The 61,068-nt window shown below is 35.7% G+C and overlaps 2 protein-coding genes and 1 long non-coding RNA gene across 3 annotated transcripts; all 3 read right to left on the bottom strand.

Moving 5' to 3' along the window:
• Window positions 1-507: 507 nt before the first annotated feature.
• On the bottom strand, window positions 508-3,318 carry LOC133824421 (uncharacterized). The gene is made up of 3 exons (XR_009888527.1): window positions 2,556-3,318; window positions 1,359-1,427; window positions 508-741 (listed from the first exon to the last, which is right to left on the bottom strand). It is a non-coding gene; the product is annotated as an uncharacterized LOC133824421 (long non-coding RNA).
• A 20,907-nt stretch (window positions 3,319-24,225) lies between these two features.
• LOC133824419 (receptor protein kinase TMK1-like) lies at window positions 24,226-28,421 on the bottom strand. The gene is made up of 2 exons (XM_062257301.1): window positions 25,774-28,421; window positions 24,226-25,150 (listed from the first exon to the last, which is right to left on the bottom strand). The coding sequence occupies exons 1-2, from the start codon at window positions 28,088-28,090 to the stop codon at window positions 24,618-24,620; spliced, it is 2,850 nt and encodes a 949-aa protein (XP_062113285.1). The 5' UTR covers window positions 28,091-28,421; the 3' UTR covers window positions 24,226-24,617.
• Window positions 28,422-36,382: 7,961 nt separating this feature from the next.
• LOC133825743 (uncharacterized) lies at window positions 36,383-38,341 on the bottom strand. Its single transcript, XM_062258648.1, has 3 exons — window positions 37,862-38,341; window positions 37,399-37,588; window positions 36,383-37,191 (listed from the first exon to the last, which is right to left on the bottom strand). The coding sequence occupies exons 1-3, from the start codon at window positions 38,339-38,341 to the stop codon at window positions 36,383-36,385; spliced, it is 1,479 nt and encodes a 492-aa protein (XP_062114632.1).
• Between the last annotated feature and the right edge of the window lie 22,727 nt (window positions 38,342-61,068).

Raw genomic sequence — 61,068 nt, 5'->3', positions numbered from 1 at the left:
GAACTACTTAACCAATCTCTACAGATAGTAGTCCATTTTGTGAACTAGGGCTTGATCAGCTTGAAAAACATCATTAATATTGTAGCTTGCTTGATTAGCCATGGGTCGTGATTGATATAAGTTGAGAAACTTGTTTCTTAGCTTGTAACCAAATGGATACCTGTGCAACGTGTAACACTTGTCAAAAGTATAATTAGTAAATCCATAATCTATACATATTGGCCTACCAACCTTGTTCTTTGAGTAATGACTTGCTGTAGCAAAAGGCGAATGATATGTATTTGTGGAGGTCAAAGAGTATTGTCTCTCATCTTGAATCACCATATAAAAAGTTTTGTTGATTGTCAAGAGAGGATATTGCATATGATCTAAGTTCTAATCTATATGTAAGAACCATTTAGGCCAATCAAAAATTGAAGGATGATATTCTTTGTAACGCCCCGATTTCCCGAGACGTTACTTAGGGAGTCCATTTAAAAATAATAAACAATAAATATTTTAAGACACTAAGAGAACATATTTATTTAAAATTTAAGCAGACAATGAGATCTCATTATTTTAAAAATAAAAATGTTGGACGCTAGGTTTAATAACGAAACATAAAGAAAATAACCATTCAAGTCTGAAAATTTAAAAACATAACATTTATTTCTAAAATCATAAAATAACTGGAGCCCAGCCTCTAACATGTTTCGTCCATGCCTCGAGCCCGCACCACTCACTGCTTTGCTTTGCCTTTACCTGCACACAGAGTACCCGTGAGCTAACGCCCAGTAAGAAGAGCTATGTAGGACATAACTCCCCAAACCAAGAAACATAAACTTTAAACTAAACATAACTAAATATCATAAGCACAATAATCATCGTGTGATATATAAACACCATATCACACTAACATAATGTGAGTTACACTCACACACATAAATACTAACAAGTCATGTTGATCGGACATGAAATGTAATCTGCCTTGCCTGCGCTGTACTCACACTCGGCATTCCCACGGTGGCACATAGTCTAGCCTGCGCTGTACTCACACTCGGCCGTTCCCTCGAGACATCGTTGCCCTGCCTGCGCTGTACTCACACTCGGCAGTTCCGTGGTGGCATCCTATTATCCTGAGTTATGCACACCCAAGATAATTCTTGCAAGTGCTATACTCACACAAGCAGCTAAAATCTAGTAGCACGCCTACTCTATCATCTAAGCATGTCTACTAACTAAAATTCCTAGCACTATCCTCATGCTAGTCAACCTAATGCAACAATTCAAGTCACAAAATAATTACATAAGTAAACAAATAAGAAAACAAGGTCGCACGCATAACGTACACCCTGTACGCAGATGTCCACTCTTCTTACCTTAAACAGTGCGTTTTCCGCTGACGTGTCTCGAACCACTCGCTGCGTCACCTCGATGACCGCTAGCTCCTAGACGTCCAATTACACAGCGAAAATTTAGGAAAAATAAAATAGGCGTTAAGGTTTTATTTCGAAACCTTAATTATTGAAATAATTTTACTACGTCATTTTAACATGCATGACACATAAATTAAAACAAATTTCCACAAAAGGTTCAAACCATCATGTCACATACACAAACAATGATGTTTCTAACATATCGCATGAATTCATATAATTACTTTTTATGTGAAAATTACCAAAATACCCTTTAATATCATAATTACATTAAAGACTCAATAATTTTATAAAAATTATCATATGACAACAAAATTTAATAAATAACTTTTCCAGAACCCTGAATAATCAGAAAATTCTCATATACGACCAGAAAATAATTTTTAACATTTATAAATTATTTTCCCTCAATTTCTCAAATAAAACCCAAATAATATAAATAAATACAGAACCAAGCCCAAAAATCAAACTAACATACAGAACAGTTTAAAAAATCCAAAATAAACTTAAAAAAAATATTTTAGAATTTTCTGGGCAAAATAACTATTTTTCTTAATTAATTTTATAGAAAAAAACAAATTAATTAAGGAAAAATTTATAACTGATTACAAATAGAATCTAACTATACAGATCAGTTTCTACACCCTACAGTAACACACAAAAATTTACCTAGGGTTCAGAACAGTAGCATTAATATTTTTTTATATTTAAAATATAACATAAGCCAAATAAATCATGAAAATTACATAAATGATACAAATTCGAAATAAAATTACAGAGAGCCTTAGAATCTCATTTTAAACATATACAAAAATTCTCAGAATTTTTAGAATACTTAAAATAATTTTTCACATTTATTTTCTTAAATCACATATTTAAAAGCAAATAATTGAAGAAAATTATAAAATACGATCAAAAATTAAATCTAAACATACAAAGCCATTCTAAATAATACAGATATCATTGAAACATAAAATCATATTTTTCTGAACAATAAAAATATTTTTCATAATTAATCTTTATTTAAACTTAAATAAATCATAGTAATTCAAAGAAAAATCAGAAAAATACCAAACCACTTGGAAAATGCTCTAAAATTAATATACTAATTTTTAGGATTCAAAAATCAAAGAAAAAAACCTCCATAAATACCCAGATCGGGTTCGCCGGAGCCTCGCCGGAATCTTCTTCTTCTCCGTCGCCGGCAAGATTCTAACTCCTCTTTCTACTTGTTTTTGACACTCCAAACCGGTTGGAATTTGTTCCCTAAGATCCCAGCACCTCAAATAACCCTTGAAGCTCAAGAAAATCGACCCATGATGGCCGGATCATGGTTGTCTTCCCCGTCGCCGGTGTACCGCCAAAAATGGTGGCCAAAATACAAGATTTTGTTTCAGAGCATTTTTGATCCGTTTCTTCACGTCCAAAACACCTCTTAGGGTCCCTCTAAGCTTTCTAAATACTTCAAACAAACCCGGAACCTCCCATGTTCTCTTAGATTCGAAATTATTCAAGAACACCCACTTTAATGGTGAAAACTTGTGATTTTTTAAAACGACCCTTCTAGCCCCTTTTGTCACGTCAAAAACGTTCTTTAGATCATAGGAAAGATATTTCAAACACTCAAAACCACCCAGAAATTTCCTAGAGCTCACAAACCCGAATTCTCCCTTTCTCTCTCTAGAAAAATTCAAGAATGTCTATTTTCTTCCACTAGTGCGACTCTCCCTCTCTTCCCACGATTTTTAACTGTTGAGAGGTCTTCTAAATCGTGCTTAAACAAAGAGAAACGAAGGCTTAACCACTTGGTTGTTGTTGATCGATTCTAACCCTATGTTTAAGGAATTTCTTGTATTTCTTTTAAAATAAAAATAAAAGAAATTGAGATATTATTATAGCTGATTTAAATTTCGAATTTAATCAGTTAATTGCATTTGAAATCATATTCTAATGTCATTTAAATGCCCCTCAACTAAATTCAAACACAGGGACATTATGGTCATTTTATAATTACATGCAATTACCATTATTTAATCAATTTAAATAATAATGCAATAAATCGTATAATGAAATAAAATGAATTCATATCATGTTATTAATATTATTATGCTCCTAATAATAATAACATTCACAACATAAATAAATAATTAAATTAACTCACGTAATTAATTATTTATTAGGCATTATGCACATGCCGAGATTTGAATCTCATTCTAGATTCCCAAACATAAGAAATCGAGAATCTTTATTATCATTGGAATCCATACATACCTAAACCCATAAATATGTAAAATGACAGAATACTCTCAGTGGCGAAATTATAAAATGACCCTTTCGAGAAAACGGATATTACATTCTTGGTGTTGATACTCTATTAGGGCCTTCATGTTGCCACATTTACAAATCAGAATAAGGCGAAAATCTTTGAATTCATCCCAAAGAGTCTTGAGCTGTGTAATGTAAGTGCTAACGTCCATGGAACCTTGAGAAAGACATGTGAAAAGACTCTAGATCTAAATAACTTTGAGTTTGTTGCTTTGATAAAATTTGTCGTAAATAACAGTCCACACCTCTGACACATTTTCAATATACACTATACTATTAGAAATCTCGTGAGAAACAATATTGTGAATCCATGAGAGTAACTGTAATGACCCAATTTTCCTAATAAGGCTTAGGGCCTTGATTAGGGGGCCATGATGGAAAATTTTAGAATTATATGATTATATGATATTTATGTGTATCATTATGTGATTATGTGAATAACATTATAATATTACTTAATATGCATGTGGACCCATTTTTGTTTAATTGGGTGATTTTCATAATTTGGCATGTGTTTGGGTATAATACTTGACATATATGTGGTATGTGTGTGGTACTTTATTATTATTTGGTTATGCTTGGGTTACTCAGCACGAGACGATCCTAGGAGGCAAGCAAGTGGGAAAGTCACAACGGGATCCATACTTGACTCGAAGTGAGTCAATGGGTATTTAGTACATTACCGGGATATTGGGTAATAAGAATAAATATTTGATGATTGGGAGTTAGTGATATCAGGGGCAAATTATGGGAATTTTGACTATTTTACCCCGGGGGTGTTTTTGGGACCCCGAGCATTAGGATTTGCTTTAGGTTACTTAAGCTTGAAGTAACCTGTCAGAATAATAAAAGAACATTCAGAACGTTCGCTCTTTCTCCCGTTCCCTTTTTGATACCCATTCGCATTTTCGAAGGAAACTAGACTTTTAGGACTCGGATTCAAGCAAGGATCGAGGCATAGCGATTCTTAAGGAAGATTAGAAGCTTATTAGCTTGAGGATTTATTTGGGAAACAACTCAATCAGAGGTAATTCCATTTTTAAGTTCTAAGCTTTTAAAGTTTTTTAAGCTTTGATTGGATTTTATGTTTTGATGAGTTTTTGGATGAATTGAAGCTTGGGTTTTATTAGTGTTGGATAATTAGGATGTTTGGGAATTTTTATTTTGGGAATTGGATATGTTTGGGTAGGTTTTTGGAAGGTTTTAAGTGGGAAAAATCGTAGGAAATGGTTGATTTCGTGGTCAAGTCGCGGCCTGCTCCCAGAGCCCAGGCAAGGGGTTCTCTGACTTGGGGCAAGTCGCGACCCTAAGGGCCAGGTCGCGATAGGCTTGTGCATTTTTGCCTAGATTTGGTTTTTAACCATGGGAATTTAACTCTAAGGGCCTGGGATCGATTCTCTACCTAGTTGAGTAGGATTCGACGTCCCGGAGGCTTGGGTTGAGTCTGGAAGTATTTGTTTACTCATTTTGATGATGTTTTATATTATGGTTGTGACTAGTTTATCATTAGGGGATTGGAAACAAGATCGTGATTGTGGCTCGTTTATTGGTAACTTGTGCTTGGACCAAAGATAAGAAAACTGCACCCAGTATGTGATGCATAAGTATATGTGATTAGGGCATGGCATGAATGTTGAATATGAGATTGATCAGAGCTTGAGTCTCTGTAAATGTGCATGATCATAATTATGCTAGCGGATGTTGAGTAAGCATGCTAAATGCCTTATATTTGGATATTTGACATATGATATATGCATGGGTGCATTGCTGTAATGCCCCAAAATCTCTAATGAGGTTTAATGGCCATATTAGTAGGTTGGGAGGGGAATAATTGATTTATTATGTCATTAAATGATTATATGCATGATTATGTTAATTATGTTATTATATGATGATAAATGCATGCATGTGGGTCCACTTTTCATCATAGGGGTATTTTGGTAATTTGTCCTGTTGAGGGCGTAATTGTATATTTTCATGCATGTTGGTAAATTACTGATGAGGCCACATTATAATGTGGATTTGTTTGAGCTATTTGGCATGAGATGATCTTTGAATACTAGTTAGCGGTTTGGTCATAACGGGGTTAATTTCGGGGTTCGGGGTAAGTCTCGGGGTAATTTGATGATTAGTGCATTACCATGAATTAAAGGGTAATGGGATATGATTTATTAGCATTTGAGAATATTGGGAATAACGGGAATTCGAGGACGTTAATTATGATTAACGGGATTCGACGAGAAAGAACGATTTTGCCCTTGGTGGCTATTAAGAAAATAAATATGACCTAGGGGGATTTTGGTCATTTGACCAAGGGTTATATGTAAGTAAGGAAGGCTGTAGAAAAACAAAACCAAAAACAGAGTACTCTCATTCCACCCCCACGATCATTTCCTTTTCTTCTTCTAGGTTGAATTTTTGAAGCTCAATTTGAGGGTTCAAGCTTGGGAGTTAAGGCTTGAGGTTTTAGGATAATGTTCAGCCATTGAAAGGAAAGCAAACCTAAGTTTAAGGTAGGGATTCAGCCATGAATTTTCTGGTTTTTCTCTATTTTGAGTTAGCTTTATGAGCTTAAATTTTTTATTATAGAAGTGGTTATTTGAGGTGATTTTAATTGGTTTAAAGCTTGGGTTTTGTGGTTAAACTAGTGGATATGATGTGCTTATGGTTGGTTTTGATTTTGGATTGGTTTAATGGAGGTTTGGTGAAGGATTTTGGCTGGTTTTAATGGAGAAAATGGCAGGGGTGTTGGGTTCGTGGGGGTCAAGTTACGACTCACTAGGCCAAGTTGCGACTTGGATCCAAGTCAGAGGCTCCCCGGGCTCAGTGGGGGAGGCGCGCCGCGACCTAGCATGGGTCAAGTCGCGACCCACCCCTAGCTCTTCTTGGTGGTGCTCTCTATTTGAGGGCAAGTTGCGACTCGCTCTTCCTATTTGAACTAAGAAGGGTTTTTCAAGGGTTTTAGGCTCGGGATCGAATTTACTAATCGTGTTAGTAGGATTCGAGGTCCTGGGAGTGAGATTTTAGATTATAAACCTTTTATTATTGATTTTATTGATGGAATCCCATATTTGGTTATGACTAGGTGACCGCCAAGGGACCAAAGGATCGATCATTCTCAATGGTCGCTCTTTTATTGTTTCACGCTCGAACCAGAGGTAAGAAAACTGCACCGAGTATGTGACATGCATGGTTATTCATGAGGCATGTTGAGTGCTCTATATGTGGACACTGATTGCATATTAAATGCTTAGAAATCTTGCTTATCTGTGAATGGCACTGACCTATGAGTTAGGAATCGGCAATGGTGTCAGTACTGACTGTGAAGTTGTGACTCATTAATCAAGTTCGGCAGTAGTATTGAGCACTGGTCGTATGGTATTGGCTTATGAGTCAAGAACGTATTAGTGTGTTTAACGCAAGCCAAAAATATTAGATCTAATCGACATAAGCATTATTGTCATAAGCATGAAATGCTTGACCGACCTTAAGTTCGATGAAAACAAAAGCGCTTGTCTAGTCTAAAGGCTAGTTACTTAGAGCCGGGGCCAGAAGGCCCAAGTGACTGCATTGTCACATGGCTATGGGTGCGGAGCCCAAGTTCGTGACTTACTCATCAGTCACTTATCTGATTCAAGTTTGTGACCCCATAGTCACTCATCTGGTTTAAGTTTGTGACTTACTCATCAGTCACTCATCTGATTAGGGCTACACACCCCAGCATGATTATTAGAATCTCGATATTATATGATTAGGGCACAAGCCCCAGCATGGTTACTAGAATCTTGAAGTGATATTCACTTATCTGTTTTGGGCTACAAGCCAAGTATGATTATCATAATCATCATTTGATATTATATACATGCAGTAATGAGTTTTCTTGTTGAGCCTTGGCTCACGGGTGCTATGTGGTGCAAGTAAAGGGAAAGAAAAGCTCACCCAGCCTTGAGTGGAGAGCTTAGGTGGCGATGTGTACATATGCGGTTGCTTGACCACCACGACCAAGGTGTTTCTCAGAGGAACTAGGGGTTAACCCTATATTTTGTCGCTTAGGTCAGCGGGTTGTAACTTTTACACTGTAATGACCATTTTGGGTTGTAAATAACTTGTAAACGCTTTTATGGGCCCATGTATAGTTTAATGTTTTAAATAAAATATATCCATTCCTTTCAATATATAATTTTCACCCTAGCCTATTGATGACACCTAGATGCACGTTTATAACCTAATGACTCGTTTAGTGAGTTAAGCACTGTTTAAAGTTCCCAGTAATGGTCTTGGAGTAACCAGGGCGTTACAATTGCTTACTTGTGAGTGGTACGGACTCATTAGTCAGAAACAATGCAAGTTGTATGGAATTGACCTATGAGTCAAGAGCGGCATAAGCGTATTGAACATAGAAGCAAAATGATTAGATCTAATCAACATAAGCATTAAATGCTTGAAAAACCCCAAGTTCGATGAAAACTAAAAGCGCTTGTCTAGTCTAAAGGGTAGTTACTTAGAGCTAGGGCCAAAAGGCTCAGGTGACTGTAACGTCACGAGACTTAGGGTGCAGAGACAAAGTGCGTGACTCATTAGCCACTTATCTGATTAGGGTGTGGAGCCCAAGTGCGTGAATCATTACTCACTTATTTGATTGGGGTGCGGAGCCCAAGTGCGTGACTCATTAGTCACTTATCTGGTTAGGGTACAGAGCCCAAGTGTGTGACTCATTAGTCACTTATCTTATTAGGGTGTGGAGCCCAAGTGCGTGACTCATTAGTCACTTATCTTATTAGGGTGCAAAGCCCAAGTGTGTGACTCATTAGTCACCTATTCAAAGATAGACTCATTAGTCATCTATTAAGGGAACAAATTCCTAGATTGACTTGATAGTCATCTATATAGGGGGCAAGGTCCATAGTCATTTATTTGGACTTGCTTGCATGCATGAATAGGGATATCATTGCTAGGCATGCCTATTATGGTTCAGTGACATGTTATTACCCGTTCATGAGCATATTAAGTTTTCTTGCTGAGCTTCGGCTCACGGGTGCTATGTGGTGCAGGTAAAGGCAAAAGAAAGCTGGACCATCCTTGGGTTGGAGAGCTTAGGTGACGATGTGTACATATGCAGCTGCTCGACCACCACAGCCGAGGGTTTAAAGAGGAACTAGGGTTAAACCCTATTTTGTCGCTTAGGTCGGCTGGTTGTAAATCTTTTATTGTAATTAACCTTTAAATTATATTTTGGGATCCCAATGTATACAGCAAACGTTTTAGTGAAACGTTGTACCTTTAACCAAAAATTTTAACCCTAACCCGTTAATCACATTTAGTTACACGATTATGGCCAAATGACTCGATTAGTGAGTTTAGCACTGTTTAAAATGCACAACGTAACGATCCCTGGGTAGTAGGGAATTACAACTTGGTATCAGAGCGAGCCAAGGTTAAGGGTTCCTGTAGACAAGCTGGACATGTACACTCGTCACTAAAGACAAGCTTCACTCAGGGTATGGTAACTATGTATGTGGTTATGTGCTTAACTGCTTAAATAAAATGTAAATGCTTTACTTGCATGATGTATTAGGGAGCATGAGATTCTGATAGAGCCTGGCTCTTGATTATTAATATGATTATATGATTACCTGCTCAGTGAATATATAAATGTGTTATTTGCATGCTGAAGTTGGAGGCATAGTATGTATGTTGGAAGAACAGAGGTTATGAGTTGATGTACGAATGCTATGAGCATGTTTTTAACATTGCAGTGGTTTGTGAATGTAGTGTGGTGTGATTGTTCCCGTGGGGAAGGCTTTTGATATGCTCATCATGTTTAATGGGTCAAGTTATTGACTGCAGATTCAATCAGAAGGTATGTATCTAAGGCAGATAATGAGACCTAGTGGTGGTTATACCGAGGCTGAGAATTACAGCCAGGGTTTGAGTTCTTCACCTGCCTCTCAGAATTTCCAGCAGGTGTTTACAGATGTGCAATTAAGATTGCAGAGGCAAGAGGAAGAGATTAGGTGTTTGAAACAGCAGCAGAATCTATCAGTGAACACCTCTTCCTTTGCTATGCCAAGGGTGGCACCAGTATTGGCTCAGCCTAAGGTTAAGAACAAATGAGAATTTCTTTGTGGAAGATTCCAGAAGTATTACCCTCAATTTTTTGAGGGAGGCCTAGATCCATTCAGAGCTGAGGAATGGATGGGCATGATCAGTTCCATCCTCGATAGTATGGGGGTGGTAGGTCATGATAGGGTGATCTGTGCTACATATTTATTGTGGGATGATGCCCGGACATGGTGGGAAGTAGTATCATAGACATGAGATACAGTTGTGATGGACTAGAAAGAATTTAGGTAGCTGTTTAATGAAATATATTACTGTGATGCAGTCAAGACTGCTAAAATGACACTATAGAATGAGACTTTATTGAAGAGATGCTCACTGCTTTTCAGTTTCCTCAGCAATTTATACAGCTCATCATGATTTGTGTTCGAACACCAAGGTATTCCTTGATGATTAATGGCTCAATGCATGGCTATTTTGCGGGTAAAAAAGGATTGAGACAAGGAGATCCTATGTCTCCATTGTTATTTGTACTTGGTATGGAATATCTGTCCAGGATTATGCTTAAAGTTAGCTCTTCTCCAGGCTATAAATTTCATGATAGATGTGCTAGTTTGAAGCTGAATCACTTATGTTTTGTTGATGACATATTATTATTTAGTCATGGAGATTTCATCTCTATTCTTTGGATGGTTAGGGGGCTTAAATTATTCTCCAAGACCTCGGGACTCTTTCCAAATGAGGCTAAATCTGCAATATATTGTAGCGGTATGCCTGAATCTGAGATTGACAGAGTGGTGGCTATCTCTGGTTTCACTCGCTGTTCACTGCCATTCAGGTACCTTGGCATCCCTATATGTTCCAAACGCATATATACTCCTGAGTGTGGGGTCATTCTTAAAAAAATGGTAGCTAGGATTAAACAGTGGAGTTCTAGAAATTTATCATATATAGCTAGAGCCACATTGATTAATTCTGTTTTACTGTCAATCCACTCTTACTGGTCTCAAATAATGGTGCTGCCAAAACAGCTATTGAAGGATATAGAAGCCATTTGCAGAGCATTTCTTTGGAAAGGAGTGGCAGAGTCTCAAGGTTCAGGCTTAGTTGCTTGGACCTTTGTTTGCACTCCAAAAGCTGCGGGAGGTTTAGGCTTCAGGAAAATTTCAGAATGGAATGTTGCTGCATTAGGGAAATATGTATGGGCAATAGCTTCCAAAAAGGATAATTTGTGGGTCAAGTGGATACATAGCATCTACTTGAAAAAGATGGACTGGTGGGCATACACAGTGCAACAAAATTGTAGCTGGTATTGGAAGAAAATTGTTGAAATTAAAGATCTCTTTAGAGCCAAATTAGATAAATCAGCGTTTATGGCAGTGCAATATAGTATTCAATCCGGTTATGATATACTATATGACCAACATATCAAGGTACAGTGGAGTAAATTTGTATTGGAGAGAAGTATCATTCCAAAACACAGATATATCCTTTGGTTAGTCCTGCATCAGAAGTTGAGCACCAAAGATCATATCAGCAAATACTTACATGGGATGGACACAGTATGCCTACTGTGTGGTGAACACAAGGAAGATATTCCTCATCTATTTTTCTAATGCACTTACAGTAAAATCTGTCTTGTGAGGATGAAGGAGTGGATTGGTTGCCGAGCACAAACAGAGCATTATCAAGCATTATTGCAATGGATATCCAAAGCAAAACACCTCAATAAACTCAGGAAAGGATTTTTTATAGCTGTTGTTACTGCACTAGTATACCATATATGGAGGGCCCGAAATGATGTTTTGTGGTCATCTAAACTTTGGCATGTAAATCATATTGTAGAGGTCATCAAAAGAGAATTAAAATTGAGATTTACTGTATCAATGTACAAGGGAAAAAGAAATAGGGATAAAGAATGGATTCAAAAATTGTAAATTTAGATACATGGATTGTAAGTCAAAAATAGGGGTAGAAGAAGACCTATAATGTACATGACTTGGTTTTGAGAAATACAATGATTCTTATTTACCAAAAAAAAAAGACTGCTAAAATGAATGAGTTTCTGAATTTGGTTTAGGAAAATGCAACAGTAACCGAGTATGTTAACATATTCGATGGGTTGGCCAAGTTTGCTTTTGATATGGTACCCACGGATGTAGCCCGGAAGGAAAAGTTTATCCAGGGATTGAATCCCGGAATAGCTCAGGGCATTAGAGTTGTCCCAGTGCATGAAATCTCTGCCTATGCTCAGGTGGTAGAGAAGGCTCTTGTTGTTGAAAACACAGGAAATTAGATTAAGAAGGAGAGTGCTGAAGAGCACGGAGTGATACCTTCGTTTATTGAATCAGGCAAGGACAAGGATTGGAAAGTTTACCCAGAATGCACTCGGTGTAAGAGGCATCATCTAGGAGAATGTCGAGCAAATGCATGTTTCTTTTGTGGAATGGTTGGGCATAGTAAGAGGAATTCTCCAAGGCGAAGGAAGGATGAGCAAAAAAGGGTGGATAGCTCGACTTCAACTCGAGTGTTCGCTCCGATGTAGTCAGAGACTGAGACTGAGGTTGGTTCCTCAATGGTGGCAGTTTAGCTTTCTAGTTTTGATTTTTGTATTGCGCTGACTGGTTTTGGTGCCATGTTGTTCTTTGCTTGTTGCATCTAGAGAATAATAGACTTGTTATGCAGATTACATGGTTATGTTATGATGAGAATGTGACATTCTTTTGGTGATTTTAAAAGATGAGTAGATTATTATGGAAAAGACTCATCAGTTGGTTTGATAGGGTTGGTTATGACTGACTTCGATATGATCTTGGATATGGATTGGTTAGCCAAGTATGAGGTAATGATAAATTGCGAGGAAATGATAGTAATCCTTGAGTTTAAGGATAAGAAACCATTGTACGTGTTGGCACTGTGCATGGATTTTATATGCTGATGACATCTGTATTTAGAGCTAAAGATCTATTGCAGGATCTCTAGCTCTAAATACAGATGTCTCTAGCTCTCTAGACATCTGTTTTTAATGCTTAGTTGTTAGATCATATCTTAATTTTTTTAAAACAACTTAATCAATATGCCACAATCTATTAAGTTGTTTAATTTAATCACTTGGTAATCATTAAAACAAATTTTAGTTACAATGCTTATATGTATAGGCTGTTAGTTACAAGAGGTTACAAGTAGTAACCAAAGCTCTATAACCACTATAATAAATTAAAATTGACTCAACTAACCACATAACACCTAAAACTAACACTTGAACCAACTTAACATGCTAACAATAATAAAGAATTTTTAAAAACATTAAAAAAATATCCTAAAAATAAAAATGCTTTTCATCCAAAAAAAAAATCTCATTCCCCAACCACGTCCAAAAAAAAAAAACACAGAGTGATCCCCCCAAAATAATAACTCAAAACTTCACTAAGCATAAATAAAATATTATGTGGTAAAACATGTTGAAAAACTCATTATTAGCAAATCAAAAGACAGATTCTTGAAAAAAAATGATAAAAAGTAAACAGAAGAAAATAACCCCAAAAAGGAAAATAAAATGGCCAAGAGTCGATACAAAAATAAATAAATAAAAAAGCTGTATCATTAGTATCGTTTCCTTATAATAATTGTATACTTATAAAAAAAAAGCCCTATTATAAATTATAATTTGAAATATACAAGTTGTAAAACAAATAAAAATATATTATTTTCTTGCTGCGGTCGAAGTAGTTTTACCATAGTTTGATCAGTTATTATTTATTGTTTGTCATTCTTATATAACTAGAATCAAAATTTATTTTTCAAAACTCGCATAATAACTAAAAAAATCGAAAATTACCATAAAAAAACATATCACAAAATACCCATACTTTTTTTAACAAAAAAAAAAAAATACTTACAATGTCACATAGGATAAAATGTTGACAAATAGGACGTAGAAGTTTAATTAAAACTATTTGTGTGTGCATAGAGATATATTGAAATATATATATTTATATTTATTTTTCTATTATTTTATAAATCTATTTTTGTATGGAAACAACGTGAAATATACGTTTATTTAATTTTGTTTATGTAATTTATTAATTATGTTTATTAAATTTGTATCGTATAAATTTTAAATAAATAAACAATATTATATATAAATGAATGACATAAATATATTAAATGAAAAATTAAACCAAAATATTATTTATAATTTTTTTAATATAATATATAATATGATAATATTTTTAAACATAAATGATAATTTTTTTAATAAAAATTAAGATTATGTATTATATATTATTATAATGATATTTTATAATATTTAAATTTATATTAATATAATTATTCAATATTTAGTCTTATATTGTTATAATAATAATATTTTACACTATTTGAATTCATATTAATATAATTAGTAAAATAATAGGATTATATATTATTATCAAAATAATATCTTATAACATTTAAATTTATATTAATATAATTATTAAATATCTATTTTTGTATAATATATTATTATAATAATGATATTTTATACTATTTAATTTTATATTAATATAATTAATAAATATCTATTTTTAGTTAGTTTTAAAGATATATTTTGTTAAATATTTAGAATATTCTGTTAAAGTTAACAAAACAAATCGTTAAACTTGATAATTTTTGTTATCTCTACACACTTTATGAAAATGCCAGCCCCTGCCAAAGTTGTTGGGTCTTTTTTTTTTTTTTTTTGATAATGAGAAGAGGTGTAGTTCCAATCTTTTTAAAATAGATATTTGATAAATAACTAAATAAAGTATATTTGTAGACTTGTAGTAATTAGGATGTGCATTTTTTTTTATATTAGAAATGGATGAGTATTAGGTTGAATCATTCTGCAATTCAATATATATAAAATGACTGTCGGGCATTGAATCAATTTGCTTGTAGGACTATGTGATTTTTTCAATCATAGTTATCGTATATATATATATATATATATATTTATATTTCTGAATAATGATTATTAGTGTTGGTATAGCTAGCAATTCTAGACTTGGGACCCTTTTGTTTCAACAAAATGTTGGGTTTGGACATGCTTGTCTTTATGTATGTATACCACACACAATTTAATGGTAACAGGTAACTACCACAAATCAATTATAGTTTTTATTAGTTTCAAATTGTATATGGTAGCCGGTTACCCATATTTACAATAATATAAGTAACATCGGTTTACTCATAAATTAAGCATATAGAATAACCTATTATTGTTTTTTTTTTATGTTTGATATTGCATGGTAACAAGTTACCTGTAAATTGAAGTGATAACTAGTTATTAGTATAATAAAAGTTAATAAACATAATATAGTAATAACTTGTTTCATATTCAAGCGAATCATATCATATTTACTACACGAATAGTAATGGTATCTAGTTACACAACTGTTGACACAATTTTTCGTCAATAAAAGATAATTAAACAATTATCACAAAAAATACTAAAATTTTACGTGATTCAGTAGTTAAAATCTACCTATATTCACAAGTCGATTTTATAAACAAGTTTTCTGTTGTAAAGCCAAGAAGCAATTTTCACATAGTTTCTTAATACAAGAATTTGTGCGCGTTCTATAAATGAATACAACCAATCTATTTATAGGAGTGATGATATCCAATTCTCTTCCCATGATTTCAGGGGGAAGTTACTAAATATTTAATTCGAATTTAAAATACAAATTTGGTTACATCAACATAAATATCTAATTAGTTTCCTTGAAAAGTGGAACTGCTCATCAAAATCCTGATATTTTGTTGTTTCCAATCTTTTCATCACGCTTTCAAGTTGATTTGAACGACATTCGAGCTGAAATGATGAATCATTTTCGAGTCGATTCTTTTATCTTCGTATTAAGAAATTCCATTACTTTTTGAAATGAAATATCCCAATGACAATGGTTGACACCAAGCTCGTTATACTGTCTTTCAAGCCGAGTATACAAATTTTCGAGCTAATACTAATCTACTCGGAAATTGGGTATTACATTTTCTCCCTCAAAAGTGGCCGTTGGTATCATCTCGGTAGAGACTTTTGAATTTCCTTCATCGGGACATGTTCCCACCAACCACTCTCGAGTGGGTATTACGTGTCATGCTAAGATAAAGCAGCTCTAGTACTTGAGTACTGAGTAATACTTTTCAAGGGTTATGCTTTTACAGTCGTTTTTCACTAATCCTTGTCCATTGGATCTGATGTCACCCTGATCCTTCGACTCGAAATAATTCCTTACTCTCCTATAGATCCCCCATTTTTCTTTTTTCCTTTCTTACTTCTACCTTCTTCTTCTTCTCTCTTCGTCTTCTCTCCCCATCTACACTTTCTCTAAAATACCAAAGTTCAAAACGTCGTCAATCATCATCAAAAACCTGATTGTTCTCAACAATTTCTGGATTTCTAGCCCCATTGGTTATCATCAAGACATCTCTGATCATTAATCACATCATTTTCCCGTAAGTTTTCAATGTCTAAAACTCTCCGTATATACATATATACTTTATATATACATAGTATGTGATTTTGTTTTTCTTTATGTTCTTGAAAAACATGCCTTTTGATATGTTCTAGGATGGAAAATTACTAAAAAATCAGTTTACAGGTCTTGCGTTTCTGGGTTTTAACCATACCCTAAGATTACGTAAAAAGGAAGTAATAGGTTAGGTCTCATAGGAGAAGTGTAACAGACTCATTTTGGTAACCGCACCCACTTTTATAGGAAAACATGTCATAATTGACAAATAAGTGTTGTGATTGGTTAATTACAAAAAAATAGGTGTTAAAATACAAGCAAGGTATAAAAATTTAGTGAATTTCACATAGTGAATATGTGAAACTTGAATTTCAATGGTAGGCACTTTAAAATTGAGTTTTTGGGTCCAAAATGATGCATGGAGGTATCAAAGAGTCACCAAAAAGTTTGGTACCATTTGGAGCATTTTTTAGACCTTTGAAGGGGCACAAAAAGAGAGAGGGTGGGGATGCGTCGCCACCCACATGGTGTAGCATCGCTTGATGCTTAAGGATTTTCGAAACCTTAGCAGGCGATGCATCACCTGCATGCAGGCGACGTGTCACCTACTGAAGTCCGTACAAGTTACGTAAATTTCTCTAAATGACATGTTTTACAAGTCTAATCCTATTGGTTAGACCTAAAGACGATGCTTGCTCTATATAAGGGTCAAAATAAAGTTTTGGAAGACTTGATCACTCTTTACAATTTCTCTCTCTAGCTTCAAGAATCTCAAATTTTTTCAAAGAACTCATAAAAAAGTGCTTGACTTTGTGAGTTTAAGGCTTGTTCAATTTCAATCCTCATTTCCTCCTTGAAAAAGGCCTCAAGCATCATTGGTGGCTAGAAAATAGAGTATTAAGACAACTTTAAGAAACATGTATAAGCCTTAGAATTGTGTTTTGCTTTTGTTCTAAGGATTTGCTCAAAGTGGTGTTTCTACAAAGGTTTTCAAGGTTCATCAAGGTTGAAGAAGATCATTCACCAACTTGGGTTTGCATAATCTTTCTCAATATGTATTTAGTCTCTATCAATCCATTTTTATGTAGATTCTAAATTTAGAGATAGTGTTATCTCACTCCCCCCCAACATTCTAATACTCTATAATCTGAGATAGCATATCATGGAAGAATCTTACTCTTTTTCGGCCTTGAAATTCATGACTCAAGACTTTGTAAGATTGGATAGGTTTGATGTGACTAACTTTGTTCGTTGGCAAGACAAGATTAGATTCTTGCTCACTACTTTGAAGGTTTTCTACATCTTGGACAAAGACCTAAAAGCCTTGAGAGAGCCCAAGGAAGATGATACTCAAGAAGCTGTCAAAGAAAGAAAGAAGCGTGAAGAATATGAATTAATATGTAGGGGTCACATCCTCAATGCTCTTTCGGATAGGCTCTATGATCTCTGCACCAACACCAAGACTGCCAAGGAGATTTGGGAGGCCTTGGAAAAGAAATACAAAGCGGAAGAAGAAGGTACAAAGAAATTTCTTATTAATCAATATATGAAATTTAAGTTTCATGATAATAAACTCCTTCTCCATAAAATTCACAAGTTGCAAATTGTTGGGAATAAATTGTCTACACTCAATATTGTATTTCCGGAACAATTAATTGTTGGTGCCATTATATCCAAGTTACCTTCTTCTTGGGGAGGCTATTGGAAGAAAATTCTCCATAGAAATGAGGAGATTCCATTAGAGGAAATTCTAAAACAATTGAGAATTGAGGAGGAATCTCATTCTAAAGATAAGAATGAGGAGGGGTTTAATGGAGAGACTTCCAAGGCCAATACGGTGGCTAACCCTCCTAACAAGGGCAAAGGAATTAGTAAGAACAAGGGAATGGGTAAAAAACCCTTAGGGTTAAAGAAAAATGAGGGACAATTCAAAAGTTTCAAGGGACCTTGCTTTGTGTGTGGCAATAATGGCCACTTTGCTAGAGATTGTAGGTTCAAGAGGAACCAAAACAATGATGCAAAAGTTAATTCAACCTAAGATGAGCTAGTGGCAACACTAAGTGAAGTTAATGCCATCCATGAAAAGGTGAGTGGGTGGTGGTAGGATACTTGTGTCACCATTCATGTTACCTATGATAGAATTCTTTTCAAGCATTTGAATCTTCAAAGGAAGGGCATGAGATAAAATTGGGTAATGAGAAAAGGTCAAAGGTTGAAGGTAAGGGAAACATTGATTTGTTATTCACATTCGACAAGAAGGTTCTACTCACCAATGTTGTGTATGTATCAGAAATGCGTGAATACCTTGTGAGTAGCAATTTTCTTGGCAAACTGGGAATCAAGGTTGTGATAGATTCTGGCAAGCTTATTTTGTCCAAAGATAATATTTTTGTGGGAAAGGGATATGCTTGTGATGACATGTTCAAACTTTGTACTTCAATTGACAATGTGAACAATAAAGTTTATTCTTCTTGTTGTTATATGCTTGACTCAAATTCTATTAATTTGAGGCATGCTAGACTTGCACATATATGATTTAACACAATTAAAAGAGCTATCAAATGTGGATTAATTGATTGTGATAATGTTGAGCATAATAAATGTGAATTATGTGTTAAATCTAAAATGGTAAATAAATATTTTCCAAGTGTTGAAAGAAACTCTAAGTTGTTAGGTTTGATACATAGTGACTTATGTGAACTCAATGAAATGTTGACTAGAGGAGGAAGTATATATTTTATTACTTGGGACCCTTTTGTTTCAACAAAATGTTGGGTTTGGGCATGTTTGTCTTTATGTATGTACACCACACATAATTTAATGGTAACGGGTAACCACCACAAATCAATTATAATTTTTATTAGTTTCAAATTGTATATGGTAACCGGTTACCCATATTTGCAATAATGTAAGTAATTGATTTCCTCATAAATTAAGCATATAGAATAACCTATTATTGTTTTTTTTATGTTTGATATTGCATGATAACAAGTTACCTGTAAATTAAAGTGATAACTAGTTATTAGTATAATAAAAGTTACTAAACACAATATAGTAATAACTTTTTTCATATTCATGCAAATTATATCATATTTACTACACGAATAGTCATAGTATCTAGTTACACAGCTGTGCAGTTTTTTGTCAACTAAAAATAAAAGAGAATTAAACAATTATCGCAAAAAATACTAGAATTTTACATAGTTCAATAGTTAAAATCTACCTACATTCATGAGTTGATTTTATTAACAAGTTTTCTGTTCTAAAGCCAAGAAGAAATTTTCACATAGTTTCTTAATACAAGAATTTGTGTGCGTTCTATAAATGAATACAACCAATCTATTTATAGGACTGGTATCCAATGATCTTCCCACGATTTTAGGGGGAAGTTACTAAATGTTAGGAAAATGTAATTTGCCTCAATGGAAATTGGTAAGAAAATACAACTCTAGACAATATATTACAAATAAATAATTATTGATTAAAAAGTGTTACAACTCTATGACTGAAAATACAAATAAATAATAGAAGAATTAGAAGAAGAAGATGATAGAGAAATACAACTCTAAGCAAAATGATACAAATAAAGTAAAAGTGTTTGAAACAAAAGAAATAAAAGATTACAACTCTAAACAAAGATACAAGTAAATAGAACAAGAATAATGAGAAGAAAAACAATAGAAGAAAAAAATAAGAACAAGATCAAGAACAAAAACCAAGAAATTCTCACTCACACAACCAAAGTAAAGAGTGTTGGGGATCACCAACTTAAACAATGTTTGAAACCTCTGTCCAAAAATTTATTTCCCCCTAACTCAAGCACTAAGGGATCTCTTATAGATTTTGGAAATGTTTTCTGGAATAATCAAGCCTCTAGGTGTTTTCTAACCAAGTGTTCTAATGGATATAAAATTTGTATCTTACAAGTGAGCAATAAGCTCCTATTTATAGCGTTTAGAGACACCCTTTGAATTTCAAATTCCACCAACCCCCATGGCTGTTACCAATGATTAATTGGATGTTTATGGAATTAAAAATGAGATTTGGGAGTTATTTAGGTTTTTGGAGCCGTTCAAAAAGGTTGGAAAAAATGAAAAAAAAAAATCGTCAGAAATTCACCTATGGCCACAGCCAGGAACATCAGTGGCTGCGGCCACTGCTCTCTGTTCCCCAGGCCGCGGCCACTGATCAATTTCAGCACACAAAACTGTGTTGTTTTTCCAAACGGTTCCAATACCATCACAATTGATTTTGTAACCCCCGAAACACATTATTGGGGTTAAAATCATATCTCTAACAGCCATCTCACATATGACTTTAAGAAATTCATCTCAATATTGTGTAACAACAAATGTACACAGTAATGGACAATATTTGGAGGTTACAAATTTGTGACTGAATTTGTAACATCAAATATGTTACATATTTGGATATTTCACATATATTTAAATATTGTAACTCTCTATTATATGTTACAATATGTAACACTCTTTGACACATTTATTTAATCTAAAACATTATATTATAAAATAATATAATATTGCATTATATTATAAAATAATATAATTGCATTATATTATAAAATAATATAACACTAAATATCTAATTCAAATTTAAAATACAAAATTGGTTACATCAACATAAATATCTAATTAGTTTCCTTGGAAAGTGGAATTGCTCATCAAAATGATGATATTCCATTGTTTCCAATCTTTTCATCACGCTTTCGAGCTGATTTGAACGATATTCGAGCTGAAATAATGAATCATTTTCGAGCCGATTCTTTTATCTTCGTATTTAGAAAATCCATTACTTTTTGAAATGAAATATCCCAGTGACAATAGTTGACACCAAGCTCGTTATAATGTCTTTCAAGCCGAGTATATTGATTTTCGAGCTAATACTAATCTACTCGGAAATTGGGTATTGCATTTGCTCCCTCAAAAGTGGCTGCTGGTATCATCTCGGTAGAGACTTTTGAATTTCCTTCATTGGGACATGTTCCCACTTACCACTCTCAAGTGGATATTACGTGTCTTGCTAAGATAAAGCAGCTCTAGTACTTGAGTACTGAGTAACACTTTCCAAGAGTTTTGCTTTTTACCGTCGTTTTTCACTAATCCTTGTCTGTTGGATTTGATGTCATTTTGATCCTTCAGTTCGAAATAATTCGTTGCTCTCGTATAGATCCCCCTTTTTCTTTTTCCTTTCTTACTTCTACTTTCTTCTTCTCTCTTCGTCTTCTCTTCCATCTACAATTTCTCTAAAAAAAACCAGAGTTCAAAGCATCGTCAATCATCATCAAAACCTCGATTTTTCTCAACATTGAATTCATTAGTATTATCGAAATAGGAACACTCAAAAAATTATCCTTGTTTTGTCTACATCAGCAGTGAATTCATTATTTAATTTCTTTTCTTTTAAAACAAGTCTGCCTTTATTAACAAGTTTGGCATAATCGAACTCTCCCTTTACTAATATTTTAATAAAATAGTGCATTTTTTTATAATTACATAAAAATTTATAATTTTGTACTATGTAGGTCAAATCTATCTTCTTTTTTTTCTATTTTTAGGGAACATGTCTATCTGGCTACATCATGCAAATATGCATTCCCATGTGTTGCTACCCAACATATATTGAATAATTGTAATGAGCCATTCTAAGTTTAGTATACGATGACTAATAATATGTCAATATTATTTAATCAATCTAAAATTATACAAAAATAAATCAACAAATTTTAGTAAAGTTTGATCAATAATTATCAATATATTGTCTATTCCCATCGAAAAAAGTAAAAAAAAAAAATCGTAATTTATCGAGAGTTTTTGTTAAATTTTCACAAATAAATTCAAATGATGATTTCATCAAAATAAAAACATAATCTAATATGAGTAGATCTAAGAAAAACCTTTTCTTCTCAAATGATGATTGCATACAAAAAAAAACTTTACTTTATCTTTCCTATTTTCGTTCATAACAAATAATAAAAAAATGGTTTATAACTTTTTAGATTCTGTGTTTTGGCTCATTATTTGTTTGGACCCTGTATTTTGATAAATTATTTTTTAGACTATGTATTTTCTAAAATAGTTCAAATAGACTCATAAACCCAATTTTGATAAAAGTTTTTGAACTAAAATTTCAAATAATTCATCAAACTAATAACTTTGAATAAAAATACAATCATTTTGCCTAAAAACTGTGCGGTTATATTCAATTTTTTGTTCATCAAAATCAGCTTTAGGGACCTATTTGAACCATTTTACAAAACACAAGATCCAAAATATAATTTGTTAAAACACAGAGTCTAAACAGGTAACGAACCAATACACAAAATTTAAAAAAATATAAACCCATAAAAAAATAAAAGAAAGAAAGAAGCATTAAAAAAATAACCAATTAAGTTAAGTTAAAATAGCTTTACTCTAATAAAAAAATCATAATCATAATAATAAATAAACATGGGGACAAAATCCAGAGATGATGATTGGATAGAGGGGAAAAATATAGGAACATGACATGAGTCAGGGACCAGAGTGTGTGAGGTTAAGAGAATAATTCAGACAAAGAAATGAAATGCAGCTGGCACCCATTTTCTGATTTTTTTTTTAATAATTATTATTATTTTATTTTAATGATTACATCAAATCATATCATCTAAATTATGATATGTCCATAAAAATCAGTTCATTTTGGCGTCAATCCACAACTAACTTTGTCCACACCAAATTGCCAAATAGTATCTGATTCTTTTCCTTTTGGTTGTCCCATCCAAATCCAAATCCAAATCAAAAATAAAAAATCATTGACCCAAATATCACCCTAGTAATGACCTTATTATGACATTATTACTCCAAACATGAAAGTGTACAAGTACTTACTCATATTCTTGTCTTTTAAGTTTATATTATAAAGATTGGTAAATGTTGATTAAGTAACATGTGTTTTTACAAATTTGATATCTTTTGTTCACGATGATTAGCCATTGATACAATTTGATTGTAAAAATAATATAATTTAATATCTCCGTGCTATTAAATTTATTATGTTCTCAAATTATCTCTCATTTTAATGATTTATTTAATTTTTAATGATTTTATTATTTTTAAATGATTTAAATATATTTTTTAGAATTTATGAAATAAAATCAATGTTTAATTAAAATTTTAAAATAATTTTAGTAAACAAAATTATTTTTAAAATAAATTTAATTAATTAATAAAATTAAATCAAAAAATTAAAAAACTAATTAAAATTTTATTAATTAGCCTAAATTTTAATTTAATCCACAAATCAATCCAACTTTGAAACAAAAAAAGAAATATAGGTGAGATTGGGAGAGTAGGGACTGAGATGATGAGGGTGAGATTTGGTAAAATATAAGTTTTTTTTTCATTTATTAAATTAAAATTTATGTTTATTTAAAGTTAATTAATAAGATTTTAATTACTTTTTTAAAATTTTTAAGTCCAATTTTTTGTTTTGTTTTTAATTAATTAAATTTATTTAAAAAATACTTTATACCGAAAAAAAAATAAGAACAAAGATCATATATTCCGAACTTTTGGAAAATGGATGTTGGAGTTTCACCACATCAAAAATGTTTTGATTTAGTATGGCTATGAAAGAAAAATTTTCATAGAAAGTAGATTGCATCATGATATATTTTGATTCATTAATATTCTTTTGACAAAACCCAACTAAGAAAGACTTTGTGGACCGTATTGCTGCTCCTCTCAACCAAATTTAAAAGACTTTATGACCTATTAAGGGTAATAGGGCAAAAAGAAGAACAAAAGAAAGTAAAAAAAGAGGTGGTGAAGTGATACTATTAGGGAATATGTTGAGTAATGTGGTACATTACAAAAGAATATGCATATTAACTCCTCTAGTCCAGGGCTGCTATAAAGCTTTAGAAGCTGTTGAAAAAAAGAGAGATTTTTATAGTAAAGGCACAAGAGATGGTTAAAGCCATTTCTTTTTTTCCAAAAGCTTGGCAAAATAAATACACACAGAAGACTGACTTAATCCTTGTCCAAGCCCCACAAGGATCAAGAGCTGAAAGACACATCTTGTTTTTCATCAATGACTTTTTCCAACTTCACTTCTAAAATACCAGAAATTTGACACCTAAATTTACTTTAACAAATTTTGGGAAGGGAAGGGAAGGGAAAAGCAACTCCAACTAGGTAATAATAGAAAACGAGCACAAGCCTTGCAAAATGAATAGACAAGTAAGGCCAAAGCGAACAACACAAACAGAAAAAGCTACTTGAAGACTTTGGAAGATCGAATGGTTCCTTCTTCCTGAGCTTCACCGTGCATCTTGTGATGCGAAGGAATCTGCAAACCCAGGTGGCCTGTTAGGTATGCTGGTCTGTGTATTGTCACCACTGGCCAAAAATGATGAAGATGAGTCGTCGATGTTGCTGTTTTCCTCGAAAGCCTGCCATTTTTTGAGCACTTGTGGCAAGGGCATATCATAGTTGATGCCATATCCATCGTCGAATTCTTCTTGTTCTGTTGGTTTCCAGAGCTCAACTAGAGATGAAAGCACATTAACAGCATGGCCCATATCAGGCCTCTGGTAGGGCTCTCTAGCAGTGCAATGGATGGCCAGCTCTGCAACAGTCCTAACACTATCAACAATTTCGTCTTGCTGATCTATCGTAGGGTCAATGACTTTTTGAGAAATATCCTTGTTCATATGCATTCTGCGGAACCAAGTGACAAGATGCAGGCTTTCTTCAGGCTGGCTTTCATCAATCGCTCTCCGTCCTGTGATCAGCTCCATTAGAATCACTCCAAAACTATATACGTCCACCTTTGTAGTTATCTTTCCGGTCACTGTTCATCACATAAAAAATCAATATTAGTAACTCATTTTATGAATTAAACTACCAAGGTAACTGGCAGAAAGCAAGAAGGATATGGAGCAAAACATTTCCCATTTAAATTACAGAACATAGCAAGGAGAGAAAAATAATTCAAGTTTTACCCAAATTTGCAGCACAGAAACTTTAGAAATCTTAACCAATCTTAATTACATTCACAATACTTGGAAACAATGAAATGATACAATTGCAATGTTCATATCAGCCAAAACACTTAATAGGAATGCAAGCCAAGAAACATAGATAGTTTCTTTCTCTAATCATTCAGAGCTTCATTGTTTTTCTCTGTACTTAACTCACTATCATATATCATTTTCAAATTTCGCTTTCTCACTGCGTGTTGATTTTAGCTGTCAACCTCAGAAACAGTTCAGACTAAAAATGAACCACTCAATCGAAGTCAATAATATGCAGAAATGGTTAAATTGAAAATTGTTGCTAACAAGTTGGGTGTTACGTTCTTTAAAGTTTGTTGGTTGTTCAGGATCAAGGACCGCTAAGTCGATTTTAAGCTCACTTCTGAAGTAAAATAAACTAGTTTCTAGTTCAAAACTAAAAGCATTTAGAAATACTTACCAGCATATTCAGGAGCAAGGTAACCAAAAGTTCCAGCAAGTCTCGTCTCAAATGATGCTTTTCCTTCTGGAGCTAGACGAACTAGTCCAAAATCTGCAACTTTTGCCCGAAGGTCATCTCCAAGAAGGATATTAGATGGTTTGAGATCTCTGTGAATAAAACTCTGCTGGGCTAAACCGTGTAGATACTCAACACCTCTGGCCACATCCAATGCAATGGTCAGCCTTCTCTTCCAATCAAGTGGCTTCAAATCTTCCTCGTCGCGATTGAAAATGTATCTGCTAAGAGTTCCCTGAGGCATGTATTCATAGACAAGAAGCCTCTCGTTTCCATCCAAGCAATAACCAAGAAGCGCAACCAAATGGCGATGTCGAACCTTTGTAAGAACAGCAATCTCAGACTTAAACTCAGTCAAACCTTTATCAGCCACTACTCCAGGGTTCATCCTCTTCACTGCAATCTTTGTCCCGTCATGCAATTCTCCCTTGTAAACAGTTCCAAATCCACCCTGTCCAAGTTTATTTTCTTCACTGAAATTGTTGGTCACATTTCTTAAGACTTGAATGGAAATTATCATACTTCCAGTCTCAACAATATGAACATCATGGCCTCCACTACTAGACGGACTATAGATTCCGCTCCCGCTGCCATTAACCCCAGGGTTTGTAACTGCAATCTTCACTGTGTCTTGGTCGCCAGAGTGCTGGGGATGTATAACTAATGTGTTTGGACTTTGTACCCTACCAGAATGCTTTGGCTTTCTAGACACTAAACAAAAAGCCACGGCCCCAGCAACAGCCAACCCTCCAATACTGCCAACTACTGCTCCCACAACCACCCCTGTATTCGATTTCTTGCCACCACTTCCTGATCCATCATTCCCTCCAGACCCCTGCTTTGATCCAGATGAACCACCTGAAGGTTTGCCAGAAGGAGGAACACTGCTTTGATCCTTCCCAATATCACTGTTCCCAGCCGTGCTCAGAATCAAATTTTGTTTAAAAGTTGGCACTTTACCGTAAAGTTGATTATTAGACAAATCCAGTTGTTCAAGATTGGACAGAGTAGTCAGCTCATTTGGTATGGTACCACCCAAATGATTATCAGACAATATCAGTTTACTCAGAGATGTAAGCTTAGAAAATTCAGGAGAAATTGTACCACTAAGATCCATTTTATGAAAATTAACAACTGTAATGTTTCCTTCCACACATGTAATCCCTTTCCAGTTTTTACAAGGATCATTCCCAGTCCAACTCTGAGCAAAACTTGCTGGGTAACCCAGCGGTTCCAAGATTGAGAGCATAATATTAACTTGAGGATCACAAGAACCCCCCGGGACATCAGTACAGAAGCTATTAGTCCCAACTATCAAATCAACTATAACCCCCTTAGGGAACTGGGGAGTTGGTCCTTGAAGCAAATTATTTGTAAAGTTAACAACGTGCAGGCTTTTATGATTTATCAAAGTCAAGGGAACGATACCTGTAAACTGGTTATCTCTCAAACTCAAGGCCGTTAACTGTGTCAAGTTAGAAAGGTCTGGTATAGGACCAGTGAAACGATTCCCGTGAAGCCAAGCATCGTTCAAGTTGGTCATGCCTTGTAAAACATCTATAGTTCCATTGAGCTTGTTAGTACTCTGTTGCCCATTTAACCAGAGAGACTGAATGCTCGAACCGGAGAAACTCGCGGGCAATTCTCCTTCGAGGCTGTTCATAGCCAAACGCAGATTAGTCAAACCCGGGAAGTTGGTCCCGCCGAAGAAATCCGGTATCTTTCCAACAATATTAGCACTGTTCGCCGAGAAATCCCTGAGCAAAGAAGCGTCTCGGATACCCTCCGGAATGGACCATGGCGAAAAGGGTATGTAGTCGATGTTTATAGTATCCAGCGAGGTAAGGCCGTTAAAGAAATCGGCGGGAATAGAGCTGAAATTGTTGTTATGGGCAAGCAAGGCCTGCAACGATCCCAACCCAGAAAAGCTCGGAAAATCACCGGTAAGCTGGTTGGATTGGACCTCAAAACGCTGCAACTCCGTCAACTGCGCGAGTTCCGGCGGGAGAGTTCCTGCCAGGTTCTGATTCCCGAGTTGGATCTTCTGAACTCGACCGCTGTTAGTACACGAAACCTTCTCCCATTTGCAGTAATCAGAACCGTCCCAGGCAAGACTGCTCTTACCTATACTCTTCTTAAGAGCATCCATGGCTTTTCCATCGACATTGGTCTGAGACTCCACTCCAAAACAGACAACCAAAACGACAAAAAACAGGCTCCAAACGACAGAACCCCAAGAACCCAGATGGGGTTCCTTCATAATTCTCAACTTTTTCCTTCACTCCTTTCAATCAACAAGTTTCTCGAAGAAAAAAAAACCCAGAAAGACAAAGCAGAGATTTTTTTTTCAGGGTTTATGGTTATCTTAGCAGCAACAATAAAGTCGGGTAAGACATTGAGTTTTGATCACGGAAATGGTGGGAGAAAAAAAAAGGAAATTAAGTACTCGAAAATGGAGAAGAAGCGGCGGTGATGGAGGAAAGAAAAGAAAAGGAAAGGGTCCCAAAATAAATTAAGGAAAAAAAAAAAGTAGTAGTAGTAGTAGTAGTGTTTACTGTTTAACACGAGGCGTGGGTTTCTATGGCCATAAGGACTGTGTTTGGATCAGAGAAAATGTTAGAAAAGATAGTTGGCAGAGGTTTCGTGGTGGGGTCTTTAAGAAAGAAAGAAAATTTTAAAAAGGAAAACCGCAAAAACTAAAAAAGAAAATCGCTATGGCTTTTCCACAAACATTTTAAGATCATTCGAAGGAATGGATGAGAATAGAATTAATTTAATTTAGTATTTGGTGGGTTTGAAGTTTTTAATGTTGGCAATTTTTGGATAATTGTCTCTTTTTTTATTTTTAATTTAATTTTTTATATAATAAAGTTTTGATTTAATATATTTTTTTTTTGAGAAAGAGACAAACACCGCTTTATTAGTATGGATCTTTTACCAATTCAGGGGGTTATAAGTTCATATTTCATACTCAAACAGCTCACTCTTTGCTGTATATATATATTATTCTTGATTTTGTATATAAAATAGGGAAATGAATATAAATATATTCTTAATGGCTCGAGAGATACACTTGGATTGGATTGAATCATGTCATGGGTCAATATGATGCTTAAAATAATTGTGATTTTAATGCCATGTGCACTCTTAATGATAATATATAACTAAATATGAGTATTATGTACAATTACGTGTAATAATAATAATAATAATAATAATAATAAGAAGAAGAAGAAGAAGTAGGTGAAAACATATATATATATATTTGAGTGATTTTGTATTTGGCTCACTTTTATAATTTTTTTTGTAAAATGATATTTTTTTTTAAATTTGATTAGTTATCTAAATTTTTCGACCAAATGTCTAATATTTTTGATCGACTATTTAAAAATTTTGACTACCTATCTAAATTTTCGACTAACTGTTTAAATTATGAGAAATCATTTTGTAAATAATTACTAAAACTAAGCTAAAATCCAAAATAATTTTAAAAATAAATCATTTTGCCAAAAAAAACCCAACTACTCCTACTAATAATAATGGTAAGAAGAAAGAGCACGTGAGTTTCACATGGGTGATTAACCAACTTAACCCAAAACCCAAAACTAGCATAGGTTGAGATTTGAGAGACGACTAAGTATTTAATTAAGAGAAGAGAAATCAATATTGATCTATTAAACTTATCTAAAATAACTTAATTTCTTTGGTTAATGATCAAATCACTTATTAAGGTAAGTGTGTAATATTTCCCTAAAAAAAAGGCAATTATGCAACAATCTAGACTCACTTATTTCTCTATTAAATTTAATTAAAAAATTATCGTGTCTAAATCTATTTTTATATGGTAAAATAATGTTATAGCTCGGTATTGCATGTATTGTTTTAAAAAAAAAAATTAAATTGTAAAATATTCATTAAAGACAGAGTATTTGTTGGTTGACAAACATGCCCTAATAAATTTCACAATAAATGCACAAATCCCTCCTTAAGTTTCCACGTGTAATTAATAAATTATTTATTTATATTTCACCGTCTAAGAAAATAAAATAAATAATGAAACAAAACTCTAAAAAATAATATATAAAATTCAACATGTCATTATCTTATTGGTTACAAGTGTATGGTTCCTTAACTAATTCAATATGTCTAATTTTCATTTGTCAACTACTAAAACTAAAAGTGATTGACGTATAGGTTTTTTTGGTAGTAATATTATTGGTGTGGTTTGGTAATAATTAAAAATATAGTTTTTTATTTAATTAATTAAAAATTTGATAATTAAACATAAAATTGTATTTAATAATTTTATTTTTATTTATTAATTTAAAAAAATTATTTAATTAAAATTTATTAAATTTTGAAATTAGAATTTTTTCACTTTTAAAATTTTTTTAAATTGTTTTTAAAATTTTCTTTCTTTCTTATTTTGTATTGTTAAACAAAAAATAAAAATAATTACCAAATATATTTTTATTTTAAAAAATAAAAAATAAATATAATATTTCTATTTTTGTGTTTAAAAAATTCAAAAACAAAAAAATTACCATATTCCACCATTATTATTAATAATTTTCTTAATCTAAATGAAATTCAATTTTAATCTTTATTATATATCACATAATAGACTAGTTTTTGTATAAGAGATTTATGCACTTAGTTCTCTTTGGGGTACGTAACCACAATCATGACTCATATTTATAACATAACAAAGTTTTATAATATAATCCATTAATTATAATTAATTAAAGTCTTTTTTAATATTTATATAATATGATGATTTGGCATTGTTTTGAACCAAACTCAACAGTTTCTGACAATATCATTAATCAGTGGCTGACACATTTTTGGACTCGTCTCTTTTTAATTTTATCTTTATTATCTATCTTGTTTCCACCTTAATAATTTATTTATTTATTTATAAATAACCGCAGTTTATTATTCTAACAGTAACATCACAAGAATGTCATTTGTAATAATACGTTTTATCTATAATTAAACTGACCATGTATGCAAATAAAAAATAATAATAATTGAGTGAGTCATGCAAAAGAAATTGTTTAAAAATAAATTGAGATGTAAAAAAAATAATTGATGAAAATAAGGAATATTAATTCTATAATTGACTACCAAATAAATAGTCCACAAAATCCCCAGAAATTAAGCCGAAACACGTTCACCTTGTGTGTATTGGTCCAAATTTTGACTTTTAAAGAATATTTAATTAAATATCTAAGTAAAATTAATTAAAAATGAGTACTGATCATATCTTCTTAAAACAGATAATCAAATAAATATAAAAATAGAAATCCATTAGTTAATTATTATTATTATTATTATTATGTTGAATAATTTGAACGTACCATCTGTCTCTTTAATCAATTGTAAAACATTCTTATAACTTAATTACTAGTTGTGCCAGACACGATCTGAAACTAAAATTAAACAATTTGAATTGTAAAAGAATGTAATAAAATTAGTAAGGAATTACTGTATTGTGATTAAGAAGATGAAGCCTATATTTAATTAAAAAAAATTGATTTTGAAAGTCAAATAATGAAAAGGTTAGTCAAACAATTGATTCCTTAGCACTACTCAATAAGATTTAAATATGGAGATTGGAGTTTTGGAGTTTTTGTATAGGATTCCTTGGTTAATTTTCATACAATTCTATTATTATTATTATTATTATTAGATATTATTTTTTTAAATACACTTTTTTTTGTTTTTTTTACTTTTTTACAGTTCTATTTTTAAAAAAAAAATACGCATTCAAATTTTCAAAAATACAAATTTCAAAGTTTAATAATTACCAAAATATATTTTTTTAGGAAAAAACAACTTAAAAATAAGACCAGCTAAACATCAACTTTAAAAAAACATAAAAACAACGTGAAAACACAAAAAAACAAAAAAAAACCTAAAAACAACTTGAAAACAACACACACAAAAAAAGACAAAAATGTAAAAATTTCCTTAAAACCGTAAAATTGAAAGAAAAAACATGTTTAACCGTAACAACGTAATTTTTTAGTAAAAATTAATATTTTATGTAAAAATCTCTTATTATTATTTGAGGAATATAAGTTCAATTATTATTTATTTTTTGACAAAAATCTTTATTCAACTTTTAATAACATATTTTTCTTCAAAAAGAAATAAAAGTAAAATTATTTATTTCATCATAATCATCAATGAAGGCTAGTAGTTGGAGTGGAGTGTGATGACCACACAAGTCGTAGAGTTATAATTTATAGACTAAAGTACTCTAATGCTTGCATTGGTAAGGAGCTCTCCAACAATCTCAACACCCACTTCCAAGTCTTTTACTAAACAATAATGTGAAATCAAGTATTAATGTTTATAGAAATTGAATTAATTACTTGATAAATTATCTTATTAATCTTCAAACTAATAAGTGCATTTATCTTAATAAACTTATCTATTAAGTTTATCATTTATAACTGGCCATCCATGAGTTAAAATAATCTTAAATTTGAGATTAACATAGTCAATCATATTTATTAAAATTGAGATCTACTGTTTTAAAAAACAGTACCACGTCATTGAGTAATATTTGGGTGCATATTTTTAGTGCTCATATCGTTACTTTTTTTTATTGTTTTATTTTCATGATAAATAAGAGTTAAAAAAGTAATACAAGCCTAAAGCCATGAAACATAGTGGAATCTCAAATTTGATATAAAATTAAGCTCTATTTTTATCTATAAACTTTTCTTTGATTCAGAGTTATGAAGAATATTATTTAGAGAAATTTACATCGAGTATATACATATATATTTATATAATTTTATGTAAATGAAGAATATCTTTTATGTTTTTTGTTTTTTCATTTATGAATTTGGTATATATAAAGTATATGTGTAGTATATGCATAGTAGATATTTGATAGACATGTCAGGTATATGTAAGGTATAGATTGTATTTTTTTTGTAATAAATAGAATTAAGAATTGTATATTTGAAAAAAATAAATAAAAAACATTAAAAAAAGTTTTAAAAATATATGAATAATTTGTATTTATTTAAAAATATCTATTATTTATCTTCAACAAGATAGATCTGATTTGTAAAGACTTAGGTTCAAATTGTTCATGCCACATGTATGCAAATCTTTAATGAAAGGGTGCATTTTGTGACTTATTGTTTATTTACAAATTCAATTTCAATATGCCTTAGCAACTTGAAATAGAAAAAAACTAAAATGTTAAAGCAATAATAAGAAAAAGGGTGTAAAATATTCTATAAAGCGATAAAAGATAAGTCACTTTTTTTTGACAAAAAAAGATAAGTCACTTTTAACAATTATTTGTTTTAATATTCTTGAAAATATATATATATATATATATATATATATATTGCCATTATCAAATCCCACCTTTGGAGGGAATGATGAGATATATAGTAGGGGTCAAGAGGTTTCCACCCTCCATATATTTTTTTTCTTCTATTTTTTTTAATTATTCAATAATGCAACTCTTTCTATTGTCATTTTCTTTACAAACCTCTAAATCCCACTTTCTTTTTTCTTTTAAAACTTAATGTCACATTTGGTTGGAGAGAATAAAAATAGATGAATATGAATCGTAATAAAAAAATGAATAAAAATAAAATGAAATAAAAATTAATATGAATAAAAAAATTATGAAATTTGTTTCAATTTTACATTGGAATGATCTTTTTTTTTATTTTTAAATGGAACAGTCATTCCACTAAAATTATGAAGAAACAAAATCATTTATGAGAATGATATTTCAATACCCTAAAATGCAATTAAATAATTGAATATAATGAAAATTGATTCATTTCCATTCCATTACTCCTAACCAAACATCACATTAGTGTACACGAGATATATAGAAAGAGTAAAGAGAGAATATATATATTTTTCTATTTAAAACAAGAATATTTTCTTTTACTTTATGATTATTATGGAGGGAAGAAAAAAACACACACATCATCATAATTATGGTTATTATTCATTATGTAGTTCTCATGGAGTGGTGGATGAAGATGATCAACTTGAGTATATACATATGTATACATGTGGCTTGAAATTAATGTCCCACCATGAATAAATATTTTATAGTTTGAAATTATTGTAGTATTATTTTTTAAAGATTTTTCTATCTCTTTCTAGTATTTTAGGTCGAGTGGTTCAAGTTGGGTGTCCTATAGTATAAGGTAGAAATATTCTTTTGGAAGAAGTCCAAAGAGGCCTAAGTGCTTATTGACACGTATCACTATTTATTTGTACTTGTCCTGTTTGTATCTATCTTCTTAGATAGTAGAGGGGACCTCATATATATACCTGCCAAATGTAAAAAAATTCGAAAAGGAAATTCAATTATATATTATTATTATTATTAATTATGTATATATATTTTTGGAGGGAATATAAATTTTGATGTTTAATACGGCTTCACCAAATGAAAAAAGTTATGAAAGATGCTTGCATAATGTGATTAATTTTTTATTTTTGTAAATTTTTATTTCAAATAGTAGTCAACATGTAATTTTCATGATTATCGCTACATGTTAAGATTTTCCCACCGGATTTGCTCTTTAGGTTTAATTGAGGCCAATTTCTTCTAAAAAAAATATTCAATAAAAAGTAATATTATCTAATCTATTCATTTTGTATGCATTATGTATCTACTTATATAGATATTATGTATCCTAAATCACTAACTACTGCCGAACTCATATATTTATTATTTATGTAGGTATCTATAGTTGAATATACAACCCAACCGAAAGTAGGTTTTATAAACGATCATATGTATGCATATTTATATAAAAAGTGTATTGAGCCTTAATGTATATAAAAAGTGTATCTAAATGGTTTTTTTTTATTCAAGGTTTTTTTTTTTGAATGATTTCATTAAGGCAAAATATGCCAAGAAGAACATACACATGTGGTGTTGTCACTTAAGGCCATAAAAAAACTGGTAAATCTGGCCACCTAACCTTGGATGTCTCAATAAAAAGTGCCAATTGAGCTAAAGAATGAGCCTTCTTATTGTTCACACGATTACAATGAGTAATAGTAAAACAATTAAATGTACTACCCAAACTATTAATTTCTTGGATGATCATCCCAAACTAAGAGCTACCAAAATTGGTACGGCGAGCGGCCTGACAAACTGTCAGACAGTCAATCCTTATTCTGACATTTAGAAGGCCAATGCGAATATAGAGAAGCATCCCTTGGACAACGGTTGTAGCTTCGGCAAGATGAGGTTCCATTGTTGATGAAAGAGGAGAGGTCATAGATGCTATAATGGTGTCTGTGTTCTCATAGACTAATGCCCTAACACCAGTCTTCATGTGTGTTGCATCCACGCCTGTGTCAATAAACAACATCACTTCGCCATCTTCCAATGGCATCTCAATCGAAACTTTGATCCTCACATGGTCCTCCCGAGAAGCTTCAAAAAATGTCTTGGCTTGGGCTTCTTGGCACCGAATTAAGTAGTCAGTCGACCACCCCAATACTTGCTCATCTTGTATCCATACATGATCATAAATAAATGTGTTGCGACGATACCAAATCCTCCAACACAACATAATCAATTTCTCCATTTCTTGTTTAGTCAACCTTTCCATATAATCACCATCATCACATAGAAATCATGACAGCCCTTGAACTTACCCATATTGCTTGTAAGTTAAACCTCTCTAATTTTATTCAGTGATGGGCATCCCCATACAACATGTAAAGTGGTTTTAGGTTCCTCATTACATGATGGAAAAACATGTTCCATGGGCATCCCATGTTTAGCTAGATTGACATGGTAGGGAGGAAGTTCTGTGTCGCTTTCCAGGCAAAACCTTTCAGAGGGATACAGAGAGACCACAAAAACTTCCACTACTTAGAAGGGCCCAAAGATGAGGACACCTGACCATACCCCTTGTCTCACACAACACACCAATACCCACTCTTGATAGAGTACAAACCTAATTCATTGTAATGCCAAATAAGGTGATCCAGTCCCAAGGTTATAGGTACACGGATAAAGAGCACAACTCGAGCTTCTTCAAGTTCGAAAGAATGCATGATGAGATCAACATTCCACTTCCTAGAATTTTTTTTAATGAACTCACATGAACTAAGTCGTCTGACCCTTTGAAAGAGAATGATTTCCCAACATCCTTCTTAGGAATCCAACAATCATTTGCAATATGAATTAACTCACCATTATTAATAATCCATCTAGAGTCTTTGAGGAAAATCTCTATCTCCCACATCACACTACGCCACAGGTACAAAGCTCATTGGTTGACCTTGGTGTGAGAGAAATATGACCTAAGGAAATAGAAACCTTTCACGACCTTGCGTGCCAAAGAATTAGGTGAATTATAAAGACGAGCTGCTTGCTTAGCAAGGAGGGCTTGATTAAATAAAAAAGAGGTTTCAGAATCCTAACCCTATCTAATTTATGCCAACATAACCTTTCCCAACTACACCAGTGCATTTTCCTTTTTTTATCACCCCCTCCCCCCACCAAAATCTTGTGCACGGTCTATGGAGTTCATGCAGTAAGGAAGCAGATAGTGTGAATAAGTTCATAGCATATAGTTGGAATTGCCTGGATAATTGATTTCAATAAGACCTCTCTGCCTCCAGCTGAGAAGAACTTTGACTTCCAACTAAAAAGTTTATTCCACACTCCATCTCTTATAGGTTGAAAGAGACAGTTTTCACTCTTACCAGCAAAACAAGGGAGACCCAGATACTTTTCATGGCAAGGAACTAGAGGGACTCCAAGCTTTAAAGCTAATACATCACACATTTGGGGGCTCATCTGGGGCAAGAAACAAACAACAAACTTATTTAAATTTACCAGGTATCCTGAGGGATTCTCATAATGCACAAGTATCTCTTTGAAGTGGGTGCAATTTTCCATAGTTGCCTCCAGAAAAAAGAAAATATCATCAGCGAAGAATAAATGAGATACCATGGGTCCTCCAAGGCCACACTTTAACCCCCTGACTTGATCAGTACTGAGGGCATGCTTCAGCAATGATGATAAGTCTTCTACACATAAGAGAAAAAGAAACGAGGACAATGGATCTCCTTGTCGAAGGCCACGAGTAGGAGTGATCTTGCCTATAATAGCACTATTGATATTGATAGAGTACTTGACAAAGGATATAAACTTCTCGATCAACCCAATCCATGCACTGTTGAAGCCTAACTTTTCTATAATACCCCATAGAAAATTCCAATCCACTCTATCATAAGCTTTTGCCATATCTGGCTTGAAAGAACAGTAGCATGTTTTGCCTTTTTTGTGCCTTTTGATGGCATTGAGACACTCAAAACCCACCATTGCATTATCTGTAATCAATATTCTAGGGATAAAGACACTCTACTCTTCAGAAATGAAATTGCCCAAGACCTCCCTTAACCTATTAGTTAGTATCTTCACAATAATCTTATAAATAGTATCACATAAACTAATAGGCCGATGATCAGTGGTATGGATTGGATTTTTCACCTTAGGGATCAAGGTGATAATGGTTTCATTAATACAATCAATAGTACCTGAACCATTTATAAAACTGAGACAGGCTTTGCAAACATCATCACCCACAAATTCCCAAAACTTTTGATAGAAACTTGTTCCCATGTCGTCCTTTCCTGGACTCTTCCGAGGGTGCATCTGAAATGAATCTTCCTTCACATCCACCTCTGAGAATTCCCGCATAAGTTGTCTATTCTTAGCACTAGTGACCTAGCTTGGAACAACATTAAGCACCTGCTCCAGTGCATCATGTGATGGTAGGTGTGATGTAAATAGCCGATTGAAATAAGCCTAAAAGGCTGAAGATATTTCACTACGATCCATCACCCAACCATTGCTCCCATCCATTACACCTTCAATAAGATTCTTCTTCCTTCGTTGCAAGGCACATTGGTGGAAAAATGTTGAATTCTTGTCACCTTGTTTAAGCCAAGAGTTCTTTGATCTAGAGGCCTAGTATTTTTCATCTTTATACATCAGTACATCAAGTTCATGTTCATCATTCCTGTATTTTTCCCAAGAAGCATTGTCTAGTGCATTATCCAGGTTAGCCAATTCCTCCTCCTTTTTTTTCATAGCAATTTGGGTTCTTCTAAAGGAGGATAGGTTCCAATCTTTGAGCCCTTTGGACACCCCAAGTATGATCCTCCTCAGTTCCTCTATAGTAGTATTACCATGATCTCCCCATGTTTGTCTCACAAGTTCTTTACATTCTTCTTCATTTTCCCAAGCCATTTCAAAATGAAACCTTGACTTTGCTTTTGGGTACTCTCTTTTGTCTTTCTCCCGAAGTATTCTAGTTAAGATTGGTCTATGACCCCACAACTTAAGGTGTGACATATAGGATTTGGGAAATATGGTAGACCACTTATTTTTGCATATCATTTTGTCTAGTCTTTCTTGTGTGAAAGTACCATTGGCATGGCGGTTGCACCATGTGTAACGAGCTCCCTCAAACCCCATATCACATAGGCTTGTGTGATCAAGAGCTTGCCGAAAATTATTCATAAGGTATCTACCTCGAGGGGGTCCATTACTTTTCTCATGATCAAACAAAATCTCATTAAGACCGCCCCCTGCCAACCAAGGACCATTTAAACCATATCCAAATCGTGTAAGCATTTTCCAGAAATGGTGGCGATGGCTACTGTCAGGTTCTCCATAAAGACATGTGTTATCCCAAAAATTTGAAAAGAATGACGTGGCAGTAAAATTGGCACATGGCATGAGTTAGTGGGGGTGATCTGGCTTAGCAATGGCCCAATACATCAGTTAAGAAATTGGACAAATAGTCAAGCCAAATACACCCGACCGAAGAGAATATTTGGTCTAAGGGTTGCTTGGTTCAGACCCCAGTTTGAAGACCCTAATAATTGATTTGAAGCCAAGTCCAAGAAGATTGAAGGAGAGATTTGGATTTTGGTTCAAGGGATAAAAGCAATAGGTCCGATCGGACCTAAGCTTGGGGAGCCTCTTGATATTTTGGCTCAAACGTGTCCAAAGAGAATGACTAAGACTTAAGTTTTAGTCAAGGGGAAGGCCACGTAATGGCCGATCGGGTATACCATGGAAGAGGTAGGCTTGGGCTTGAACGAGGTGAGAAGAAGGAGGAGGAACGTAGGCTCAAACCACCTTGGTCCGAGGAGAAGATTACAAGGTCCGATCGGACCTTGGTTGAAAATGAGAGGCTCGGACCATTTTGGTCCGAGGAGAAGGGCACCATGTCCGATCGGACATGCCCATAGGAGAGGTACCTTGGACCATTTTGGTCCGAGGAGATGATATGGAAAAGGTGGCTCGGACCACCTTGGTCCGAGGAGAAAACTACAACGTCCGATCGGACCTTGGCTGAAGGAAATGGGCTCGGGCTTGACCGAGGTAAGATGCCAAAGAGGGTGGTTTGAACCACCTCAAGCCAAGAAGAAAACCATTGTGTCCGATCAGACACAATGAAGGAGTATACCTCAGACTTGCCCGAGGTAAGGAGCAAAGGAAGTGGCCTCGGACCACCTTGGTCCGAGGAGAGCCAAACCTACATGACCCTTGGTTCGAGGAGAGCCATGCATATGCCACCTTTGACCCACGAAAAGCTTGAAGGAGTAATCAACATGCATGTGAGACTACGTCAAACTTCCCGAAACGACTTCAGTGAGAATTGGTCTAAGCATCCGGGAATCTCTCACTCCTCACTCGAATTTAGGATCAGTTGTATTTCAAACATTTATTTTGTAATATAAATATAAGGTGAATAATAAAATATCCCTATCTAAAGGGGATATCAGTTGAGAATCCCAGGTCTATAAATAGAGGGTTGGGAGGATTGTAAAAGGACTTTTGGCAAATTGAGAGTTAATCTGTGTTCTAGAGAGAGAAAGTGTGTTTTTCCTGAGAGAACCCTTTTTTGTATTCTGGAATATTTGCACTGAAGAAACTCAGTTGACACTGGTTCATCTGATCTTGAGTGTGAATACAGTAATAAAATCTCTAAGTGGATTAGGCTATTACCGATTATCGGGGCTGAACCACTATAAAATCTCGTGTTATTTACTTTCATTGATAAAAACTGTCTGTTGTCGTTTATAATTCTCTTGAAGGTTTGTCGTATTTGACATTCTTACGTCGTTGGCTAAAATCACAGTCAACAACATGTATATCTCCATTTGACTGAATCATGTGACATAACGAGCATCTCAATATAGTGCAAAGAGTATTCCACCAAATCAACCTCTACTTTATTGGTCCAGAATAAGCATAATCCTTCACTTCTTCCTACTTTGTTGGCAACCATTTTACCATAAAAACCAAGCCTCACCTGAATCAACTCAAGTGCCGAGTGTGAAAGTAACATCTTCGATAGAAAAACTCGGTCCAGAGCAAACTCTTGCACGTGGGAATGCAATATTTGGAACGTTCAGTCATTCCCGAGTCCTTGGACGTTCCAAGATAAGAAATTCATAATGCTTGGTGGCCCTGAACATCAAGGGCCACCAATTTTGTTGTTACCTCAACTTCATTCCCAACCATTGCAAGTAAAGGTAGAGAAGTTCATGTGTTCCTCTTTTTTATCTGATTCATCATCCATGCATTCCAGGACCATCTTTAAAGAATTTTGGGTCTCCTTTCCCCCACGCTTGAACATCTTTTTTGGGTTGTTGGCCTTCAACGCACCATGAAAGGCAACCTTGATCTTCTTTTTCTTTAACACGACCTGGCCTTGAGAACTCGAGGTAGCTTCAACTGCTTCATTAGATTTTAAGTGGTCCATGTGACGAGCACATGACTCATTAATTATATTATGCATGGAAATTGGGTTACCATGCAAAGTCGAGTGATTTGGGTTACTAAGAAGGACGTGGCCTTGGTTCAAAATTTATGTCATGATACTCTTTTCTAAATCCTTCTTGTTATTCAACTTATCTCCTTCTTTAAAGCTCATTAACTCATGATTTGATGCACAATGCATGCCAAAATCCCTATACTCAAATAAAGAATTATTTGAAGTCAAAGGTCTATTCAAATTAGAGGAGTTAGGAGCCAATTGTGGAATTAATTCATTCATATCCCCATTACAGGGAGTTGGAAAATTATTAGTTTCCATAACTATGCTATTGAAAACGCTAGATATATGGTGCCATTTGACAATATCATATTTTCTGGGCAACTTTCCATTACCCTTCATCGGTTTCACACTTTCTTTTTCTTGAATTTCCGCCTCCGGTGCCGCTGTCATTCCACCACCACCACTGTGATAATTGTTACCACCATCTCTGCCTCTACTTATCTTGGTTGGGTGACCCAACATTTTTTCCGGTACCGATGCATGGATCCAATCCCTGTACTTCAGCGTTGCACTACCATCAACCCCTTGAAACTTCGATTTGCATTCTCGAAAAGGATGTCTGAGCACCCCACAATAGTAACAAAGTTCGGGCAATCTCTCGTATCGAATCGACATGATGATCGGGTCTTGCCCCGCCTTTATTCTTTTCTTAATGACCCGTGTGAACGACTTTGTGATGTCCACCATGACCCTCACCTTCATGTATTTCCCCAAAGAATCCCCCATGACGTTACAAACCACCTCAGAGACGATACCGACAAACTTACCCAGTTCATAACCCCAACATTTAGACATACAAAACACTGGTGCTTTCAAGACTTGGATCCAAAATGGTGCACAATCAAACACCATCTCGACTTGATCACACATCTCCTCCGGTTCTTTAAGGACCGAAAGGTTATTTTCAAATATCCAAGGTCCACCTTCAAACACCCTCTTACGATCTGCGATCAGCGAAAATCGGAATAAAAAGATATTTCTTCCTAAAGATTCAACCTCGAACAAGCCTTTAATTTTCCAGAAGTACCTCACGCTAAAATTAAAATTGTCGACATTGAGTAATCTCGTTGTAATCACCTTGCCCACAAGGGCTTTAGCAACTGTTTCTGTCCTTTTGTCTAAGAGAGTTTGATCCTCCATGTCACAAAACTCATCTTCTTCTTCATATTCTAATGCAAGGGAGTCATAAAGGGCTGCTAGATCATCATTATTCATCGCTATTGGTTTGATCATAAATCTGATCAGAAGTTTGTTCAGAAACTACTTTGAAAATAATCACCTCTACACCAAGTTCCTAGAGAGAAGACGCAGGCAGAATATTATCTAATGCGAAAGTTATTTTTTATTCAAGGTTTTTTTTACTGTTTTACAAATATTTAACAAAATATACCTTTAAAACCAATTACAAAATAAAATAAGATAGACTATATTTAATAATTATATTAATATAAATTTAAATATTATAAAATATCATTATTATAATAATATCGGATATAAAACTAGATATTTAATAATTATATTAGTATAAATTCAAATATTATAAAATTATTATTATAATAATATTTAATACATAATCTTTATTTTTTTTATCATTTATATATATATATTTTTAAAAAACACGTTACTTTTATTTACTTAATCTAACTTATATAAATATATGTTCATATTAAATAATAACAGATATTATAAATACATTATATAGATGTCGTGTGTACAAAGATTATGACTGTGTAACTATATAAGAAAGTAGAATAACATTCATCTTTTATCAAGAATAAACAAGCTTATTCTACATTCACTGATGTGTGCTTTGAAGAATATCATCGATCAATCTTTTGTATCTTGAATAAAGAAAAATAAGTAGGGCAGTTTGTGATTTAGAAAGTTATAATTTGTTTTTAAACTATAGACAATGTTTTGGTTTTTTTTAATATGTGTATGACATTCTTTTATAATATATGACATTGTTTATTTATTTAAAATTTATATGACAATAAAAAAAACATAATGAAACTAAATTAATATATTTTCTAAATAAAACTAAGCAAATGTGCATTGCACATTTCTTTCGCCCTAGTATATGCATACTAACAGAAATCGATAGATTAAGAAGACAAATCATTCTCTAACTAATAAGTATTAAAATCACTAACTTTAACGAGTGTCAGAGACACATACTCATCTAAAATGCTAAGGCATCTCAAAGACAAAGTTATTGTCAACAAGTTAGGCCATTAGATCCCCATCATGGAGAACAAAGTGACAATGGCCAACTTCACAAAGCAAAAGAACCACCTTAGGCATCAAACACCACCAATAGAATGGTTTACAAACACTCATAAAGGGAGACATTTTTAACAAAAAAAAAAAGAACAAAACAATATAATAAAACAAAGAAAACATAAAACTAAAACAACCCAAAGGCAGCAAAACATGGTGATTTTCAATCGAACATCCAATCAAAAACACTCAAGCCTCAAGCCCGACCCCAAAGCCACCGAATAGGAAAGTCAAGCTGCTGCGCATTAGGCCCACTGTCACACTAGAACTGTAGAAAAAAATAGTCTCCTTCACACAAACCAAACGCCTACCCAAAAATGATCCCCATCCCACTAACGACCATGGAAGACAAAAACCCCACCACTTGTGTCACTAATCCATGGTAGATCCCCAAGCACCGCTGACCATGGCAAGGCCATGAGCACCATTGGAGTTGAAGGAAAACCACTGCGTGAGCCCTTTCACCAACATGGGCACTACCTTGCCCACCACTAACATTATTAGTAAACAACCCCTCTTAGCCAGGGCTCTACCAGTTGCACAGTCGGAGTCAATGGTGGCCTTTCTAGCCAAGACAGGAGAAGAAAATCAAAGGTAGGGGACCCTAATGATGCTAGGGCTTTCAAGACGAGTGAGGCAAGGTAGATACGCTAGAATCACATTTACATATGTATATATATTCCATACATATATATATATTTTAATTTCTTTCATTATTTTTTTTTGTTATTTATATGAATATTTAACTTTATCGTTATTAAATATTTATTTTAATTTTTAGTGAATAATATATAAACTTATGACATTCAAATATCAGACGAGCATTTGAATGTCATAAGTTGTTATTCATTGATATTCAAAAATATTAGTCAAACAATACTAAAATCTTTATCTTGTTAGCCTTTTAGTCTCTTCCTATTCTCTCTCTAAAGCAAACCCCTAATGTTTTTTTCCCTTTATCCTTTCACCTGGAATGTCGTTGGTGTGCTTTGGCTAAGAGGGCTTCACTTTTGTTGCAAGAAGATGTACAAATGATGTGGTAGAACGATAAAGCTCTTCTGACGAGATATTCTTGTGGTTATTTTTAGATTTCTCCCTTCTTGGCTAGTGGATCTGGGCCCGACATCGATATGGTGTTCATGTCCTTCTTCACATAAACTCGATATGCTCAACGACTCTAAGAATGCACTTCTTTGGGGATTGGTCTGGTGGGGTGCCACCCGATGGAGGTAGAGTCTTTGATGGGTAGGGCTCATAGACTCGAGGTAGGTCCAACCCGTGAGCATTGGGGGCCCAAGGAAAAGTTTGGTATTTTTACAATATTTATATATAAAATGGTATTTTTGTAAAATTATGAGGCCTTTTTGTATAGAAAAAAATAACATTTTTAAAAATTGGGGCCTTTTTATTTGGGACCCTAGGCACAGGCCCGACCCGCCTCTGCCCAAGCCTGACCCTGACTCGAGGTCTCCAGCAACACTCAACTTTGGGATTGGCCGTTAGGCACTGGTGTTGGGTGATGGGGCGGGATAGTTTTCTTTGAAAATGGTCTGACATTGTCTTGGTCTGTGGAGGTTGGATCAGTATTTAATTGTGGGGTTTCTCTTGTCTTATTTTGGTGTTTTGTTTTGACTCTAGTTTTAAGTTTGGTTTTATTGCTTTTTAAATTGTTAATGTTCGGTTTGTTTGTTTATTTATGAACTTGGTTGTAATCACCTTTGATATTTTCCTAAACCTGCTTTCTTAGATAATTTAGTTTTTGTTATAATGTGTTTGAGTATTGAGAGACGAGAGAATATATCAGGGTTTATATTCGTATTGATGTATATATTGTATATATTACAGAGAAAAGAACAAAACCCTATATATATACACAAAACTGGTAGGGCCCTGTATTGTACAGTAATTACATAAAAGGACCTAAGGGTATATATGTACAAATACTACTTATCAGCCCCCCGCAAGATCAGCGGGCTAGTGAGCACGGTGAGCTTGGTGCGAAGAGATTGAAAGGGCTGAGAGGCCAGAGGCTTGGTTAAGCAGTCTGCAAGCTGATCCGTGGATGGCACAAAACGAACATATAGAGAGCGAGCAGCAACACGTTCACGAACGAAGTGGAAATCAATTTCAACGTGCTTGATGCGAGCATGTAAAATGGGGTTAGCCGTCAAATATGTGGCACTGAGATTGTCACAGCAAAGTGTGGAAGTGGTAGACAAAGGAATACCAATATCAGCAAGAACAGATTCAAGCCACGTGAGTTCAGATGTACCATTAGCGATGCTGCGGTATTCAGCCTCGGTGCTGGAGCGAGAGACAACTTTCTGCTTTGACGAAGACCAGGAGACAAGATTAGAGCCAAGAAAGATGCAATAGCCACTGGTGCTGCGACGATCATTTGGGCAGGAAGCCCAATCCGCATCGGTGTAACAAAGAAAAGAAAAATCAGAGGAGACTTGAAACCATAAACCGAAATGCGGAGTGCCTTTAAGATAGCGGAGCAAGCGTTTGACAGCCAGCCAATGCTCATCAGTGGGATGATGCATAAACTGACAAAGTTTGTTGACGGCATAGGCAATGTCGGGTCTAGTCATGGTGCAATATTGAAGGGCACCAACTATGCTGCGATAAGTAGTACCATCCGAAAGGGGAGTGCTGGTATGAATAGACAAGGGAGAACCCGTGGCCATAGGTGTAGGAGCAGGCTTGGAATCCAATAATGCAGTGCGGACCAATAAGTCATGAATATACGTGGCCTGAGATAAATGAAGACCCTCTGAAGTACGTATAGCTTCCAACCCCAAGAAGTAGTGTAAAGGACCTAGATCCTTGAGAGCAAAGTGCTGCTGCAAATGAGAAATCAAGGTGACAAGAGCAGAAGAGGAGCTACCCGTCACTATTATATCGTCAACATAGATAAGGACCACGGTAGTGACGGAGGTAGTGCGATGAACAAACATGCTGCTGTCAGAGTTGGAAGCCAAGAACCCAAATGAAAGTAAGGCAGCAGTGAGCTTGTGAAACCACGCACGTGGGGCCTGCTTTAGACCGTAGAGGGACTTACGAAGCTTGCATACAAAATGAGGATTAGAAGTATCAATAAAGCCTGGGGGTTGCTGCATATAAACCTCTTCAGATAAATCCCCATGAAGAAAGGCATTAGACACATCCAATTGCTTAATAGGCCAAGAAAGAGAGACAGCCACAGAAATAACCAAGCGTACAGTGGCAGCTTTAACAACGGGGCTAAAAGTCTCAAAATAGTCCAACCCCTCGGTTTGGTGATATCCTTTGGCCTATGACAAATTTAGTTTGTTGGGCTCAAAAATGGGAAAAAAGGAGGCTGCTTTGTGCTGTTTTGGCAGGGAAGCAGGCTGGGCGTGCTTGGAGGTGCACTGCTTCAGGAGGGGCAGCTGCTTGGGTTGGTGGGCCGAAGATGCTGGCAGGTGGAAGGCATGTTGATGGTAGGTGATACTTGGTGTGATGTTGGGCTTGGGCCCAAATGATGGTGCTGAAGGAATGCTACGTTTTGCTGAAGGAGATGGCTGGAGACTTTGTTGATGAGGTGAGTGAATTGCTGAAGAAGGGATTGATGCTTGGAGTTGGCACGTTGAAGCTTGCACAGGAGGCATTTTGGGAGCTTCATATATGCAAGGACATGCTTCGTGGGCCTTGGGTTGGCAATGGGCTTTGGTTGGGCAGCTTTATGGTATTTCAATAATACCATTTTTCTTTTCATTTCTTGCTTTCTATCATTTTTTTCCAAACACAAAAATACAATAAAATCCCTACAAAATAAACATAAAATAAATCATAATAAAATATTTTCAATTATAAAATAAATTAATTTAATTATTTGAAAATATTAATTATAACTTAATTTATATTTAACATTTAAATTCACTAATACAACATTTTTTTACCCCAAACTAAACAACAATAATTTAAATAATTAGCTACAATATTTTACAACAAAATAACTATAAAAACACACAAAAATATATAAAATCAAAATAAGACTAATAAATTCAAAATTACTTAAAAACTTAATAAATCAATTAAAAACTCAAGAATTAAGTAACAATTAGCACATAAAAGATGGTAAAATAACTCTATTTTGTAGAGTTATCAGCCACCAAGCGAGCTTTGTACCTGTCTATACTACCATCTACTTTGAGCTTGAGACGATACACCCATTTACATCCAATAACAATCACATTAGAAGGGGGCGGAACCAAGACCCAAGTATCATTGTGACGAAGAGCAGCCATTTCAAGAGACATAGCATCATTCCATTCAATAGACTTGCTGGCCTGAAGAAATGTTTGCGGTTCAAGATCCTGTCCTGCATAAACACTAACAAATAGCCGAGGCTTATGAACCCCAGCTTTAGCACGTGTAATCATAGGATGAGTATTAGTAATAGGTGTGGCAGGGGCATCAAATTGGGCAGGTAAATCCATAACTAACGGGACAGTGGGAGGGAAAGAGGGAGAAGAAGAGGAGGGAAAAGTGGATGAAGATGAGAGAGGAGGTGGCGGTGGTATAGTGTGTGATGGTGAGGAGGAAGATGGAACAGTAGGAGTGAGGGAGGTGGATGGGCCGAGAGAGGTAGGAACGGAAGGAGGAGAGATTGAGGGAGGGAGAGTGTATGGAGAGGAAAGTGAAACAGGAGGAATAGGAAGAAAGTCAGAGGAGGACGAAGGAATAGGAGTGGAGGAGGAAGGAGAAGAGGTAGGAGAAAACGGGAAAGAGTGTTCGTTAAAGACAACATGGCGAGAGACATATACACGAGAAGTGGAAGGATCAAGACATGAGTACCCCTTGTGTTGAGAGCTATAACCCAAAAACACACACGGTTTAGAACGGAGTTGTAATTTGTGGTCCGTATAAGGCCGAAGAAAGGGGAAGCAAAGGCAACCAAAAACTCGTAAATGAGTATATAAAGGGTGTTTGTTATACAAGAGAGAATAGGGAGATTGGTGCCCAAGAATTATAGTAGGCATGCGATTGATTAAGTATACAGCCATTTGGAAGGCATAAGGCCAAAAATGCAGGGGTACATGTGCATGATGTAATAAGGTTAAACCGGTTTCCACAACATGTCTGTTTTTACGCTCGACTCGACCATTTTGAGCAGTGGTATGAGGGCAGCTAAGGCGAAGAACAATACCAATTTTGGAAAAGAAGGAGGACAGGGGACGAAATTCACCCCCATTATCAGTTTGAACTTGCTGGATTTTAGTGTCAAATTGGCGTTCTACAAGAGATTGAAAAGAGAGAAAAGTAGAATATGCTTGGTCTTTTGTGTGTAAAAAATAAATCCAGGAAAACCGAGAATAATCATCAACAAGCAATAAAAAATAACGAAAACCAGCATTAGAAACAACAGGGGAAGCACCCCAAAGATCCATGTGTATTAACTCAAAAGGTCTTAGAGCCTTAGAGGCTGATACAGAAAAGGGGAGTCGGTGTCTCTTAGCTAAATGACAAGAATTACAAAAGAAAGGAGAAGAGCCAGTAGAAGTCGAAATAGCACAAGACTTGAGAACTTGAGAGACAATGGAGGAAGTGGGATGACCAAGCCGAGAATGCTAGACAGAGACATCGGGGGTGCGAGCAAGAAATACTTGAGGAGAGGACGATGAAGAAGGAAGCGGCACAGGAGCAAAAGAAACTCGATAAAGGCCTCGATCAAGTAGACCACGAAGGAGGATTTTCTTGGAGACCTGGTGTTTGACAAGAAAGTAAGAGGGAAAGAACTCAACATAAGCATTGTTGTCTTGACACAATTTAGTAACACTGATAAGATTATGGGTAATGGCAGGAGAAAGAAAGACATGTTGTAGTTTGACAGCGTTAGTGAGATTTACATGACCAATATGAGCTATGGGAAGAGCCTTACCATCACCTATTTGAACCTGATCAGTACCCGAATAGGGAGATGCAGAGGACAGAGCAGACACAGTAGGGGTAAAATGGTGGGTAGCCCCGGAGTCCATGAACCATGCTGGATCGGAGACAGAAGAAGCAGAGGCATAGAGACCAGCCATTCCAGTTTGAGAGGAGGAATCAAGGCCAGGAGAGAGGGAGGTGTTAAAATTTCTGGGTTGGGAGGTAGGTTGGTAGTGGAGGTTCTGGCGATGATAGCAGAGAGCAGCAATATGGCCCAGTTTGCCACAGATTTGGCATTGAGGGCGAGAACCCAGAGAGTGGTTAAGAGGAGGAATCCATGGTTGAGATGTAGGTGGTTTAGAGGGGGGTTGGCCAAGAATACCAGAGGTTGGGGAGGAAAATGGTGGTTTGGAGTAGAGAGGGGAATTTGTGGGAGATGGACGGTGAGGGAATATGTGGGGTCGAGGGTGAGTTTGAGCAAGGTTTGCCTGAAGATGAGGAAGTTGGTCATGGGTAGAGTGTCTTTCCAAACGAAAATCGAATTGCATAAGAAGGCTATGTACCTCTTCTGGGGTCGGTTTGTCAGATCGTGTGATAATAGAGGAAACAATTGGATCATAATCCCGATTAAGACCACCAAGCAAGTAGAGAAGATGATCTCGGGCAGAAACCGGATCACCAACAGCAATTAGTGTATTGCACAACCCCTTGAACTTCTGAAGATACTCAATCATAGAGAGACCACCCTTTTTGATATTCTGAAGAGATGTACGAAACTCAGTAATATTAGAGAGAGATTGGGAAGCATAAATCTGTTGCAGACCATCCCAAATTTCTTTGGCAGTGTTGTAGGAGACAATCTGAGAAAGGAGACCCTCGGATAGGGAAGCATAAATCCAGGACATCAGGAGACGGTTGTACCTGTTCCAAGTTACATAAGTAGAATCAATCACAGTAGGCTCGGCAGAGGAAAACTGGGCTGGGCAAGGAACCGAACCATCAAGAAAACCTTCAAGGCCATGAGCGGCAACAACATTGAGAAGCTGATTGCGCCAGATAAGAAAATTGGAGTTGTCAAGTTTAACATTGAAAGGCTGATTTACAGAGGGAAGATTCGAGAGATGGGCAGAGGAAGATGAGCTGTTTGGAGTGAAGGGAGCTAACGGGGAAGACAGGGAAAAAGGGAAGAGGTCGGAAGAGGCGGAAGCTGTGAGGCCGGAGGAAGAGGTTACCGGCATGGTGGAGGACCCGACCGGTCCGATAGAAGGAGAGGAGAGCGACGGCTCTGATGCCATGTTTGAGTATTGAGAGACGAGAGAATATATCTGGGTTTATATTCGTATTGATGTATATATTGTATATATTACAGAGAAAATAACAAAGCCCTATATATATACACAAAACTGGTAGGGCCCTATATTGTACAGTAATTACATAAAAGGACCTAAGGGTATATATGTACAAATACTACTTATCATAATGATCATGGCTTTGGCTTGTATGTTGCTGGTCTTATATTAGCTTTTGTTGTAGTTTGCTCACTTTTTGTAATAGTGACTTGATCTGGAGATCTTTGTACTGGTCTTGATCTGTGTTAAATGAAACCAAAGTTTAGCAAGAGTGTATATTCATTTATTTTTAATTAAAAGTAACTTTATTAAATATTTTTCAAAATTGATCTTATATATTATAATGATATTTATAAGTTCAAGTATTTTACTAACTATGGTGATTCCAAATCTATACTTACTTTCCTTTAAAAAATTAATTAGATATAAATACTTTTTAGGTATTTCATTCAAGATTTTAGTACTTTTTCATAAGCTATATATTCAACTAATTTAATAAATGGAATAAGTAATAAATGCGTACCTAAATTTGTTGAAATGTTAAAAGTTTCTTAATATTGTGCATTGAAATTTGTTTGCGGATAAAAGCCGATTAACTTCATTACATTGACTGACTTAGCTAGCGCTAGTTGATTTTCAACCTGTAAAACCACCAAACATATTAATCTGAATTTTTTCTCTCACGACACTTATGGAATTCAATATGATATTTATTTAATAATACATTATATTTTCATTATCAACATTGTCCTCGGGCGGACCTAAGTGGTAGGAGACCCTATACAAAATTTATTATTTTTAAAAATTTGTATATAAAATAATATTTTTAAATTTTTTAACAACTTTTGTATATTTAAAAAATTGATATTTTTCAAAATATTTGAGCCCCATTCCTTATGCAGAGGCTTGGCCCGCTTGAGTCTAGGGCCGGGCCTGATTGTCCTTCATATTTTAAATTTTAACTACATTTTTATAGGTCAACCTATAATTTTTACCATATTTAAAAAACGAACAAAATAAATATAATCTTACCTATTCATTGTTAATTAATACAATATATCTAATTATAGTCTCTTTATTAAGCTATTTGGAATTTCAAGTATTTATTTTGTTTATATTTCCAAAATATAATTTTGTTATAATTGGTGATTGATTAAGTAAATATCTAAATTTGTACAAATTTTAAATATGAAGGATAATTTTAATAATCACTAAAATAATAAAAAAAATAAAGAATATTAAATAAGTAGAAAAACTGCGAGATAGGGAAACTCTTAATAATAGCCTTGATTTTAGAATAAGAGAGGCAAGTAATTTTACTTTATTAGGACTTATTTAGCATTTTCGTATTATTTTCCGTAAAAGATTGAGTTTACATAAATGATAACAAAAGCAATTTTTGAAGCTTTTAAAAACTTTCCCTAATGTCAGATTTTTTTTTTAATATTCAAAACTATATTTTATTGATCTCTCATGTTTTTATTTATTGTTTAAAAGTATTATTGGCAAGTGGCAACAATGCCAATCATCCATATTTATTATCAAACATAATTTTCTATTTTTTTAAATACAATATTACATATTAATACCAAACCAAACATCTCATATATATATTCCTATTCTTAATTAATATGTAAATATATTAATTTTTTTATTATCACATGGCAATGAAGGCTTCTAGGTGGCGGGGCATGCATGGAATGAAGTCTTTTGAAGTTGCATTTTCACCCATTTAATTATAGACTTCAATACCTACCTACACTCAATTTTATTTAATTTAGTAGATTTTATCTTTGTTTCTTTTCAATATATGTACCCATTATATTTTATGTGTGCATCTCCTTGATATTAAGACTATTAATGGTATACGTGATTTTTCTTAATTGAATTGTATTGAAGAAAATTTTGTTTGGCATATTTATTTAACATGAGTTTGTGTTATGGTTACGACCATATTATCTTTATTAATGGATGATAATATAGATTTTGATTGTTCTATATGCATCCAATTTCTCTTTCTCCACCCATATTCTAAATAAACCTCTCAATTGTTGGGTTCTCGATTGTTGCGTTTTATGTTATTGTAAAATCATATTTCTTATGTAACACATTTTACTATCAATAGAGAATAGAAATCATTTTGTTTATCAATTGCATTGCTCATGTGTTTTATCATGTGTTTTATTACATGATTATTTATTTAATGCAAACATCTATAAAATTTTGAACATATGTAACTAGTTACAATTATAGTGACTAGGTTGTAGTGGATTATAATTGTAATTTTATGTTCAAAAGATTTAGTCCTAAGATTAAACTAGTGCACATAATTTTCACTGAATTAGTAATCTACGATATGATATGCTTACACAATAGTGTGGTGTCTTATCCAAGACATTAATCAAGTAGATAAGATCAGATATGATCTTATCTACGATATGATATGCTTACATCGGACTAGGACCAATATTGATTATTGATAGATAAATAAGTATCGTTATTATCAAATCAAATCAGTGTCACAACGTTGACCATAGTTCAAGTCGATCTCAATTCTGAGTGTTACTATTCTATTAATTATATTATCTGAATCTTTTGACTTGTTCGTTAAAAACATACCCTATGTCATAGCCTATACTTCTTGGAGAATCAATGGTGTAATTGAATGAGAGTATTTATAATAGATATGAAATCTATAGCTTCCGTAATAGAAGTGAAAAAAAGATTTCCTTAATAGCTTAGTTCAAATGGTTAAATGATTGAGCACTCACATCTGTAATTAAGTTTATGAAATTATCATTTACAAATAACTTAGTAGAAATTAAGGATAAAATACCAATGAGGGGTAAAATGGTAAAATTCACTCGACTCATTAATAGGTCATCGATAGAGGATTGAATAACGGTAATAGTTATAACAATGTATAACATATTTACATTAGTGGAAATATGTTATATGAATTCAAGAGTCCAATAAACTCACGAGAACTTATTGTACGTAGCTTGTATTCATGGGTCTATGGTCCCCATGTCGTCTTTGATTAAATCAAATCTAAATGTCTCAAACAATTTTTTTAATTATCAATTTAGAATATTAAACTGACTAGGCCAATTTTGTGATATTTACATGAATTATTAATTAGAGAAAAGAAGAGAGTTATTGTAAAATATTGGGCATATTTATTAATACTGACAAATTAGTGTTAATATTAATAAATAATATTAAATTATAAATAGTTAATTTGAATAAAGATTTAATTGATAATAATGGAATGTATAAATAAAAGGGTCTTGAATTTGAGTTCATTGGGCCTTAAATTTAAGACATACATCATGACTCCAACCCACATGGTGTGGCCAACCATGATAGGGATTTATTTACATTTCATTTTTTAATTAATTTCATTAAGAAAATATGCCCTAGCTTGTGTCTATAAATAGAATGCTATAGCTAGGATTTTCACAGACAATTTTGGGTAAGTGCTCAGTTATAGAAAACCCTAGAAATTACACTCTTCTAACCACTCCTCCTAATCCAGGACCGTTACACTGTGTACTTTAAATAGTGACAGACTTGCTAATCAAGTCATTTGGTCATAAACGTGTAACTAAGGTTAATGTCAAGGGTTAGGATTAAATATTTTTGTCAAAGGAACTGTTGACTTTTCATTTAAAAGTTTAATACATACATGGGATCGCAAAATATTACAAACAGATGTTTAAAAAGGGTATATACATGTCAAAAATACAATCAGCCAGCCTAAGCGGCAAAATAAGGGATACGACCCTAGTTCCTCTGAGAATATCCTCGACCGTAGTGGATGAGCAGTTGCATATGTACACGTTGCCATCGAAGCTCTCCAACTCATGGTTGGTCAAGCTTTCCTTTTCCCTTACCTACACCACATAGAACCCGTGAGCCAAGGCTCAGCAAGAAAACTTAAACATATGCATGAACAGTAAATACGAATCCCAGATGCATATCTAGCATGTCCATCAGTAATAACTTACATGTATAGGGCTGCACATGGGTTGGGTTGGCCGGGTTGAGGACATTTGAATGAGCCAACCCAATTACATCGGGTTAGAGAATCATAACCCATTCAAAATATTTTTATTGTATAACCCAACCCTACTATTTACATTGTAGGGTTGGGTTGGGTTGGGTTATACATAATTTTTAAATATTAAAAATTTAAATTTCCTATGAAGTTTAATTTTCAAAATAAGTAATTCTTATCAGAATTTAGAAAAAAGTTGATCAAATTAAAACATAAAAACAAGAAAATGAAGTCTTGGTGGTTGAAATCTAAGTCTAACCACCCAAAATATTACAATCATTCAAACATAAGTCCTAAAGTTATTACAATCATCCATAACATAAGTCTAAAAAAATTCAACCAAAATAAAAAAAAATTGAATCTATCGATCAACAATGACATTCTTGGTCTTCTCCTTTGATGTTGCCTTGGCCTTGGGTTTGTTTTCTTCTACAATTAAAAAACATAAGTTAAATAATAACCCACCAGATCTCTGATTTATTAAGGCTGTAGAGTCCCAGATCAATTATGATTGGTTTTCCTCTCTTGTTCCTGCCATTGCCAAGCAAAAAATTGTTCTGATAAGTCTCTCAGCCTAAATCACAACATAACATATATAGAAAGGAAAAAACAAAATCAAAAGACAAAACGTTAGCATGAAAAGAAGCCTTACAATTTCCAACCTAACCGGCTCGAGTGCTGTATGAAATTGAGATCTCTATTGGGCAACTCCGAAAATGCATGGATCAGATCTGAAAACAACCACATTTCCCTTTTAATGGATTGAGAAAAGATAGTATAGTAACAAAAATGAAAACTTTGTTTCAATGCGATAAATGATCGAACACAAAAAAATGTGCAGAAATGTTAAGATGGACAATAGTTCAAAACCAGAAACATTGAAACAAAGTTGTGTCATGTAACTCTCATTTTCTCTCATAAAAAATAGTCTTAAGTTCTATAATAGATACAGAAAAAAGGAACAATACCTAATAAATGTGATGAATCTTACAAACTCGGTACACATCAACTGCCACTTCCAAGACAAGACAACAACCTTTCCCCTCTTTCTGCCCAATTTAAAACAGAGATGCATTAGGTAAACCCACCAAGAAAACCAATGAACTAAAAAATCTTATAAGCAGAAAAATAAAAAGATGATCTATCTATCTATCTATCTATATATATATATTTTTCAGCAAAATGGCCATGAAATGGCCTCGAGAAATGTTCTTGATCTATCTAGCATATACAACATTATTGTTTACCGAGTTTTTCGGAAACGAATACGAACGGAATAATAAAAAGACAAGAGCTATAGAAATGCAGAAATATAAATAAACAACAGTGTTTTTACGTGGTTCAGGCGTTAACGAGCCCTAGTCCACGAGTCGATGTTATTATCCCTGTAGAGAATTACAGTAAGATGGCTGGTGTATAAGAACTTCACACACTCACAGTGTTTCTCTCGGGTTCTCTTGAAGAAGATGAAGCTAGAGAGATTTTAGTAGAGTTCTTGCTATATAATTTGTTCGTCCTCCTCTATATCGTAAAATGAGGGGGTATTTATAGCTAGGGTTTTGGATTAGGGTTTTTCTCTACTCACATGAGTCTTAATTACATCAGCCATAAATAGGGAATACAATTACTGTAGTAGCATGGCTACAAGACTCTATGTGGGTATATTTACGTGAAAGTATGGGGAATACACAAAGTCAGCCGTCTTTTCCAAGTTGTCAGCGGAACAGTAGGCGAAAAGGTACCCTTAGGCGTGCTGGGATGTGTGCGGCCTAGACCTGTCGGGCGTGTCAGACGGGATCCTGTGTCAGGTGGATATCATTCCAAATATACCTCCTCCATGACTCGACCGCTTGGTCTTGTTCCGTGCGTGGCACGGAACTGTTTCCGCGAAGACCACTTGAAGAGCTTCTCCTGGAAGGAGCTTCCCCGAAGGATACCCCTTCGGGAGTCCGGGAGAGTTGACGAGTTTCCGTGTCGTGTTTGCTTGAAAGAGTAATCCGGACACTAAGCGGGAGAGGCGAAGCCTTTCTGTCCATCCGCAAGCTCTGGTCACCTACCGTGAAGGACATTGGTAATTCTGCTTCCCCGAGGATATCCATCTAAATGCTATCCGGAAATCTAGATAACATTTACCCCCCAAGGTCACGGAGCTTTGAGAGATCCGGGAGCTTGTACAGTCCTCCGGGTATTTCGGTTTCGTAGATTAGGCGAGGGGCCACCATCTGTGTTCCCGGAAGGGTTCCTTTTTCCCGCCTGAATGTTAGTATGAAAAAGAAAGGGAATTTCTTCTGTTTGAACTCAAGTACTCAAGTGCGGCAAGGGCCACGCGTCACGCCGGGAATGGTTCTGCGATCAAGACGTGTGCGTGAGGCGACTGGTTGAGTATGCGTGCATCAGGCATCTGAGTAATGATTTGACGATTTTTAATGGTACTCTGGGCCCGAGGTGGTATAATGATGGGAAATAAATACTTTATTCCCATCCGAGGAGTCATAAATAGGATCTTCGCTTCATCTCCAGCCGTTGGATCTGATACACACGGAATGGGAAGATCGGGACCGTCCATTTGAGGAATTCGAAACGACTTCTTCCCTGCTATAAAAACGAGGGAACGGACCTTTCTTCCTCTTTACACTTTCAAATTCTCTATCTTTCGGATTTTCAGATTCCCAAACCTTCGAACTCTCAGGCTTCCAAGCTTCCATTCCTTTGAACTTGCCACTTCTTTTGGTAAGGGATCTAGAAACTTTTCTTTTGATTTGGCAGTGGGTTTATTCGCCGAAGTTCAGGGTTTGAATCGCCGTTCGTCTTTGCAGCTTTTATTTCTCGCGATCGTGCTGTGCAGTGATCCGGTTACTCCTTCAACCTTCAACTACCCGAATACCAGTAAGTATTTCTACTTTGCTCTTTCCTCCCAAACCTTAGGTTGTTGGAGTTGAGGTTTCTGCCATTATCGCCCATGTGCATGCGTGAATAGGGCTTTGATAGGCATGTGATTGATGTGAGTCGATAAGTAGTCTCTTTTGCATGCTTTGACGATTTGCGTTTGGAAAGTCGTTCCTTGTCTTGCTTGTGTTGTTCTGGTTTGCTGTTTTAGGGCATAAGCATGAACGCCTTTAGGGTGTCTTTCTCTGGAAAAACACTTCTTTTGGTGGGCTTAGGCTCGGAGTTTGTGTCTGGTTCCTTGCTGCCCTTCGGGTGGCATGGTGTCAACCCCTCGGCAAGCTCGGTGGGAGCCTCTCCAAGCAGTTTTCGGGGAGGGTCTCCCCGACGCCTTTGATACCACTAGGGTATGACAAGGGTGCTGACTGCCTAGAGTGTTTTCTTCTTTGTTTCTTTTGTTCAGTGATGAACATCTCAAAGGAACAACTCCTCGCTGTGGTGGAGGCTGATTCTGCCCAGGAGAGGGGTTCCCCTGTCGCTGGCGCAAAGGGGAAAGGAAAGGAAAAAGTGGTCGCGGCTAGCCCACCGACTTCCAATAGTTCAATCTGGGAGATTGACCAGAAGCCGAACCTTTTCAGGAATTACGGCATGCTGGAGCTGTATTCCTCCAAGGCAGGCCTGAAGAACATCCCAGGTCTGATGTGGCACCGTTTGTCGGTGCTGGGCGAGTCGGCTAGCCAGAGTCACGAGGGCTTTGGTGCCTGGAGCTGGGCACACATAGTGTGTGGGGCGCACTTTCCCCTAAGAAGTTACTTTGCCAATTTCTGTGTGAAGGCGGGGATTGCCCCCTTCCAGTTGATTCCCCCCAGCTACAAGCTCCTAGCGGGGTGGTTCATCTTTTGCAAGTCCTGGAAACTGGAAGCTCCTACCCCGGAGGAGGTGCTGTACTTCTACGGGTTGAAGTCTCAGCCTATGAGGGGTCATTCAGACAAGGTGGGATTTTACAGGCTGGAAAGGCACCCGAACGTGATGTGTCCTACCTGCCATACCGCAAGGGTTCCAGACCTCCGGGAATACTGGTTCCTGACGACTGACTTCCCGTTGAAGAGGGTGCCAGCCCTATCTTTGGACTTCAAAGTCCCTGGTAAGTGCTCCTTCCTCTCCTTTTTAACTTTGTTTCTTTACGTTAGATTTGCCTTTCGGGAGGAGCTCTAATGCTTGTATTTGGATTTTGCAGAAGTCGTTCCGCGGACACCTCGCTGTGCGGAGATGATAAGGAGGTCCAAGTTCTACGAAGGGCTTTCGGAGGAAGAGTTGAAAGTGGAGGGACTTGTGACCTCCGAATCTTTGAGGGAGTATGGGCTACTCGCCTCTTTCCAAAACATTGAGCCAGTGAGTGGCAGGGGGCAGAGTCAGGTGTCAGCCGACATCCGGGAGCAGATTGCCCTGGAGCTGTCCAAGGTGATCAACCAAGCAGCCCGGGACGAGAATACTTTATCTCCTAGTTGGGCGGAGAGGTTCCCCGACCCCCAGCCGGAGGAAGAGGAGATTGAGGCCCGCCACGCCGCGGCTTACCCTAACGAAGGGGCTCCGGGGGCTAGTACCTCCGGGAGAGGTAAGACTAGTTTTCGATTGATCCACACCCCCAGCCTGTCTGAGGTTTCCCGGACCTCTCAGATGGGGTTCGATCCCCGCTTCCTTAGGCTAGATCCGCGTAGGATACCCTTTGACAGATATTGCGATAGGGTAGATGAGCTCCTCGGGTGTCTGAGTGACGGTAGTCTGCCAGAAGGTGTCATCATGGTTGACCCTTCTTCCCTCAGCATGTCATTCCCGGACTTCAAGGAGTACGGGAGCTTCCTGGAGCAGGAGGCGGTGTTTTGTTTTGCTCGGGGAAGGCCATCCACGTTTCTCGTGCATGGTCGTCCCTTTCAAACTTTTCTTTTTCTTGTTTCTTGTTCCCTGCTGGCGGACTTGCTTGTGTTTTTATGTTGTTGATTGTCTTGTCTTCTGCTTATCTTCTTTCTCATTGCTTGTTGGTTCGTTAACCTTGCTTCGTATGTTTCTTGCAGAGTGTCCAGAAGCCAAGATGTTGGGGAGAGTTACTTTGCTCATTAAGAAGGCTGCCACCAGCCAAGACCCGTCCAAGGGGAAAGGACGGAAGGCCAAGGCTGGTAGGGGAGGTAAAGCTGCCACCCCCAAGAAGACAAGTGGCGAGGCGCAAGCGTCTCCGGGGGTAGAGAAGTCTCCTGCCGACGGGCCTTCCGAGACTATGATGGTCTCGAGTAGCAGCAGCGACGGGGAAGGGCTTGTGTTCCCCGTGAAGACGACTGGGGTGAGCAAGCGTCCCGGAGGGGATGCTGAGGGCGCCGAGAAGAAACGCCTTAGACACTCTTCTCCCGGTCGAAGGCAACAACAACAGCAACGACAGCAACCACAACTACAACAACAGCAGCAACAAGAAAAACAGAGACAATCACCAACACCACAGCGGCAGCAACAACAACATCCAAATCAGCAGCAACAACAAGGGCAATTACTCCCGCTGCCGCAGCAGCAAAAGCAACAACAACAACAAAGGCAGTCACCTCCGCCACCGCAGCAGCAAAAACAACAGACCGGGGCCTTAATACCCCGTCTGCCTCCTCCAGCCCAAAGGGAGTCCACCCTTTCGGGGTCTCCTTCTTCTCAGCAAACAAACCTTCCTCTGCCTGGCCTGAAGTTCCACTTCCCGCAGAAACCAACCCGTTTCCCCGCTGCCCTCCTGGAGGGTGTAAGACGGGCCGATAATTTTTTGAAGAGACGGTTGGAGGCTGAGAAGGCCATTACTCAGGGAAGGGCAAACAACTTGTCTGCTGTGAAGAGAGCTGAGTTGGCTGAGGGGGTGAGGTCTCTTCACCCGGCTGGAGCGGTTTTGGATGGCCCAGCCTTGGAGAAGAGGCTGGTGCCTAGGCTTGGACGTGCATTGGCGTCGTTCGGAGCGGAGATGATGGAGGACATGGCCCTGAGCTTGTGCGAGCTCAATTCTGAGAAATGGGCCATTAGTAGCAGTAAGGATCCGCTGTTGCTGACACATGCCGTGAAGCAGCAATTGTCCGGGGTAAGCCGTCAGTTGTTGTGTTTTGGGATCATCTGTCTTTTGGTTCAGCTTAACTCATTCTGTTGTCTTTCCTTGCAGGCCTTTCTGATCGCGGAACGCTCGTTCCGAGAGGTGGGTGCAGTTCTGGTTCAGCTGGAGGAGAGCCAGCTGGCTCGCCAGGCCTTGGAGGCGGAGAAGCAGAAACTGACCCAACAGGCCTTGGAGGCTTCGGAGAAGATTGATCAGGCCCGGCGCACGGCTGAGGAAGAGGCGGACAAGAAATATCTTGCCAAATATCGAGAGTACCGGGCCAACGCAGAGAATGAGTTCAGATAGCGGTCGGATGAGATGAAGGCCGAAAACTCCCAGCTCCGGGAAGAGCTGTCCCAAGCCAAGGTGGAGAAGGATACCTTGGAAGCCCGCTTGCAATCAAAAAATGATCTCCTCCTTAAGCAGCAAAAGGAATATTCCACTCTTCAGAGTAAGCTGCACGAGGAGGAGCAATTTCATAAGAGGAGCAAGGATCTCGTGTCTATGCTGGAGTTGGGGCTCGCCGAGAAGGATAAAGAGATCGGAGCCTTGCAATTCACTGCCAGGGGGCATGTGACCGAGAAGCAATCCGTGCTGAGCCAAAATAGGGAGCAACGCAAGGAGATTGATTCTCTTAAGGGAGAGCGGGATGCCTCCAAGGCCGAGATGGAAAAACTAAGGGCTCAATTAGCTGTCGCGGAGGCACAGCTGGCAACCTCCGAGGTGGAGCGCTTGAAGGAGAGGGAGGATGCCGAGGTGGTTCTGAACAGGACG

The sequence above is a fragment of the Humulus lupulus genome, chromosome 3 (genome assembly GCF_963169125.1).
Source record: "Humulus lupulus chromosome 3, drHumLupu1.1, whole genome shotgun sequence".
NCBI classification, from domain to species: Eukaryota; Viridiplantae; Streptophyta; class Magnoliopsida; order Rosales; family Cannabaceae; genus Humulus; species Humulus lupulus.
The sequence above is the reverse complement of the archived record's forward strand: the minus strand, read 5'-3'. Positions and strand labels throughout refer to the sequence as shown.

Excerpts from the sequence above, each read along its gene's own strand:
- LOC133824419 (XM_062257301.1), bottom strand. The coding sequence starts at position 28,090 with ATGAAGGAACCCCATCTGGGTTCTTGGGGTTCTGTCGTTTGGAGCCTG. Across the intron at positions 25,151-25,773 it reads CCTTGCTCCTGAATATGCTG|TGACCGGAAAGATAACTACA; the intron begins GTAAGTATTTCT and ends TGTGATGAACAG.
- LOC133825743 (XM_062258648.1), bottom strand. The coding sequence starts at position 38,341 with ATGGGGTTTGAGGGAGCTCGTTACACATGGTGCAACCGCCATGCCAAT. Across the intron at positions 37,589-37,861 it reads ATGATGAACATGAACTTGAT|GTCACTAGTGCTAAGAATAG; the intron begins GTACTGATGTAT and ends GTTCCAAGCTAG. Across the intron at positions 37,192-37,398 it reads CAGTTTTATAAATGGTTCAG|ATAATGCAATGGTGGGTTTT; the intron begins GTACTATTGATT and ends TATTGATTACAG.